Raw genomic sequence first — 72,089 nt, 5'->3', positions numbered from 1 at the left:
GTAATATAATGTAATTTATAATATTATAATGTAATTTATAATGTTATGTAATATATTGTTATTTATAATGTTATGTAATATAATGTTATTTATAATGTTATGTAATATAATGTTATTTATAATGTTATGTAATATAATGTTATTTATAATGTTATGTAATATAATGTTATTTCTAATGTTATTTATAATGTTATGTAATATGAAATGAAATTAAATGAAATGAAATGTAATGTAATTTATAATGTTATGTAATATAATGTTATTTATAATGTTATAATGTTATAATGTAACTTATAATGTTATAATGCAATTTATAATGTTATGTAATATAATGTTATTATAATGGTATGTAATATAATGTTATTATAATGGTATGTAATATAATGTTATTATAATGGTATGTAATATAATGTTATGTAATATAATGGTATGTAATATAATGTTATGTAATATAATGTAATTTATAAGATTATGTAATATGAAATGAAAAATGAAATGAAAAAGTTTGTTTATTGAGAACATCAACAGTACAAATGTACCTACAAGGGTGTACACGCAAGAGGGTGAAAAATTTCTAAAACATTAGTTATATACATACATACAAGCCGATAGGTTATTTTAACCGCAGTATATCCAAGCATTTACAGTTAAAAATGTCTAATTGTGCAGTATATTGGTTGCAGGTTTGTTGCATTCTTTGCATCGGGCTTAAAATCTTTGTTAAACTAAATGTAAGAGTTAATTCAGTTAGATGTGAAAGTTTTATAAACCGCCACACAAAGATAATTTCGCGTTTAATAGTGTAAAATTTTATTGTTTCCATGCCTAAGCAGCCTAGTAAGTGCATGTAGTCGTAAGGTTGTTGGGGGAGGAAAAACATGTGCAAATATTCCACGAATTTTCTTTGCACTCTCTGAATTAGGTAATCTGAGCAGTCGCCCCATGATAAAATGTCATATGTCAGTTTGGAACGCACTAGGCTGATGTAGAGGTTTTTGAAAGATTTGACCGATTTCAGTGCCCGAGCCAAGCGAAGGACCCCGAATAGAAGACGTCGAGAACGACCGATGACGTTTGACACCTGTTCTCGGAAATATAGGCCACTGTCCAACCAGATACCCAGGTCTTTAAGGCAAAATGTTCTTGGTACTTAGACAGCTTTGACTGTATAGTTGCACATATTTGTGTTGGTTTTTCGAGTGAGTGATATAACCTGGCTCTTCGAACTGTTTATAAGCAGGTTGTTGTTAGAACACCAAGTTGCCACATTGTTTAGATCTTCCTGTAGGGCCTTACAGTCGGTCTCACACGTGATGTTTTTATAGACTCTGTTATCATCTGCGAACTGTTTGACTTTTGAGATTTTTATGACGTCGGGGAGGTCGTTAGTGTATATGTTATATAACAATGGGCCCAACGAGCTCCCTTGAGGAACCCCGCAGGTGGTAGCGTAGGAGACCGTGGTAACCTGGCCGTTGACCTTCAGGATGTTGGATCGGTTGGTGAGGTAGTCCAGTAGCCATCGGGAGAAGTTACCGGTAAGACCGTAGAGGTTTAACTTGGTCATAAGAAGGTGATGGGACACCCGGTCAAACGCTTTGGATAGATCTAGAGAGACGACGTTGACCTGACCTCTGGATAAGACAGTAGGCATAACATCGTTGAGAAACGAGATGTGGTTTGTGACCACTGAGCGCGCTTTCAGGAATCCGTGTTGGTGTTCAGTGAAATTGGGTTTAAACCAATTGCAGAGGACTTCGTGCATTACCGAATCGAATATCTTCGCAAAGCAGCAGATAAGAGAGATCGGACGGTAGTTTTTACATCCCCAGAGATCCCAGATTTAAAAATCGGGGAAATAACAACTGTCTTCCACAGAGTGGGAACCACGCCTGAGATAAAATTGGTATGTTATCAATGCCCGTAGAGCTAGTGAGTTTTGATTTTTTGATAGCGATGCGAATGACGGCTTCATTTAGAGTTACACGAGCAAGCGTGGTGGCTGCCGGGTATATGCCAGGAAGTGAATAGGTGTTAGGGTTCTGAACGTTATCAGTGGCGATATTTTTGAAATTAGTTTTGAATGCTGTGGCTACACTGCAAATAAATCGTTCCTCTTTAGATAACTATTGTACACATTGGGAGCACATACATGTGCCCTGTATATGTTCTACAAAGTGTTCCCATGTGTGCTTTTACGATCTCTGAGTGTTCACTCTTTTGAAAATATCGCTTATAAGTGATCTCGTTTCACCTATCAGTGATCTAAACTGATCAGGGTGCACTTAAAGAACGCATAACACATTTAAAACACTAGTAGCAATGGTTTGGTACACTAAATTATCACTTTGAGAACACCACGTTATAAAATTAGCTACACCACATAATCTCTTTTCGAACACTTTAAATTAATAGTGCAAATTGGTACACTGCGTTACACCTAATAGTTTATATATATCATCTTAGCAGAAGCTAAGCTTGAGCGTCGCTGCGCCACCTAGTCTCATTTCGGTAGCGAATTTAAATTTCATACTTTTGTTTTATCCTCATTTGCCTCTGAAAACTTTCGTTATGCCTCCTTTCGGCGGCCTTCCAAAACATGTAGAGGATAAAAATACGTAATGAAGTCAAAGCTACGAGAGCAGGTGGCTTAGCAGCGATTGATACCAGGTGATCCCACTTAACAGAAGCTAAGCTAAAGCTTCTACGTCGTTGGCGCCACCTAGGTTCGTTTCAGTATGGCTAACACACTTGTTTTCAAACACGGACAGTAGGCGATGACTCTTATTCCTGTTTTTCTACGCATGGCGTCTATAGGCCCCGTGCATGAAAAGAGTAGTACAAGTAAATTCAAAATCGTCTGCTTAACTTTTAATTTATCCAAGGACTATAGTGTAAACTTAATAAAGCAGACGAAAATGAGAGCCACATGTGGTATTTTTCCTCACTGCGGATAGCTATAATGCTGCCAGATATCTAATCTACGCCAGGGGCCTATTGCTTTTACATATTTATTTTCTAACACGGTGAATAGGGGACAATATCGGTAAAACTAAGATTTTTTTTAACAAATTGTCAAAATGTAATAAAGTTTTACATTTAACTAAAACTAAACCTTGACGTTGATAAATTTTACTGAACACTGAAAATTAGAATCTATAACAGCTCTTTTCGTGCTTGACCAAAATAATGCACTACATCAGCCCATTTGTAGAAGTGCCGTTCAATATTAGAGCACTAAAAGATCACCTGCGCAACGAAATTGGCTCACCTGTTCACTTAAAGAAATAAGGGAACACTGCTGTTTAAGTGTTCTACTGTGTTTCCTGTGTGTTCTTTAATTGAACTAGTGAGCCAATTTTGTTCCGCAGGTGATCTTTTAGTGCTCTATTTCGAACTATTTCTGAAACACTTTCAGAATGCCAAAAAAGCACTACAAGATCACCCAGGAACACTTAAAACACACCTAAGAACACTTAAACAGTAGTGTTCTCTTATGTGTTTCCTAAGTGTGCTTTGAGTGAGCAAGTGAGCCAATTTTGTTGCGCTGGTGATCTTTAAATGATCCACCTGTACACACTTTTGAATTTCTTAAAGAACGTATTATTCACGCTTGTAGATCCTTATAGTACACTAAGTACACACACGAAATACTATGTTCCAAATGTGATCTCTTGGTGTATAGTGATCCGATTTTGTTGCGCACTTTTAGCGTGCTTTTAGTGATTTACTAGTGAACCTTTTTTTTGCAGTGTAACGTTGTCGGGTAAGACGTTAATTTGGAATTGATCTGTAGAGAGATAGGGGATGCTTTGGCCTTGAGTCTCGCATTGACAAAATTCCACAGACACTTGGGATTCTTAAGCGACTGCTCATAAACTGATTCAGAGTGTAGCTGGCGGTTAGTGGATAAAAGAGTTTTTACCTCCTTCCGCAAAGAGTCGTAGGTCGCCTTGTCCACAGCTTGGCCGCTGCGCTTGAATTTGCGATGGTAATAGGTTTTTAACTGTTTACTCAAAGAAAAAACAAGAATAGTTATATGATAAAACTTGCACTGGCTAAAGCTGCAAGTGATAGATCCATGTTCAACTTCAACCTAAGAAGGATCTATCATGGATTAATCAAACGGAAATAGATCCTTCTTAGGTGAAAGTTGAACTTAGTTCTAGCGCGTCGCATCGCGACGGTGGCGCCGCCTGGATTAAAAAAAAGGAAGCTCAACATCAATTTTAAAAACAAATGCCCTTGACAGTGTGCCTTTAAGTCTCGTCCAATGAAATGTGTACACAACACTGCGATATCGTATTTAAAGGCCTGGTGTGGCACTTACTTATCGAAACCGTGTATGGTCAGAAGTAATAAATAAGTGTGGCACTTACTTATCGAAGCCGTGTATGGTCAGAAGTAATAAATAAGTGTGGCATTTCTTATCGAAACCGTGTATGGTCAGAAGTAATAAATAAGTGTGGCACTTTCTTATCGAAGTCATTTATGTGTGGCACGAAATAATATTATCACCTTCTTGGCGAACTTGTTATTTTCCATTTCGAGAGACGCCCGATATTTCCGTATGGCAGGTAGAAGCTTGTAGGAGAGAAGGGGTTCCTGGAGGGGTAAATACCAAGAGCGCGGGACAGGGGGAAGGCAGGGGGCGGTAATTTTTGGTCGGACCCTAGGACTTTAGTTGCATCTAGCGGTGGATAAATTGATTAAGAAATTCGAATTAGTCATCTGCACATTTGGAAGACGTTTTTAGATCACACAAGGCTTAGGAATGCCCAACGGTCTTTTATGCGTTAGTTTAAATATTAAAACTTTTACAATTAATTCATTATTATGGGAAGGTACTGTTGTTATATAGATTGTAGAAGTGATTCAAGATTTCACAAGAATATAACTTTTTATCCAGTACCTAAACGCGGAAAGAGAAATACTAAGTTAGAGATCACCCAAAAATGGATTTTAGTATTAACCGAAACTCCATTACTGCATCAACTTTAAAAAAAACATAATGTTTGCAATTTGCATTTCATTGATAAACGAGGCCCAACCCAAGAAAACCCATATCCATAACCATCTCAAAAACCAATTGAGGCTATTGATGTTACGCGTGATGAGCACCACTAGTAGTAAATATTGGCGAACTTAAAACGTCTAAAATAAAAATCGGAACCGACGCGTGCACAGGCCTTGTTAATAAATAATTCCCAGGTTCTTAATAATCATAGAAAGATAAAATAGTGGGATTCAGTATAATTCATTCGGAAAGCAATCAAAACGCCTTATGTTAATAAGAGTCTCTTTAAACAGCGGTACAGAGGAAATTAATTCACGTGGGAGGGTTGTGGCTAGCCCTGTCACAGCTAACCCCTAGCGTCCCTACATAAACTATTGCTTTAAAGCAACATTCGGCTCTATCATTGCCACCTGTACTATGATAAGGCCCTTGTTTTTAGAGATGGCAATGAATCTATACGATTCTTCGATGAAAAGCGACTTTACTGGAGATCGTCGTGACATCTATTAAAGGCACAGGAAGAAAAATTCAAAATAGCGAAACAACAACGTCGTCAGAGAACCATTGTAGAGTATTATTATAAGACAACTTTTACCTTAATTACAATTGTTAGTGAACTTTAACCTTAATTATATATCCCATATCAAATATATTGTTAAAATTACTATAATTTAAGTTATTGACAAATTTACAAGAGTACTTATGTCCCGCATTTTGGGTCAAACTGAAGAGTAAGCATATTGTTTTGATTTCGACGCTAGCGACATCTGTTGAAAAAAAAACCTCTGCAAGTTTTTATGGGAAGAGGAAACCGAACTAACTCGGAGGAAAGAGTAATTCAACGCAGATGGCGTTTTTGAGAGTTTTCACCCAATTCCTCTGGGATTGAACCCGGGTTCTTCTTGCCGCTAGGCGAAAGTGCTAACCTCTTCAGCTAAGATAATACATAAGGAATCATCTAGGAGTGTGGTGGCATGCTCTTCATTCCACGCGAGCCAACAGATCCCTACAATCACTATTACCGCTAATCTCAATAAGTGTTTATGGATGAGGAAACCACAAAATGCGAGGGAAAATTCCTTTATCCATTGCGGAAAGAAATTGCGAACTCAACGCAGAAGGACTAGCTCCGAGGTTTCACCCAGTGCCACAAGCGGGTTAAGCTTGTTTTCCACTAGCGCGCGTCATAATGTTATTTTCTTTACGCGCGTAAAAACGTTTGAACGTTTCAAAGCTGAGAAACGCTTCGTTGCGTGCGCCAGTCACGTGACGTTTCCCAAAAAGGTTTAGATGGAATTAAACGACACCCATTTTTAGAAAAAAATCATATTTCTTTATTAAAGGGCCCCAGAATGGATTAAAAAATTCGGGGTGAATTTCATGTAGCTCCTCCTCTTTTCAAAACACGCTATCGGGTAACCCCACCTTCAAAATTCAAACGAATCTGTGATCCTTACCTCCTTTATCCATTAATCTCCCGTGTTTTTGTAAATTTCTTGTAATTATTTAATTATTTATTAACTAATTAATTTACAGAAGAGTCGGAACTTTAAATGTCCAACTTTGTAACGGAAGAAGCCAACGAATTTTCAAGGGTTCCCTGACGTTGGCCAAAGTTCCAATGTAAGTAATGTCAGAATGTAAATAGCTGAAGGCGTCTGCCTAGATGACCGCTAGGTCTGTAGCACTGCTAGCGGCGAATATCTTAGTCTATAGTTAGGAGTAGAGAGTAAGAATATTTATGATTCCTACAAAGCGGCATAATTTATCAAGGAATTCAGCCTCGCTTTAAAGAAGCATATCAATTCTTAAAAGCGAGACTCAATGGCGGCTCAAGTAAAGAAGCATTATTACAACTCTCTTCCGTATTCTATCGCTGGCTAACAGACCAAACTGATTGCTGGAAAAATCAGGGCTTTTCATTTTGCAGAGCTGAGATTTAATGGAAAACTTTCCAGTTTGCTCTGAGGTGTGACTAATTAATCCGCCAGGGCGGCGCTCTTTAGACCATCCCCCCCCCCTTTCTCTTCTATTTACATAAAACCAATTAAATCGTTTGCGCTAATCAGAGCGCGCGTCGCTTTTAAAAGAGGGGGTTAAATCCTGGCGATAAACTGAAGCGAAACTGGTAGCCCCCCCTTTAAGCTCCCCAATTAGCGCCACTTAATTTCCAGAATGCAATCTGAGTGGAAAAATATGGTAAGTACGATTACTATTTTTTTCAAGTGCTATTTTAATATTCATTCTTATAAATAAACAATAAGAAAATTAGTTGCATCAGAGATTCTGCAATCTATAATAATTTTGCATAATATTTAAATTTTTAACAAAACGTGCCAAATATAATACTGCCATCTGTCACGATATTTTTGAACTAAAGGAAGGAAATAGTTCTTAAATGAAGTCCAGCAGATGAAATGCCCCTGTTTTATTGAAAATTCGGTCACAACGTGGAGACACTGTTGGCATTCGAAGCTTTTCCTTTTACTACCATTCTGTATGTGCCATGTTCAAATATTTCCAAAAACTGAAAATATTGCCCTGCAATATTAACTTATTCTTGGGACAAATTAAAATGTTTATGAAAATTTGGAACTGAAACCCGGTACCAGGTACCACTTAAGTTTTGAATTAATAATGTTCAAACATTTCCAAATACTGAAAATTTGTACTACAATACTAACTTATTCTTGGAACCAATTTAATTGTTATGGAAATTTCAAATTAATGAATTGTAATCAGGTCTAGTTGCCAGCCAGGTTTGAATAAATAAAATGGTGTAAGCCATTAACAAACCGGATAAATTTGCTTTTATAAACATATTTCCAAAATATCATACTTTTTGATAAAGACGCAATAAAGACATTCCGACATTTTGAAATATAATAATTTTTGGCCAGTTTGTTTATCCCAAAACCGGATGCAACTGCTCAATGGAACCAGTTTTCAAATGAAGGGCTTGCCACCACCCTCCTACGCCATTTAACCTGGCTACCGGAATTAAAAGGCAATAAAAGTCGCTATAGATGACTTATTATTCACATTCAAGTGCTTGTACTGGACGTAGTGAATCAGTGTACAATCCTGTAGTTTAGACAATACTAAAATGATTAATAAGTTACTAAGCATGTAGTTAGTTTCATTCATCAATCAACAAATGTATGGTAAACCCCTCGAGGTAAGCAATTAGTCCATTACAAGTGAAGTACCTCCAAATCGAACTGATTTAAAAACGAACATTTTTTAAGTTGCCACCTTTTCGCTCCGAGAAAGAAGCTTAGCTCTCTCTTCTATCTCAATCCGGGCCATCGAAGTTTTCCTTTTCGTTCGTTTCACTCGGAAACGCATTTAATTATCTACTATATTCCGCTGTTCTCTTTCCCCTGCTTAAATTTAAATGCCACTCTCTGGAAGAGCGATATATCTACCTGAGCACCCCTTCACCAGAGAGAACAATGCTTCGGATAATGGGCCTAAAGCGGAATCTTTTTCGATTGTACTACGCCGCTCGCCAGATGTCCTGACCCCGCCGGCTCGTATTATACTCAATAATGAGCCCTTTCAATTAGCATAGAGCCACCAAGCGACCAGCGCCGCTCTTTGCTGGTGGAGTTTCATTTGTTAAGCAGACAGACGCTCGTTTTTAAACGCCAAGCGTCTGATTAGCGGACGGAATTTCAGCTGCGAAGATAGCTTCTCGCGTTGGTCGCTAGGTGGGTATAAGTTAACTGAAAAGGTTAATGAGCATAATGGCCACGGTGAATAAAGGGGAGACGCGTATAACCCGTACCCCAAGTTCGCAGTTCCTTCAAACCCCTTCTTTATTATTGCGTCCTTTCATACTGCACTTTATATTTTACTATACTCTTTATCCCCTATAATATATTTCACTCCAAAAGAGAATGTAATAGGCGCTTAAATAAAACATCTTCCCAGAAATTGGCAAGAAGTAATATTTCCGACAGCCAGGACTCATAAGTTACTATTTATATAGTGCTTGTTGAAATATTAGAAAGCTGGAAACTTTTCTCGAACATAACATCGGTTTTTTGCTAAGCCTTATCATGCCAAAAAAAGTTACCTGGTTAAAAGGAAACACTTGTTGCATACCGTACTGCAAAAGTAATACGTTTAGTTCTAAAGGAATTAGTTTTCATCTTTTTCCGAAAGATAATTTTATACGAAATGAATTAACTCTGCCTCCATGAGAAGCCTTAAAATTGCCCGGTAATATAAAAATATTCTGTATATTTTAATTATTTATACCATAAGATGATGATAATAATAATAATATTATCTTCTTATACTTAGTTTTAGTAACATTCTATATTTTACCTTAAAATATATTATCGAAAATTAACATAAGTATGTTCCTTATACACGTGAGCCGACGCGTTTCTTATCTGACGCAAATTTCTCATGAGGGCAAAAACGCGTCTCCAATTGACTTAAAATTGACTTTTTGGATAGCCATTCTAACTGTTTAACCGACCGACCGGAAATAGTTCCTTCCCAGATGAATTTGGAGAGGGGAGTAAAAACCGAGTATCTTTTATTGAAGCGTCCATTCGCTAACTATTACTTGTCACTTCGGTGTTCTTAATATATTTATGAACCAAGAAATTCTTTCATTCATTAAAGCCAGTATTTACACGTGTAAGAAAAGATTCGAATAGTTCTTTCTATAAATGTTTTATGCTTACCCAACTTGTTAAAAGTAGAAGTATAACATGTTGCTCTTACGTCACAAGACTGAGCTTTGGTGGAATTATCTTAGCACGCGCGATTTGCACGAGCGTTAGAAAATAGGAAGCTCCTCGTGATGCGAGCGCGCGCTCGAAGTGTTGGAGAAAGTAAATACAGTGACGTAAGAGCTACTTTAAAACAAGAAGGCCATGTTACTTTATAGAAAGAACTATTCAGAGAGCTTTCCAATTGGCGGTTTTGTAACGAAGCGATAACCCACTTCAGAAAAATTTACCTTCATCGGTCGCTATAATAATAATAATCAGTTAGGCTAATACCCAAGGCACCACCTTAGGCCTAAGTCATCAAGCGACTTTAAAAGCCATTAATTCAGGTGGTCGGATTACAATGCGTTGGAGTGTGTTTGCAAGCCCTCCATGCCACACGAGCCAACAACTGCCTACACTAACTATGGCCGGTAACCGCAACAAGCTTTTATTGAAGGGGAGAGAACTTGCAAACTCAACGCAGAAGGAGTTGTTCCGAGTTTTCACCCAGTGCCAAAAGCTAGGATTAAACCTGGCTCCTATTGATGCGAGGGGAAAGTGCTAACCACCCCACATAGTTCGTTACCATGGTTCCGGTAGGAAGTGGGTAAACGCTGTTGACAACGCGCGAGGCAGTGAATTCGAATCTATAGAGTACCTGTATCCTACTTAAATTGTTAGTTAATGGAATTAAAAGTCGATAGATTACTTGGGCCCAAGGTGGTGCTGATTATTATTTTATTATGCTAATTATTATATTATCTGTTATTCCAAATGTATTCTTGCTATAAGATCACATAGAAATGTGCTGGTATTATCATTTCGTAAAAATCATTTGCTTCTATACGACCATGAATTACCGTGCTATAGCAGACCACCCGTTTATTTTCGATTCAATGCGAATGAACAAGAGTGAAATATCCCACAAGAGGCGCCACTTACGCGCAAAAAGAGAGATAAAACTGCCTATTTTTGGTAGCTGCTTTTTAATTATTTAAATAATATTATATTTAAGGAATCTGCTCTTTTAAGTGAACTACCTATTTTTGGAAGCTGCTTTTTTTTTATTTAAATAAACTCTTTGTGAAGGAATCTGCTCTTTAAGTAAACTGCCTATTTTTGGTAGCTGCTTTTTAATCATTTAAATTAACGTCTCTTTAAGGAATCTGCTCTTTAAGTGAACTGCCTATTTTTGGTAGCTGCTTTTTATTATTTTAATAAACTTCTCGTTAAGGAATCTGCTCTTTAAGTGAACTGCCTATTTTTGGTAGTTGCTTTTTAATCATTTAAATAAACTTCTCTTTAAGGAATCTGCTCTTTAAGTGAACTGCCTATTTTTGGTAGCTGTTTTTTATTATTTTAGTAAACTTCTCGTTGAGGAATCTGCTCTTTAAGTGAACTGCATATTTTTGGTACTGCTTTTTAATCATTTAAATAATTTTCTCTTTAAGGAATCTGCTCTTTAAGTGAACTGCCTATTTTTGGTAGCTTTTTTTTATTATTTAAATAAACTTCTCGTTAAGGAATCTGCTCTTTAAGTGAACTGCCTATTTTTGGTAGCTGCTTTTTAATCATTAAAATAAACTTCTCGTTAAGAATTCTGCTCTTTTAAGTGAACTGCCTATTTTTGGTAGCTGTTTTTTAATCATTTAAATAAACTTATATTTATGGAATCTGCTCTTTAAGTGGTCTGCCTATTTTTGGTAGCTACTTTTTAATCATTTAAATAAACTTCTCGTTAAGGAATCTGCTCTTTTAAGTGAACTGCCTATTTTTGGTAGCTGCTTTTTATTATTTAAATAAACTCTTCGTGAAGGAATCTGCTCTTTAAGAGAACTGCCTATTTTTGGTAGCTGCTTTTTAATCATTTAAACAAATTTCTCGTTAAGGAATCTGCTCTTTAAGTGAACTGAATATTTTTTGTAACCGCTTTTTAATCATTTAAATAAACTTCTCTTTAAGGAATCTGCTCTTTAAGTGAACTGCCTATTTTTGGTAGCTGTTTTTTATTATTTTAGTAAACTTCTCGTTTAGGAATCTGCTCTTTAAGTGAACTGCCTATTTTTGGTAGCTGCTTTTTAATCATTTAAATAAACTTCTCGTTAAGGAATCTGCTCTTTTAAGTGAACTGCCTATTTTTGGTAAATGCTTTTTATTATTTAAATAAACTCTTCGTGAAGGAATCTGCTCTTTAAGTGAACTGCCTATTTTTGGTAGCTGCTTTTTAATCATTTAAATAAACGTCTCTTTAAGGAATCTGCTCTTTAAGTGAACTGCCTATTTTTGGTAGCTGTTTTTTATTATTTTTGTAAACTTCTCGTTAAGGAATCTGCTCTTTAAGTGAACTGCATATTTTTGGTACTGCTTTTTAATCATTTAAATAATTTTATCTTTAAGGAATCTGCTCTTTAAGTGAACTGCCTATTTTTGGTAGCTTTTTTTTATTATTTAAATAAACTTCTCGTTAAGGAATCTGCTCTTTAAGTGAACTGCCTATTTTTGGTAGCTGCTTTTTAATCATTAAAATAAACTTCTCGTTAAGGAATCTGCTCTTTTAAGTGAACTGCCTATTTTTGGTAGCTGTTTTTTAATCATTTAAATAAAGTTATATTTATGGAATCTGCTCTTTAAGTGATCTGCCTATTTTTGGTAGCTAGTTTTTAATCATTTAAATAAACTTCTCGTTAAGGAATCTGCTCTTTTAAGTGAACTGCCTATTTTTGGTAGCTGCTTTTTATTATTTAAATAAACTCTTCGTGAAGGAATCTGCTCTTTAAGTGAACTGCCTATTTTTGGTAGCTGCTTTTTAATCATTTAAACAAATTTCTCGTTAAGGAATCTGCTCTTTAAGTGAATTGCCTTTTTTGTAACTGCTTTTTAATCATTTAAATAAACTTCTCTTTAAGGAATCTGCTCTTTAAGTGAACTGCCTATTTTTGGTAGCTGCTTTTTTATCATTTAAATAAACTTCTCGTTAAGGAATCTGCTCTTGAAGTGAACTGCCTATTTTTGGTAGCTGTTTTTTATTATTTAAATAAACTTCTCGTTAAGGAATATGCTCTTTAAATGAACTGCCTATTTTTGGTAGCTGCTTTTTATTATTTTAGTAAACCTCTCGTTAAGGAATCTGCTCTTTAAGTGAACTGCCTATTTTTGGTATATATTTTTTAATCATTTAAATAAACTTATCTTTAAGGAATGTGCTCTTTAAGTGAACTGCCCAATTTTGGTAGCTGTTTTTTATTATTTAAATAAACTTCTCGTTAAGGAATATGCTCTTTAAATGAACTGCCTATTTTTGGTAGCTGCTTTTTATTATTTTAACAAACTTCTCGTCAAGGAATCTGCTCTTTAAGTGAACTGCCTATTTTTGTAACTGCTTTTTAATCATTTAAATAAACTTCTCTTTAAGGAATATGCTCTTTAAGTGAACTGCCTATTTTGGTAGCTGTTTTTTATTATTTAAATAAACTTATCGTTAAGGAATCTGCTCTTTAAGTGAACTGCCTATTTTTGGTAGCTGCTTTTTTATCATTTAAATTAACTTCTCGTTAAGGAATCTGCTCTTTAAGTGAACTGCCTATTTTTGGTAGGTGCTTTTTAATCATTTAAACAAATTTCCCGTTAAGGAATCTGCTCTTTAAGTGAACTGAATATTTTTTGTAACTGCTTTTTAATCATTTAAATAAACTTCTCTTTAAGGAATCTGCTCTTTAAGTGAACTGCCTATTTTTGGTAGCTGTTTTTTATTATTTTAGTAAACTTCTCGTTTAGGAATCTGCTCTTTAAGTGAACTGCCTATTTTTGGTAGCTGCTTTTTAATCATTTAAATAAACTTCTCGTTAAGGAATCTGCTCTTTTAAGTGAACTGCCTATTTTTAGTAGCTGCTTTTTATTATTTAAATAAACTCTTCGTGAAGGAATCTGCTCTTTAAGTGAACTGCCTATTTTTGGTAGCTGCTTTTTAATCATTTAAACAAATTTCTCGTTAAGGAATCTGCTCTTTAAGTGAACTGCCTATTTTTGGTAGCTGTTTTTTATTATTTTTGTAAACATCTCGTTAAGGAATCTGCTCTTTAAGTGAACTGCATATTTTTGGTACTGCTTTTTAATCATTTAAATAATTTTATCTTTAAGGAATCTGCTCTTTAAGTGAACTGCCTATTTTTGGTAGCTTTTTTTTATTATTTAAATAAACTTCTCTTTAAGGAATCTGCTCTTTAAGTGAACTGCCTATTTTGGTAGCTGTTTTTTATTATTTAAATAAACTTATCGTTAAGGAATCTGCTCTTTAAGTGAACTGCCTATTTTTGGTAGCTGCTTTTTTATCATTTAAATTAACTTCTCGTTAAGGAATCTGCTCTTTAAGTGAACTGCCTATTTTTGGTAGCTGCTTTTTAATCATTTAAACAAATTTCCCGTTAAGGAATCTGCTCTTTAAGTGAACTGAATATTTTTTGTAACTGCTTTTTAATCATTTAAATAAACTTCTCTTTAAGGAATCTGCTCTTTAAGTGAACTGCCTATTTTTGGTAGCTGTTTTTTATTATTTTAGTAAACTTCTCGTTTAGGAATCTGCTCTTTAAGTGAACTGCCTATTTTTGGTAGCTGCTTTTTAATCATTTAAACAAATTTCTCGTTAAGGAATCTGCTCTTTAAGTGAACTGCCTATTTTTGGTAGCTGTTTTTTATTATTTTTGTAAACTTCTCGTTAAGGAATCTGCTCTTTAAGTGAACTGTATATTTTTGGTACTGCTTTTTAATCATTTAAATAATTTTCTCTTTAAGGATTCTGCTCTTTAAGTGAACTGCCTATTTTTGGTAGCTTTTTTTTATTATTTAAATAAACTTCTCTTTAAGGAATCTGCTCTTTAAGTGAACTGCCTATTTTGGTAGCTGTTTTTTATTATTTAAATAAACTTATCGTTAAGGAATCTGCTCTTTAAGTGAACTGCCTATTTTTGGTAGCTGCTTTTTTATCATTTAAATTAACTTCTCGTTAAGGAATCTGCTCTTTAAGTGAACTGCCTATTTTTGGTAGCTGCTTTTTAATCATTTAAATAAACTTCTCGTTAAGGAATCTGCTCTTTTAAGTGAACTGCCTATTTTTAGTAGCTGATTTTTATTATTTAAATAAACTCTTCGTGAAGGAATCTGCTCTTTAAGTGAACTGCCTATTTTTGGTAGCTGCTTTTTAATCATTTAAACAAATTTCTCGTTAAGGAATCTGCTCTTTAAGTGAACTGCCTATTTTTGGTAGCTGTTTTTTATTATTTTTGTAAACTTCTCGTTAAGGAATCTGCTCTTTAAGTGAACTGCCTATTTTTGGTAGCTGCTTTTTAATCATTTAAATAAACTTCTCTTTAAGGAATCTGCTCTTTAAGTGAACTGCCTATTTTTGGTAGCTGTTTTTTATTATTTTAGTAAACTTCTCGTTTAGGAATCTGCTCTTTAAGTGAACTGCCTATTTTTGGTAGCTGCTTTTTAATCATTTAAATAAACTTCTCGTTAAGGAATCTGCTCTTTTAAGTTAACTGCCTATTTTTAGTAGCTGCTTTTTATTATTTAAATAAACTCTTCGTGAAGGAATCTGCTCTTTAAGTGAACTGCCTATTTTTGGTAGCTGCTTTTTAATCATTTAAACAAATTTCTCTCTAAGGAATCTGCTCTTTAAGTAAACTGCCTATTTTTGGTACTGCTTTTTAATCATTTAAATAATTTTCTCTTTAAGGAATCTGCATTTTAAGTGAACTGCCTATTTTTGGTAACTGCTTTTTAATCATTTAAATAAACTTCTCGTTAAGGAATCTGCTCTTTTAAGTGAACTGCCTATTTTTAGTAGCTGATTTTTATTATTTAAATAAACTCTTCGTGAAGGAATCTGCTCTTTAAGTGAACTGCCTATTTTTGGTAGCTGCTTTTTAATCATTTAAACAAATTTCTCGTTAAGGAATCTGCTCTTTAAGTGAACTGCCTATTTTTGGTAGCTGTTTTTTATTATTTTTGTAAACTTCTCGTTAAGGAATCTGCTCTTTAAGTGAACTGCCTATTTTTGGTAGCTGCTTTTTAATCATTTAAATAAACTTCTCTTTAAGGAATCTGCTCTTTAAGTGAACTGCCTATTTTTGGTAGCTGTTTTTTATTATTTTAGTAAACTTCTCGTTTAGGAATCTGCTCTTTAAGTGAACTGCCTATTTTTGGTAGCTGCTTTTTAATCATTTAAATAAACTTCTCGTTAAGGAATCTGCTCTTTTAAGTGAACTGCCTATTTTTAGTAGCTGCTTTTTATTATTTAAATAAACTCTTCGTGAAGGAATCTGCTCTTTAAGTGAACTGCCTATTTTTGGTAGCTGCTTTTTAATCATTTAAACAAATTTCTCTCTAAGGAATCTGCTCTTTAAGTAAACTGCCTATATTTGGTACTGCTTTTTAATCATTTAAATAATTTTCTCTTTAAGGAATCTGCTCTTTAAGTGAACTGCCTATTTTTGGTAGCTTTTTTTTATTATTTAAATAAACTTCTCGTTAAGGAATCTGCTCTTTAAGTGAACTGCCTATTTTTGGTAGCTGCTTTTTAATCATTAAAATAAACTTCTCGTTAAGGAATCTGCTCTTTTAAGTGAACTGCCTATTTTTGGTAGCTGTTTTTTAATCATTTAAATAAACTTATATTTATGGAATCTGCTCTTTAAGTGATCTGCCTATTTTTGGTAGCTAGTTTTTAATCATTTAAATAAACTTCTCGTTAAGGAATCTGCTCTTTTAAGTGAACTGCCTATTTTTGGTAGCTGCTTTTTATTATTTAAATAAACTCTTCGTGAAGGAATCTGCTCTTTAATTGAACTGCCTATTTTTGGTAGCTGCTTTTTAATCATTTAAATAAACGTCTCTTTAAGGAATCTGCTCTTTAAGTGAACTGCCTATTTTTGGTAGCTGTTTTTTATTATTTTAGTAAACTTCTCGTTAAGGAATCTGCTCTTTAAGTGAACTGCATATTTTTGGTACTGCTTTTTAATCATTTAAACTATTTTCTCTTTTAGGAATCTGCTCTTTAAGTGTACTGCCTATTTTGGTAGCTTTTTTTTATTATTTAAATAAACTTCTCGTTAAGGAATCTGCTCTTTAAGTGAACTGCCTATTTTTGGTAGCTGCTTTTTAATCATTAAAATAAACTTCTCGTTAAGGAATCTGCTCTTTTAAGTGAACGGCCTATTTTGGTAGCTGCTTTTTAATCATTTAAATAAACGTATATTAATGGAATCTGCTCTTTAAGTGATCTGCCTATTTTTGGTAGCTGCTTTTTAATCATTTTAATAAACTTATCTTTAAGGAATCTGCTCTTTAAGTGAACTGCCTATTTTTGGTAGCTGCTTTTTAATCATTTAAATAAACTTATATTTAAGGAATCTGCTCTTTAAGTGATCTGCCTATTTTTGGTAGCTGTTTTTTAATCATTTAAATAAACTTATCTTTAAGGAATCTGCTCTTTAAGTGAACTGCCTATTTTTGCTGGCTGTTTTTTATTATTTTAGTAAACTTCTCGTTAAGGAATCTGCTCTTTAAGTGAACTGCCTATTTTTGGTAGCAGCTTTTTAATCATTTAAATAAACTTCTCGTTAAGGAATCAGCTCTTTAAGTGAACTGCCTATTTTCGGTAGCTGCTTTTTTATCATTTAAATAAACTTCTCGTTAAGGAATATGATCTTTAAGTGAACTGCCTATTTTTGGTAGCTGCTTTTTATTTTTTTAATAAACTTCTCGTTAAGGAATCTGCTCTCTTTAAGTGAACTGCCTATTTTTGGTAGCTGCTTTTTAATCGTTTAAATAAACTTCTCTTTAAGGAATCTGCATTTTAAGTGACCTGCCTATTTTTCGTAACTGCTTTTTAAACATTTAAATAAACTTCTCGTTAAGGAATCTGCTCTTTTAAGTGAACTGCCTATTTTTGGTAGCTGTTTTTTATTATTTTAGTAAACTTCTCGTTAAGGAATATGCTCTTAAACTGAACTGCCTATTTTTGGTAGCTGCGTTTTAATCATTTATATTAACTTCTCGTTAAGGAATCTGCTCTTTAAGTGAACTGCCTATTTTTTGTAACTGCTTTTTAATCATTTAAATAAACTTATCGTTAAAGAATATGCTCTTTAAGTGAACTGTCTATTTTTGGTAGCTGTTTTTTATTATTTTAGTAAACTTCTCGTAAAGGAATCTGCTATTTAAGTGAACTGCCTATTTTTGGTAGCTGCTTTTTATTATTTTAAAAAACTTCTAGTTAAGGAATCTGCTCTTTAAGTGAACTGCCTATTTTTGGTAGCTGTTTTTTATTATTTTAGTAAACTTCTCGTAAAGGAATCTGCTCTTTAAGTGAACTGCTTATTTTTGGTAGCTGCTTTTAAATGATTTAAATAAACTTATCTTTAAGGAATCTGCTCTTTAAGTGAACTGCCTATTTTTGGTAGTTGTTTTTTATTATTTAAATAAACTTCTAGTTAAGGAATCTGCTCTTTAAGTGAACTGCCTATTTTTGATAGCTGCTTTTTAATCATTTAAATAAACTTATCTTCAAGGAATCTGCTCTTTAAGTGAACTGCCTATTTTTGGTAGCTGTTTTTATTATTTTAGTAAACTTCTCGTTAAGGAATCTGCTTTTAAGTGAACTGCCTATTTTTGGTAGCTGTTTTTTATTATTTTAGTAAACTTCTCGTTAAAGAATCTGCTCTTTAAGTGAACTGCCTATTTTTGGTATCTATTTTTTAATCATTTAAATAAACTTATCTTTAAGGAATGTGCTCTTTAAGTGAACTGCCCAATTTTGGTAGCTGTTTTTTATTATTTAAATAAACTTCTCGTTAAGGAATATGCTCTTTAAATGAACTGCCTATTTTTGGTAGCTGCTTTTTATTATTTTAACAAACTTCTCGTCAAGGAATCTGCTCTTTAAGTGAACTGCCTATTTTGGTAGCTGTTTTTTATTATTTAAATAAACTTCTCGTTAAGGAATATGCCCTTTAAGTGAACTGCCTATTTTTAGTAGCTGCTTTTTAATCATTTAAATAAACTTATCTTTGAGGAATCTGCTCTTTACGTGAACTGCCTATTTTTGGTAGCTGTTTTTAATTATATAAATAAACTTCTCGTTAAGGAATATGCTCTTTAAGTGAACTGCCTATTTTTGGTAGTTGCTTTTTATTATTTTAACAAACTTCTCGTTAAGGAATCTGCTCTTTAAGTGAACTGCCTGTTTTTGGTTGCTGGTTTTTAATCATTTAAATAAACTTATTTTTGAGGAATCTGCTCTTTAAGTGAACTGCCTATTTTGGTAGCTGTTTTTTATTATTTAAATAAACTTCTCGTTAAGGAATATTCTCTTTAAATGAACTGCCTATTTTTGGTAGCTGCTTTTTATTATTTTAGTAAACCTCTCGTTAAGGAATCTGCTCTTTAAGTGAACTGCCTATTTTTGGTATCTATTTTTTAATCATTTAAATAAACTTATCTTTAAGGAATGTGCTCTTTAAGTGAACTGCTCAATTTTGGTAGCTGTTTTTTATTATTTAAATAAACTTCTCGTTAAGGAATATGCTCTTTAAATGAACTGCCTATTTTTGGTAGCTGCTTTTTATTATTTTAACAAACTTCTCGTCAAGGAATCTGCTCTTTAAGTGAACTGCCTATTTTTGTAACTGCTTTTTAATCATTTAAATAAACTTCTCTTTAAGGAATCTGCTCTTTAAGTGAACTGCCTATTTAGGTAGCTGTTTTTTATTATTTAAATAAACTTCTCGTTAAGGAATATGCCCTTTAAGTGAACTGCCTATTTTTGGTAGCTGCTTTTTAATCATTTAAATAAACTTATCTTTGAGGAATCTGCTCTTTAAGTGAACTGCCTATTTTTGGTAGCTGTTTTTTATTATTTAAATAAACTTCTTTTTAAGGAATCTGCTCTTTAAGTGAACTGCCTATTTTTGGTAGCTGCTTTTTAATCATTTAAATAAACTTATATTTAAGGAATCTGCTTTTTAAGTGATCTGCCTATTTTTGGTAGCTGCTTTTTATTATTTAAATAAACTCTTCGTGAAGGAATCTTCTCTTTAAGTGAACTGCCTATTTTTGGTAGCTGCTTTTTAATCATTTAAACAAATTTCTCGTTAAGGAATCTGCTCTTTAAGTGAACTGCCTTTTTTGTAACTGCTTTTTAATCATTTAAATAAACTTCTCTTCAAGGAATCTGCTCTTTAAGTGAACTGCCTATTTTGGTAGCTGTTTTTTATTATTTAAATAAACTTCTCGTTAAGGAATATGCCCTTTAAGTGAACTGCCTATTTTTGGTAGCTGTTTTTTAATCATTAAATAAACTTCTCGTTAAGGAATCTGCTCTTTAAGTGAACTGCCTATTTTTGGTAGCTGCTTTTTTATCATTTAAATAAACTTCTCGTTAAGGAATCTGCTCTTGAAGTGAACTGCCTATTTTTGGTAGCTGTTTTTTATTATTTTAGTAAACTTATCGTTAAGGAATCTGCTCTTTAAGTGTACTGCCTATTTTTTGTAACTGCTTTTTAATCATTTAAATAAACTTCTCTTTAAGGAATCTGCTCTTTAAGTGAACTGCCTATTTTTGGTAGCTGTTTTTTATTATTTAAATAAACTTATCGTTAAGGAATCTGCTCTTTAAGTGAACGGCCTATTTTTGGTAGCTGCTTTTTTATCATTTAAATTAACTTCTCGTTAAGGAATCTGCTCTTTAAGTGAACTGCCTATTGTTTGTAACTGCTTTTTAATCATTTAAATAAACTTCTCCTTAAGGAATCTGCTCTTTAAGTTAACTGCCTATTTTTGGTAGCTGTTTTTTATTATTTAAATAAACTCTTTGTGAAGGAATCTGCTCTTTAAGTGAACTGCCTATTTTTGGTAGCTGCTTTTTAATCATTAAATAAACTTCTCGTTAAGGAATCTGCTCTTTAAGTGAACTGCCTATTTTTGGTAGTTGCTTTTTAATCATTTAAATAAACTTCTCGTTAAGGAAACTGCTCTTTAAGTGAACTGCCTATTTTTTGTAACTGCTTTTTAATCATTTAAATTTACTTCTCTTTAAGGAATCTGCTCTTTAAGTGAACTGCCTATTTTTGGTAGCTGTTTTTTATTATTTAAATAAACTTATCGTTAAGGAATCTGCTCTTTAAGTGAACTGCCTATTTTTGGTAGCTGCTTTTTTATCATTTAAATTAACTTCTCGTTAAGGAATCTGCTCTTTAAGTGAACTGCCTATTGTTTGTAACTGCTTTTTAATCATTTAAATAAACTTCTCCTTAAGGAATCTGCTCTTTAAGTGAACTGCCTATTTTGGTAGCTGTTTTTTATTATTTTAGTAAACATCTCGTTTAGGAATCTGCTCTTTAAGTGAACTGCCTTTTTTTGGTAGCTGCTTTTTAATCATTTAAATAAACTTCTCGTTAAGGAATCTGCTCATTTAAGTGAACTGCCTATTTTTGGTAGCTGCTTTTTATTATTTAAATAAACTCTTCGTGAAGGAATCTGCTCTTTAAGTGAACTGCCTATTTTTGGTAGCTGCTTTTTAATCATTTAAATAAACGTCTCTTTAAGTGAACTGCCTATTTTTGGTAGCTGTTTTTTATTATTTTAGTAAACTTCTCTTTAAGGAATCTGCTCTTTAAGTGAACTGCATATTTTTGGTACTGCTTTTTAATCATTAAAATAAACTTCTCGTTAAGGAATCTGCTCTTGAAGTGAACTGCCTATTTTTGGTAGCTGTTTTTTATTATTTTAGTAAACTTATCGTTAAGGAATCTGCTCTTTAAGTGAACTGCCTATTTTTGGTAGTTGCTTTTTAATCATTTAAATAAACTTATCGTTAAGGAATCTGCTCTTTAAGTGAACTGCCTATTTTTTGTAACTGCTTTTTAATCATTTAAATTTACTTCTCTTTAAGGAATCTGCTCTTTAAGTGAACTGCCTATTTTTGGTAGCTGTTTTTTATTATTTAAATAAACTTATCGTTAAGGAATCTGCTCTTTAAGTGAACTGCCTATTTTTGGTAGCTGCTTTTTTATCATTAAAATTAACTTCTCGTTAAGGAATCTGCTCTTTAAGTGAACTGCCTATTTTTTGTAACTGCTTTTTAATCATTTAAATAAACTTCTCCTTAAGGAATCTGCTCTTTAAGTGAACTGCCTATTTTTGGTAGCTGTTTTTTATTATTTAAATAAACTCTTTGTGAAGGAATCTGCTCTTTAAGTGAACTGCCTATTTTTGGTAGCTGCTTTTTAATCATTTAAATAAACTTCTCGTTAAGGAATCTGCTCTTTTAAGTGAACTACCTATTTTTGGTAGCTGCTTTTTATTATTTAAATAAACTCTTCGTGAAGGAATCTGCTCTTTAATTGTACTGCCTATTTTTGGTAGCTGCTTTTTAATCATTTAAATAAACGTCTCTTTAAGGAATCTGCTCTTTATGTGAACTGCCTATTTTTGGTAGCTGTTTTTTATTATTTTAGTAAACTTCTCAATAAGGAATCTGCTCTTTAAGTGAACTGCATATTTTTGGTACTGCTTTTTAATCATTTAAACTATTTTCTCTTTAAGGACTCTGCTCTTAAAGTGTACTGCCTATTTTGGTAGCTTTTTTTATTATTTAAATAAACTTCTCGTTAAGGAATCTGCTCTTTAAGTGAACTGCCTATTTTTGGTAGCTGCTTTTTAATCATTTAAATAAACTTGTATTTAAGGAATCTGCTCTTTAAGTGATCTGCCTATTTTTGGTAGCTGTTTTTTAATCATTTAAATAAACTTATCTTTAAGGAATCTGCTCTTTAAGTGAACTGCCTATTTTTGCTGGCTGTTTTTTATTATTTTAGTAAACTTCTCGTTAAGGAATCTGCTCTTTAAGTGAACTGCCTATTTTTGGTAGCTGCTTTTTAATCATTTAAATAAACTTCTCGTTAAGGAATCAGCTCTTTAAGTGAACTGCCTATTTTTGGTAGCTGCTTTTTAATCATTTAAATAAACTTCTCGTTAAGGAATATGATCTTTAAGTTAACTGCCTATTTTTGGTAGCTGCTTTTTATTATTTTAATAAACTTCTCGTTAAGGAATCTGCTCTCTTTAAACGAACTGCCTATTTTTGGTAGCAGCTTTTTAATCATTTAAATAAACTTCTCTTTAAGGAATCTGCATTTTAAGTGAACTGCCTATTTTTGGTAACTGCTTTTTAATCATTTAAAGAAACTTCTCGTTAAGGAATCTGCTCTTTTAAGTGAACTGCCTATTTTTGGTAGCTGTTTTTTATTATTTTAGTAAACTTCTCGTTAAGGAATCTGCTCTTAAAATGAACTGCCTATTTTTGGTAGCTGCGTTTTAATCATTTATATTAACTTCTCGTTAAGGAATCTGCTCTTTAAGTGAACTGCCTATTTTTGTAACTGCTTTTTAATCATTTAAATAAACTTATCTTTAAGGAATATGCTCTTTAAGTGAACTGTCTATTTTTGGTAGCTGTTTTTTATTATTTTAGTAAACTTCTCGTAAAGGAATCTGCTATTTAAGTGAACTGCCTATTTTTGGTAGCTGCTTTTTATTATTTTAAAAAACTTCTAGTTAAGGAATCTGCTCTTTAAGTGAACTGCCTATTTTTGGTAGCTGTTTTTTATTATTTTAGTAAACTTCTCGTAAAGGAATCTGCTCTTTAAGTGAACTGCTTATTTTTGGTAGCTGCTTTTAAATCATTTAAATAAACTTATCTTTAAGGAATCTGCTCTTTAAGTGAACTGCCTATTTTTGGTAGTTGTTTTTTATTATTTAAATAAACTTCTCGTTAAGGAATATGCTCTTTAAGTGAACTGCCTATTTTTGGTAGCTGCTTTTTATTATTTTAACAAACTTCTAGTTAAGGAATCTGCTCTTTAAGTGAACTGCCTATTTTTGATAGCTGCTTTTTAATCATTTAAATAAACTTTTCTTTAAGGAATCTGCTCTTTAAGTGAACTGCCTATTTTTGATAGCTGCTTTTTAATCATTTAAATAAACTTATCTTCAAGGAATCTGCTCTTTAAGTGAACTGCCTATTTTTGGTAGCTGTTTTTATTATTTTAGTAAACTTCTCGTTAAGGAATCTGCTTTTAAGTGAACTGCCTATTTTTGGTAGCTGTTTTTTATTATTTTAGTAAACTTCTCGTTAAAGAATCTGCTCTTTAAGTGAACTGCCTATTTTTGGTATCTATTTTTTAATCATTTAAATAAACTTATCTTTAAGGAATGTGCTCTTTAAGTGAACTGCCCAATTTTGGTAGCTGTTTTTTATTATTTAAATAAACTTCTCGTTAAGGAATATGCTCTTTAAATGAACTGCCTATTTTTGGTAGCTGCTTTTTATTATTTTAACAAACTTCTCGTCAAGGAATCTGCTCTTTAAGTGAACTGCCTATTTTGGTAGCTGTTTTTTATTATTTAAATAAACTTCTCGTTAAGGAATATGCCCTTTAAGTGAACTGCCTATTTTTAGTAGCTGCTTTTTAATCATATAAATAAACTTATCTTTGAGGAATCTGCTCTTTACGTGAACTGCCTATTTTTGGTAGCTGTTTTTAATTATATAAATAAACTTCTCGTTAAGGAATATGCTCTTTAAGTGAACTGCCTATTTTTGGTAGTTGCTTTTTATTATTTTAACAAACTTCTCGTTAAGGAATCTGCTCTTTAAGTGAACTGCCTGTTTTTGGTTGCTGGTTTTTAATCATTTAAATAAACTTATTTTTGAGGAATCTGCTCTTTAAGTGAACTGCCTATTTTGGTAGCTGTTTTTTATTATTTAAATAAACTTCTCGTTAAGGAATATTCTCTTTAAATGAACTGCCTATTTTTGGTAGCTGCTTTTTATTATTTTAGTAAACCTCTCGTTAAGGAATCTGCTCTTTAAGTGAACTGCCTATTTTTGGTATCTATTTTTTAATCATTTAAATAAACTTATCTTTAAGGAATGTGCTCTTTAAGTGAACTGCTCAATTTTGGTAGCTGTTTTTTATTATTTAAATAAACTTCTCGTTAAGGAATATGCTCTTTAAATGAACTGCCTATTTTTGGTAGCTGCTTTTTATTATTTTAACAAACTTCTCGTCAAGGAATCTGCTCTTTAAGTGAACTGCCTATTTTTGTAACTGCTTTTTAATCATTTAAATAAACTTCTCTTTAAGGAATCTGCTCTTTAAGTGAACTGCCTATTTAGGTAGCTGTTTTTTATTATTTAAATAAACTTCTCGTTAAGGAATATGCCCTTTAAGTGAACTGCCTATTTTTGGTAGCTGCTTTTTAATCATTTAAATAAACTTATCTTTGAGGAATCTGCTCTTTAAGTGAACTGCCTATTTTTGGTAGCTGTTTTTTATTATTTAAATAAACTTCTCTTTAAGGAATCTGCTCTTTAAGTGAACTGCCTATTTTTGGTAGCTGCTTTTTAATCATTTAAATAAACTTATATTTAAGGAATCTGCTTTTTAAGTGATCTGCCTATTTTTGGTAGCTGCTTTTTATTATTTAAATAAACTCTTCGTGAAGGAATCTTCTCTTTAAGTGAACTGCCTATTTTTGGTAGCTGCTTTTTAATCATTTAAACAAATTTCTCGTTAAGGAATCTGCTCTTTAAGTGAACTGCCTTTTTTGTAACTGCTTTTTAATCATTTAAATAAACTTCTCTTCAAGGAATCTGCTCTTTAAGTGAACTGCCTATTTTGGTAGCTGTTTTTTATTATTTAAATAAACTTCTCGTTAAGGAATATGCCCTTTAAGTGAACTGCCTATTTTTGGTAGCTGTTTTTAATCATTAAATAAACTTCTCGTTAAGGAATCTGCTCTTTAAGTGAACTGCCTATTTTTGGTAGCTGCTTTTTTATCATTTAAATAAACTTCTCGTTAAGGAATCTGCTCTTGAAGTGAACTGCCTATTTTTGGTAGCTGTTTTTTTATTATTTTAGTAAACTTATCGTTAAGGAATCTGCTCTTTAAGTGTACTGCCTATTTTTTGTAACTGCTTTTTAATCATTTAAATAAACTTCTCTTTAAGGAATCTGCTCTTTAAGTGAACTGCCTATTTTTGGTAGCTGTTTTTTATTATTTAAATAAACTTATCGTTAAGGAATCTGCTCTTTAAGTGAACGGCCTATTTTTGGTAGCTGCTTTTTTATCATTTAAATTAACTTCTCGTTAAGGAATCTGCTCTTTAAGTGAACTGCCTATTGTTTGTAACTGCTTTTTAATCATTTAAATAAACTTCTCCTTAAGGAATCTGCTCTTTAAGTTAACTGCCTATTTTTGGTAGCTGTTTTTTATTATTTAAATAAAGTCTTTGTGAAGGAATCTGCTCTTTAAGTGAACTGCCTATTTTTGGTAGCTGCTTTTTAATCATTAAATAAACTTCTCGTTAAGGAATCTGCTCTTTAAGTGAACTGCCTATTTTTGGTAGTTGCTTTTTAATCATTTAAATAAACTTCTCGTTAAGGAAACTGCTCTTTAAGTGAACTGCCTATTTTTTGTAACTGCTTTTTAATCATTTAAATTTACTTCTCTTTAAGGAATCTGCTCTTTAAGTGAACTGCCTATTTTTGGTAGCTGTTTTTTATTATTTAAATAAACTTATCGTTAAGGAATCTGCTCTTTAAGTGAACTGCCTATTTTTGGTAGCTGCTTTTTTATCATTTAAATTAACTTCTCGTTAAGGAATCTGCTCTTTAAGTGAACTGCCTATTGTTTGTAACTGCTTTTTAATCATTTAAATAAACTTCTCCTTAAGGAATCTGCTCTTTAAGTGAACTGCCTATTTTGGTAGCTGTTTTTTATTATTTTAGTAAACATCTCGTTTAGGAATCTGCTCTTTAAGTGAACTGCCTTTTTTTGGTAGCTGCTTTTTAATCATTTAAATAAACTTCTCGTTAAGGAATCTGCTCATTTAAGTGAACTGCCTATTTTTGGTAGCTGCTTTTTATTATTTAAATAAACTCTTCGTGAAGGAATCTGCTCTTTAAGTGAACTGCCTATTTTTGGTAGCTGCTTTTTAATCATTTAAATAAACGTCTCTTTAAGTGAACTGCCTATTTTTGGTAGCTGTTTTTTATTATTTTAGTAAACTTCTCTTTAAGGAATCTGCTCTTTAAGTGAACTGCATATTTTTGGTACTGCTTTTTAATCATTAAAATAAATTTCTCGTTAAGGAATCTGCTCTTGAAGTGAACTGCCTATTTTTGGTAGCTGTTTTTTATTATTTTAGTAAACTTATCGTTAAGGAATCTGCTCTTTAAGTGAACTGCCTATTTTTGGTAGTTGCTTTTTAATCATTTAAATAAACTTATCGTTAAGGAATCTGCTCTTTAAGTGAACTGCCTATTTTTTGTAACTGCTTTTTAATCATTTAAATTTACTTCTCTTTAAGGAATCTGCTCTTTAAGTGAACTGCCTATTTTTGGTAGCTGTTTTTTATTATTTAAATAAACTTATCGTTAAGGAATCTGCTCTTTAAGTGAACTGCCTATTTTTGGTAGCTGCTTTTTTATCATTAAAATTAACTTCTCGTTAAGGAATCTGCTCTTTAAGTGAACTGCCTATTTTTTGTAACTGCTTTTTAATCATTTAAATAAACTTCTCCTTAAGGAATCTGCTCTTTAAGTGAACTGCCTATTTTTGGTAGCTGTTTTCTATTATTTAAATAAACTCTTTGTGAAGGAATCTGCTCTTTAAGTGAACTGCCTATTTTTGGTAGCTGCTTTTTAATCATTTAAATAAACTTCTCGTTAAGGAATCTGCTCTTTTAAGTGAACTACCTATTTTTGGTAGCTGCTTTTTATTATTTAAATAAACTCTTCGTGAAGGAATCTGCTCTTTAATTGTACTGCCTATTTTTGGTAGCTGCTTTTTAATCATTTAAATAAACGTCTCTTTAAGGAATCTGCTCTTTATGTGAACTGCCTATTTTTGGTAGCTGTTTTTTATTATTTTAGTAAACTTCTCAATAAGGAATCTGCTCTTTAAGTGAACTGCATATTTTTGGTACTGCTTTTTAATCATTTAAACTATTTTCTCTTTAAGGACTCTGCTCTTAAAGTGTACTGCCTATTTTGGTAGCTTTTTTTATTATTTAAATAAACTTCTCGTTAAGGAATCTGCTCTTTAAGTGAACTGCCTATTTTTGGTAGCTGCTTTTTAATCATTTAAATAAACTTGTATTTAAGGAATCTGCTCTTTAAGTGATCTGCCTATTTTTGGTAGCTGTTTTTTAATCATTTAAATAAACTTATCTTTAAGGAATCTGCTCTTTAAGTGAACTGCCTATTTTTGCTGGCTGTTTTTTATTATTTTAGTAAACTTCTCGTTAAGGAATCTGCTCTTTAAGTGAACTGCCTATTTTTGGTAGCTGCTTTTTAATCATTTAAATAAACTTCTCGTTAAGGAATCAGCTCTTTAAGTGAACTGCCTATTTTTGGTAGCTGCTTTTTAATCATTTAAATAAACTTCTCGTTAAGGAATATGATCTTTAAGTTAACTGCCTATTTTTGGTAGCTGCTTTTTATTATTTTAATAAACTTCTCGTTAAGGAATCTGCTCTCTTTAAACGAACTGCCTATTTTTGGTAGCAGCTTTTTAATCATTTAAATAAACTTCTCTTTAAGGAATCTGCATTTTAAGTGAACTGCCTATTTTTGGTAACTGCTTTTTAATCATTTAAAGAAACTTCTCGTTAAGGAATCTGCTCTTTTAAGTGAACTGCCTATTTTTGGTAGCTGTTTTTTATTATTTTAGTAAACTTCTCGTTAAGGAATCTGCTCTTAAAATGAACTGCCTATTTTTGGTAGCTGCGTTTTAATCATTTATATTAACTTCTCGTTAAGGAATCTGCTCTTTAAGTGAACTGCCTATTTTTGTAACTGCTTTTTAATCATTTAAATAAACTTATCTTTAAGGAATATGCTCTTTAAGTGAACTGTCTATTTTTGGTAGCTGTTTTTTATTATTTTAGTAAACTTCTCGTAAAGGAATCTGCTATTTAAGTGAACTGCCTATTTTTGGTAGCTGCTTTTTATTATTTTAAAAAACTTCTAGTTAAGGAATCTGCTCTTTAAGTGAACTGCCTATTTTTGGTAGCTGTTTTTTATTATTTTAGTAAACTTCTCGTAAAGGAATCTGCTCTTTAAGTGAACTGCTTATTTTTGGTAGCTGCTTTTAAATCATTTAAATAAACTTATCTTTAAGGAATCTGCTCTTTAAGTGAACTGCCTATTTTTGGTAGTTGTTTTTTATTATTTAAATAAACTTCTCGTTAAGGAATATGCTCTTTAAGTGAACTGCCTATTTTTGGTAGCTGCTTTTTATTATTTTAACAAACTTCTAGTTAAGGAATCTGCTCTTTAAGTGAACTGCCTATTTTTGATAGCTGCTTTTTAATCATTTAAATAAACTTTTCTTTAAGGAATCTGCTCTTTAAGTGAACTGCCTATTTTTGGTAGCTGTTTTTATTATTTTAGTAAACTTCTCGTTAAGGAATCTGCTTTTAAGTGAACTGCCTATTTTTGGTAGTTGTTTTTTATTATTTAAATAAACTTCTAGTTAAGGAATCTGCTCTTTAAGTGAACTGCCTATTTTTGATAGCTGCTTTTTAATCATTTAAATAAACTTATCTTCAAGGAATCTGCTCTTTAAGTGAACTGCCTATTTTTGGTAGCTGTTTTTATTATTTTAGTAAACTTCTCGTTAAGGAATCTGCTTTTAAGTGAACTGCCTATTTTTGGTAGCTGTTTTTTATTATTTTAGTAAACTTCTCGTTAAAGAATCTGTTCTTTAAGTGAACTGCCTATTTTTGGTATCTATTTTTTAATCATTTAAATAAACTTATCTTTAAGGAATGTGCTCTTTAAGTGAACCGCCCAATTTTGGTAGCTGTTTTTTATTATTTAAATAAACTTCTCGTTAAGGAATATGCTCTTTAAATGAACTGCCTATTTTTGGTAGCTGCTTTTTATTATTTTAACAAACTTCTCGTCAAGGAATCTGCTCTTTAAGTGAACTGCCTATTTTGGTAGCTGTTTTTTATTATTTAAATAAACTTCTCGTTAAGGAATATGCCCTTTAAGTGAACTGCCTATTTTTAGTAGCTGCTTTTTAATCATTTAAATAAACTTATCTTTGAGGAATCTGCTCTTTACGTGAACTGCCTATTTTTGGTAGCTGTTTTTAATTATATAAATAAACTTCTCGTTAAGGAATATGCTCTTTAAGTGAACTGCCTATTTTTGGTAGTTGCTTTTTATTATTTTAACAAACTTCTCGTTAAGGAATCTGCTCTTTAAGTGAACTGCCTGTTTTTGGTTGCTGGTTTTTAATCATTTAAATAAACTTATTTTTGAGGAATCTGCTCTTTAAGTGAACTGCCTATTTTGGTAGCTGTTTTTTATTATTTAAATAAACTTCTCGTTAAGGAATATTCTCTTTAAATGAACTGCCTATTTTTGGTAGCTGCTTTTTATTATTTTAGTAAACCTCTCGTTAAGGAATCTGCTCTTTAAGTGAACTGCCTATTTTTGGTATCTATATTTTAATCATTTAAATAAACTTATCTTTAAGGAATGTGCTCTTTAAGTGAACTGCTCAATTTTGGTAGCTGTTTTTTATTATTTAAATAAACTTCTCGTTAAGGAATATGCTCTTTAAATGAACTGCCTATTTTTGGTAGCTGCTTTTTATTATTTTAACAAACTTCTCGTCAAGGAATCTGCTCTTTAAGTGAACTGCCTATTTTTGTAACTGCTTTTTAATCATTTAAATAAACTTCTCTTTAAGGAATCTGCTCTTTAAGTGAACTGCCTATTTATGTAGCTGTTTTTTATTATTTAAATAAACTTCTCGTTAAGGAATATGCCCTTTAAGTGAACTGCCTATTTTTGGTAGCTGCTTTTTAATCATTTAAATAAACGTCTCTTTAAGTGAACTGCCTATTTTTGGTAGCTGTTTTTTATTATTTTAGTAAACTTCTCTTTAAGGAATCTGCTCTTTAAGTGAACTGCATATTTTTGGTACTGCTTTTTAATCATTAAAATAAACTTCTCGTTAAGGAATCTGCTCTTGAAGTGAACTGCCTATTTTTGGTAGCTGTTTTTTATTATTTTAGTAAACTTATCGTTAAGGAATCTGCTCTTTAAGTGAACTGCCTATTTTTGGTAGTTGCTTTTTAATCATTTAAATAAACTTATCGTTAAGGAATCTGCTCTTTAAGTGAACTGCCTATTTTTTGTAACTGCTTTTTAATCATTTAAATTTACTTCTCTTTAAGGAATCTGCTCTTTAAGTGAACTGCCTATTTTTGGTAGCTGTTTTTTATTATTTAAATAAACTTATCGTTAAGGAATCTGCTCTTTAAGTGAACTGCCTATTTTTGGTAGCTGCTTTTTTATCATTAAAATTAACTTCTCGTTAAGGAATCTGCTCTTTAAGTGAACTGCCTATTTTTTGTAACTGCTTTTTAATCATTTAAATAAACTTCTCCTTAAGGAATCTGCTCTTTAAGTGAACTGCCTATTTTTGGTAGCTGTTTTTTATTATTTAAATAAACTCTTTGTGAAGGAATCTGCTCTTTAAGTGAACTGCCTATTTTTGGTAGCTGCTTTTTAATCATTTAAATAAACTTCTCGTTAAGGAATCTGCTCTTTTAAGTGAACTACCTATTTTTGGTAGCTGCTTTTTATTATTTAAATAAACTCTTCGTGAAGGAATCTGCTCTTTAATTGTACTGCCTATTTTTGGTAGCTGCTTTTTAATCATTTAAATAAACGTCTCTTTAAGGAATCTGCTCTTTATGTGAACTGCCTATTTTTGGTAGCTGTTTTTTTATTATTTTAGTAAACTTCTCAATAAGGAATCTGCTCTTTAAGTGAACTGCATATTTTTGGTACTGCTTTTTAATCATTTAAACTATTTTCTCTTTAAGGACTCTGCTCTTAAAGTGTACTGCCTATTTTGGTAGCTTTTTTTATTATTTAAATAAACTTCTCGTTAAGGAATCTGCTCTTTAAGTGAACTGCCTATTTTTGGTAGCTGCTTTTTAATCATTTAAATAAACTTGTATTTAAGGAATCTGCTCTTTAAGTGATCTGCCTATTTTTGGTAGCTGTTTTTTAATCATTTAAATAAACTTATCTTTAAGGAATCTGCTCTTTAAGTGAACTGCCTATTTTTGCTGGCTGTTTTTTATTATTTTAGTAAACTTCTCGTTAAGGAATCTGCTCTTTAAGTGAACTGCCTATTTTTGGTAGCTGCTTTTTAATCATTTAAATAAACTTCTCGTTAAGGAATCAGCTCTTTAAGTGAACTGCCTATTTTTGGTAGCTGCTTTTTAATCATTTAAATAAACTTCTCGTTAAGGAATATGATCTTTAAGTTAACTGCCTATTTTTGGTAGCTGCTTTTTATTATTTTAATAAACTTCTCGTTAAGGAATCTGCTCTCTTTAAACGAACTGCCTATTTTTGGTAGCAGCTTTTTAATCATTTAAATAAACTTCTCTTTAAGGAATCTGCATTTTAAGTGAACTGCCTATTTTTGGTAACTGCTTTTTAATCATTTAAAGAAACTTCTCGTTAAGGAATCTGCTCTTTTAAGTGAACTGCCTATTTTTGGTAGCTGTTTTTTATTATTTTAGTAAACTTCTCGTTAAGGAATCTGCTCTTAAAATGAACTGCCTATTTTTGGTAGCTGCGTTTTAATCATTTATATTAACTTCTCGTTAAGGAATCTGCTCTTTAAGTGAACTGCCTATTTTTGTAACTGCTTTTTAATCATTTAAATAAACTTATCTTTAAGGAATATGCTCTTTAAGTGAACTGTCTATTTTTGGTAGCTGTTTTTTATTATTTTAGTAAACTTCTCGTAAAGGAATCTGCTATTTAAGTGAACTGCCTATTTTTGGTAGCTGCTTTTTATTATTTTAAAAAACTTCTAGTTAAGGAATCTGCTCTTTAAGTGAACTGCCTATTTTTGGTAGCTGTTTTTTATTATTTTAGTAAACTTCTCGTAAAGGAATCTGCTCTTTAAGTGAACTGCTTATTTTTGGTAGCTGCTTTTAAATCATTTAAATAAACTTATCTTTAAGGAATCTGCTCTTTAAGTGAACTGCCTATTTTTGGTAGTTGTTTTTTATTATTTAAATAAACTTCTCGTTAAGGAATATGCTCTTTAAGTGAACTGCCTATTTTTGGTAGCTGCTTTTTATTATTTTAACAAACTTCTAGTTAAGGAATCTGCTCTTTAAGTGAACTGCCTATTTTTGATAGCTGCTTTTTAATCATTTAAATAAACTTTTCTTTAAGGAATCTGCTCTTTAAGTGAACTGCCTATTTTTGGTAGCTGTTTTTATTATTTTAGTAAACTTCTCGTTAAGGAATCTGCTTTTAAGTGAACTGCCTATTTTTGGTAGTTGTTTTTTATTATTTAAATAAACTTCTAGTTAAGGAATCTGCTCTTTAAGTGAACTGCCTATTTTTGATAGCTGCTTTTTAATCATTTAAATAAACTTATCTTCAAGGAATCTGCTCTTTAAGTGAACTGCCTATTTTTGGTAGCTGTTTTTATTATTTTAGTAAACTTCTCGTTAAGGAATCTGCTTTTAAGTGAACTGCCTATTTTTGGTAGCTGTTTTTTATTATTTTAGTAAACTTCTCGTTAAAGAATCTGCTCTTTAAGTGAACTGCCTATTTTTGGTATCTATTTTTTAATCATTTAAATAAACTTATCTTTAAGGAATGTGCTCTTTAAGTGAACCGCCCAATTTTGGTAGCTGTTTTTTATTATTTAAATAAACTTCTCGTTAAGGAATATGCTCTTTAAATGAACTGCCTATTTTTGGTAGCTGCTTTTTATTATTTTAACAAACTTCTCGTCAAGGAATCTGCTCTTTAAGTGAACTGCCTATTTTGGTAGCTGTTTTTTATTATTTAAATAAACTTCTCGTTAAGGAATATGCCCTTTAAGTGAACTGCCTATTTTTAGTAGCTGCTTTTTAATCATTTAAATAAACTTATCTTTGAGGAATCTGCTCTTTACGTGAACTGCCTATTTTTGGTAGCTGTTTTTAATTATATAAATAAACTTCTCGTTAAGGAATATGCTCTTTAAGTGAACTGCCTATTTTTGGTAGTTGCTTTTTATTATTTTAACAAACTTCTCGTTAAGGAATCTGCTCTTTAAGTGAACTGCCTGTTTTTGGTTGCTGGTTTTTAATCATTTAAATAAACTTATTTTTGAGGAATCTGCTCTTTAAGTGAACTGCCTATTTTGGTAGCTGTTTTTTATTATTTAAATAAACTTCTCGTTAAGGAATATTCTCTTTAAATGAACTGCCTATTTTTGGTAGCTGCTTTTTATTATTTTAGTAAACCTCTCGTTAAGGAATCTGCTCTTTAAGTGAACTGCCTATTTTTGGTATCTATTTTTTAATCATTTAAATAAACTTATCTTTAAGGAATGTGCTCTTTAAGTGAACTGCTCAATTTTGGTAGCTGTTTTTTATTATTTAAATAAACTTCTCGTTAAGGAATATGCTCTTTAAATGAACTGCCTATTTTTGGTAGCTGCTTTTTATTATTTTAACAAACTTCTCGTCAAGGAATCTGCTCTTTAAGTGAACTGCCTATTTTTGTAACTGCTTTTTAATCATTTAAATAAACTTCTCTTTAAGGAATCTGCTCTTTAAGTGAACTGCCTATTTAGGTAGCTGTTTTTTATTATTTAAATAAACTTCTCGTTAAGGAATATGCCCTTTAAGTGAACTGCCTATTTTTGGTAGCTGCTTTTTAATCATTTAAATAAACGTCTCTTTAAGTGAACTGCCTATTTTTGGTAGCTGTTTTTTATTATTTTAGTAAACTTCTCTTTAAGGAATCTGCTCTTTAAGTGAACTGCATATTTTTGGTACTGCTTTTTAATCATTAAAATAAACTTCTCGTTAAGGAATCTGCTCTTGAAGTGAACTGCCTATTTTTGGTAGCTGTTTTTTATTATTTTAGTAAACTTATCGTTAAGGAATCTGCTCTTTAAGTGAACTGCCTATTTTTGGTAGTTGCTTTTTAATCATTTAAATAAACTTATCGTTAAGGAATCTGCTCTTTAAGTGAACTGCCTATTTTTTGTAACTGCTTTTTAATCATTTAAATTTACTTCTCTTTAAGGAATCTGCTCTTTAAGTGATCTGCCTATTTTTGGTAGCTGTTTTTTATTATTTAAATAAACTTATCGTTAAGGAATCTGCTCTTTAAGTGAACTGCCTATTTTTGGTAGCTGCTTTTTTATCATTAAAATTAACTTCTCGTTAAGGAATCTGCTCTTTAAGTGAACTGCCTATTTTTTGTAACTGCTTTTTAATCATTTAAATAAACTTCTCCTTAAGGAATCTGCTCTTTAAGTGAACTGCCTATTTTTGGTAGCTGTTTTTTATTATTTAAATAAACTCTTTGTGAAGGAATCTGCTCTTTAAGTGAACTGCCTATTTTTGGTAGCTGCTTTTTAATCATTTAAATAAACTTCTCGTTAAGGAATCTGCTCTTTTAAGTGAACTACCTATTTTTGGTAGCTGCTTTTTATTATTTAAATAAACTCTTCGTGAAGGAATCTGCTCTTTAATTGTACTGCCTATTTTTGGTAGCTGCTTTTTAATCATTTAAATAAACGTCTCTTTAAGGAATCTGCTCTTTATGTGAACTGCCTATTTTTGGTAGCTGTTTTTTATTATTTTAGTAAACTTCTCAATAAGGAATCTGCTCTTTAAGTGAACTGCATATTTTTGGTACTGCTTTTTAATCATTTAAACTATTTTCTCTTTAAGGACTCTGCTCTTAAAGTGTACTGCCTATTTTGGTAGCTTTTTTTATTATTTAAATAAACTTCTCGTTAAGGAATCTGCTCTTTAAGTGAACTGCCTATTTTTGGTAGCTGCTTTTTAATCATTTAAATAAACTTGTATTTAAGGAATCTGCTCTTTAAGTGATCTGCCTATTTTTGGTAGCTGTTTTTTAATCATTTAAATAAACTTATCTTTAAGGAATCTGCTCTTTAAGTGAACTGCCTATTTTTGCTGGCTGTTTTTTATTATTTTAGTAAACTTCTCGTTAAGGAATCTGCTCTTTAAGTGAACTGCCTATTTTTGGTAGCTGCTTTTTAATCATTTAAATAAACTTCTCGTTAAGGAATCAGCTCTTTAAGTGAACTGCCTATTTTTGGTAGCTGCTTTTTAATCATTTAAATAAACTTCTCGTTAAGGAATATGATCTTTAAGTTAACTGCCTATTTTTGGTAGCTGCTTTTTATTATTTTAATAAACTTCTCGTTAAGGAATCTGCTCTCTTTAAACGAACTGCCTATTTTTGGTAGCAGCTTTTTAATCATTTAAATAAACTGCTCTTTAAGGAATCTGCATTTTAAGTGAACTGCCTATTTTTGGTAACTGCTTTTTAATCATTTAAAGAAACTTCTCGTTAAGGAATCTGCTCTTTTAAGTGAACTGCCTATTTTTGGTAGCTGTTTTTTATTATTTTAGTAAACTTCTCGTTAAGGAATCTGCTCTTAAAATGAACTGCCTATTTTTGGTAGCTGCGTTTTAATCATTTATATTAACTTCTCGTTAAGGAATCTGCTCTTTAAGTGAACTGCCTATTTTTGTAACTGCTTTTTAATCATTTAAATAAACTTATCTTTAAGGAATATGCTCTTTAAGTGAACTGTCTATTTTTGGTAGCTGTTTTTTATTATTTTAGTAAACTTCTCGTAAAGGAATCTGCTATTTAAGTGAACTGCCTATTTTTGGTAGCTGCTTTTTATTATTTTAAAAAACTTCTAGTTAAGGAATCTGCTCTTTAAGTGAACTGCCTATTTTTGGTAGCTGTTTTTTATTATTTTAGTAAACTTCTCGTAAAGGAATCTGCTCTTTAAGTGAACTGCTTATTTTTGGTAGCTGCTTTTAAATCATTTAAATAAACTTATCTTTAAGGAATCTGCTCTTTAAGTGAACTGCCTATTTTTGGTAGTTGTTTTTTATTATTTAAATAAACTTCTCGTTAAGGAATATGCTCTTTAAGTGAACTGCCTATTTTTGGTAGCTGCTTTTTATTATTTTAACAAACTTCTAGTTAAGGAATCTGCTCTTTAAGTGAACTGCCTATTTTTGATAGCTGCTTTTTAATCATTTAAATAAACTTTTCTTTAAGGAATCTGCTCTTTAAGTGAACTGCCTATTTTTGGTAGCTGTTTTTATTATTTTAGTAAACTTCTCGTTAAGGAATCTGCTTTTAAGTGAACTGCCTATTTTTGGTAGTTGTTTTTTATTATTTAAATAAACTTCTAGTTAAGGAATCTGCTCTTTAAGTGAACTGCCTATTTTTGATAGCTGCTTTTTAATCATTTAAATAAACTTATCTTCAAGGAATCTGCTCTTTAAGTGAACTGCCTATTTTTGGTAGCTGTTTTTATTATTTTAGTAAACTTCTCGTTAAGGAATCTGCTTTTAAGTGAACTGCCTATTTTTGGTAGCTGTTTTTTATTATTTTAGTAAACTTCTCGTTAAAGAATCTGCTCTTTAAGTGAACTGCCTATTTTTGGTATCTATTTTTTAATCATTTAAATAAACTTATCTTTAAGGAATGTGCTCTTTAAGTGAACCGCCCAATTTTGGTAGCTGTTTTTTATTATTTAAATAAACTTCTCGTTAAGGAATATGCTCTTTAAATGAACTGCCTATTTTTGGTAGCTGCTTTTTATTATTTTAACAAACTTCTCGTCAAGGAATCTGCTCTTTAAGTGAACTGCCTATTTTGGTAGCTGTTTTTTATTATTTAAATAAACTTCTCGTTAAGGAATATGCCCTTTAAGTGAACTGCCTATTTTTAGTAGCTGCTTTTTAATCATTTAAATAAACTTATCTTTGAGGAATCTGCTCTTTACGTGAACTGCCTATTTTTGGTAGCTGTTTTTAATTATATAAATAAACTTCTCGTTAAGGAATATGCTCTTTAAGTGAACTGCCTATTTTTGGTAGTTGCTTTTTATTATTTTAACAAACTTCTCGTTAAGGAATCTGCTCTTTAAGTGAACTGCCTGTTTTTGGTTGCTGGTTTTTAATCATTTAAATAAACTTATTTTTGAGGAATCTGCTCTTTAAGTGAACTGCCTATTTTGGTAGCTGTTTTTTATTATTTAAATAAACTTCTCGTTAAGGAATATTCTCTTTAAATGAACTGCCTATTTTTGGTAGCTGCTTTTTATTATTTTAGTAAACCTCTCGTTAAGGAATCTGCTCTTTAAGTGAACTGCCTATTTTTGGTATCTATTTTTTAATCATTTAAATAAACTTATCTTTAAGGAATGTGCTCTTTAAGTGAACTGCTCAATTTTGGTAGCTGTTTTTTATTATTTAAATAAACTTCTCGTTAAGGAATATGCTCTTTAAATGAACTGCCTATTTTTGGTAGCTGCTTTTTATTATTTTAACAAACTTCTCGTCAAGGAATCTGCTCTTTAAGTGAACTGCCTATTTTTGTAACTGCTTTTTAATCATTTAAATAAACTTCTCTTTAAGGAATCTGCTCTTTAAGTGAACTGCCTATTTAGGTAGCTGTTTTTTATTATTTAAATAAACTTCTCGTTAAGGAATATGCCCTTTAAGTGAACTGCCTATTTTTGGTAGCTGCTTTTTAATCATTTAAATAAACTTATCTTTGAGGAATCTGCTCTTTAAGTGAACTGCCTATTTTTGGTAGCTGTTTTTTATTATTTAAATAAACTTCTCTTTAAGGAATCTGCTCTTTAAGTGAACTGCCTATTTTTGGTAGCTGCTTTTTAATCATTTAAATAAACTTATATTTAAGGAATCTGCTTTTTAAGTGATCTGCCTATTTTTGGTAGCTGCTTTTTATTATTTAAATAAACTCTTCGTGAAGGAATCTTCTCTTTAAGTGAACTGCCTATTTTTGGTAGCTGCTTTTTAATCATTTAAACAAATTTCTCGTTAAGGAATCTGCTCTTTAAGTGAACTGCCTTTTTTGTAACTGCTTTTTAATCATTTAAATAAACTTCTCTTCAAGGAATCTGCTCTTTAAGTGAACTGCCTATTTTGGTAGCTGTTTTTTATTATTTAAATAAACTTCTCGTTAAGGAATATGCCCTTTAAGTGAACTGCCTATTTTTGGTAGCTGTTTTTTAATCATTAAATAAACTTCTCGTTAAGGAATCTGCTCTTTAAGTGAACTGCCTATTTTTGGTAGCTGCTTTTTTATCATTTAAATAAACTTCTCGTTAAGGAATCTGCTCTTGAAGTGAACTGCCTATTTTTGGTAGCTGTTTTTTATTATTTTAGTAAACTTATCGTTAAGGAATCTGCTCTTTAAGTGTACTGCCTATTTTTTGTAACTGCTTTTTAATCATTTAAATAAACTTCTCTTTAAGGAATCTGCTCTTTAAGTGAACTGCCTATTTTTGGTAGCTGTTTTTTATTATTTAAATAAACTTATCGTTAAGGAATCTGCTCTTTAAGTGAACGGCCTATTTTTGGTAGCTGCTTTTTTATCATTTAAATTAACTTCTCGTTAAGGAATCTGCTCTTTAAGTGAACTGCCTATTGTTTGTAACTGCTTTTTAATCATTTAAATAAACTTCTCCTTAAGGAATCTGCTCTTTAAGTTAACTGCCTATTTTTGGTAGCTGTTTTTTATTATTTAAATAAACTCTTTGTGAAGGAATCTGCTCTTTAAGTGAACTGCCTATTTTTGGTAGCTGCTTTTTAATCATTAAATAAACTTCTCGTTAAGGAATCTGCTCTTTAAGTGAACTGCCTATTTTTGGTAGTTGCTTTTTAATCATTTAAATAAACTTCTCGTTAAGGAAACTGCTCTTTAAGTGAACTGCCTATTTTTTGTAACTGCTTTTTAATCATTTAAATTTACTTCTCTTTAAGGAATCTGCTCTTTAAGTGAACTGCCTATTTTTGGTAGCTGTTTTTTATTATTTAAATAAACTTATCGTTAAGGAATCTGCTCTTTAAGTGAACTGCCTATTTTTGGTAGCTGCTTTTTTATCATTTAAATTAACTTCTCGTTAAGGAATCTGCTCTTTAAGTGAACTGCCTATTGTTTGTAACTGCTTTTTAATCATTTAAATAAACTTCTCCTTAAGGAATCTGCTCTTTAAGTGAACTGCCTATTTTGGTAGCTGTTTTTTATTATTTTAGTAAACATCTCGTTTAGGAATCTGCTCTTTAAGTGAACTGCCTTTTTTTGGTAGCTGCTTTTTAATCATTTAAATAAACTTCTCGTTAAGGAATCTGCTCATTTAAGTGAACTACCTATTTTTGGTAGCTGCTTTTTATTATTTAAATAAACTCTTCGTGAAGGAATCTGCTCTTTAAGTGAACTGCCTATTTTTGGTAGCTGCTTTTTAATCATTTAAATAAACGTCTCTTTAAGTGAACTGCCTATTTTTGGTAGCTGTTTTTTATTATTTTAGTAAACTTCTCTTTAAGGAATCTGCTCTTTAAGTGAACTGCATATTTTTGGTACTGCTTTTTAATCATTAAAATAAACTTCTCGTTAAGGAATCTGCTCTTGAAGTGAACTGCCTATTTTTGGTAGCTGTTTTTTATTATTTTAGTAAACTTATCGTTAAGGAATCTGCTCTTTAAGTGAACTGCCTATTTTTGGTAGTTGCTTTTTAATCATTTAAATAAACTTATCGTTAAGGAATCTGCTCTTTAAGTGAACTGCCTATTTTTTGTAACTGCTTTTTAATCATTTAAATTTACTTCTCTTTAAGGAATCTGCTCTTTAAGTGAACTGCCTATTTTTGGTAGCTGTTTTTTATTATTTAAATAAACTTATCGTTAAGGAATCTGCTCTTTAAGTGAACTGCCTATTTTTGGTAGCTGCTTTTTTATCATTAAAATTAACTTCTCGTTAAGGAATCTGCTCTTTAAGTGAACTGCCTATTTTTTGTAACTGCTTTTTAATCATTTAAATAAACTTCTCCTTAAGGAATCTGCTCTTTAAGTGAACTGCCTATTTTTGGTAGCTGTTTTTTATTATTTAAATAAACTCTTTGTGAAGGAATCTGCTCTTTAAGTGAACTGCCTATTTTTGGTAGCTGCTTTTTAATCATTTAAATAAACTTCTCGTTAAGGAATCTGCTCTTTTAAGTGAACTACCTATTTTTGGTAGCTGCTTTTTATTATTTAAATAAACTCTTCGTGAAGGAATCTGCTCTTTAATTGTACTGCCTATTTTTGGTAGCTGCTTTTTAATCATTTAAATAAACGTCTCTTTAAGGAATCTGCTCTTTATGTGAACTGCCTATTTTTGGTAGCTGTTTTTTATTATTTTAGTAAACTTCTCAATAAGGAATCTGCTCTTTAAGTGAACTGCATATTTTTGGTACTGCTTTTTAATCATTTAAACTATTTTCTCTTTAAGGACTCTGCTCTTAAAGTGTACTGCCTATTTTGGTAGCTTTTTTTATTATTTAAATAAACTTCTCGTTAAGGAATCTGCTCTTTAAGTGAACTGCCTATTTTTGGTAGCTGCTTTTTAATCATTTAAATAAACTTGTATTTAAGGAATCTGCTCTTTAAGTGATCTGCCTATTTTTGGTAGCTGTTTTTTAATCATTTAAATAAACTTATCTTTAAGGAATCTGCTCTTTAAGTGAACTGCCTATTTTTGCTGGCTGTTTTTTATTATTTTAGTAAACTTCTCGTTAAGGAATCTGCTCTTTAAGTGAACTGCCTATTTTTGGTAGCTGCTTTTTAATCATTTAAATAAACTTCTCGTTAAGGAATCAGCTCTTTAAGTGAACTGCCTATTTTTGGTAGCTGCTTTTTAATCATTTAAATAAACTTCTCGTTAAGGAATATGATCTTTAAGTTAACTGCCTATTTTTGGTAGCTGCTTTTTATTATTTTAATAAACTTCTCGTTAAGGAATCTGCTCTCTTTAAACGAACTGCCTATTTTTGGTAGCAGCTTTTTAATCATTTAAATAAACTTCTCTTTAAGGAATCTGCATTTTAAGTGAACTGCCTATTTTTGGTAACTGCTTTTTAATCATTTAAAGAAACTTCTCGTTAAGGAATCTGCTCTTTTAAGTGAACTGCCTATTTTTGGTAGCTGTTTTTTATTATTTTAGTAAACTTCTCGTTAAGGAATCTGCTCTTAAAATGAACTGCCTATTTTTGGTAGCTGCGTTTTAATCATTTATATTAACTTCTCGTTAAGGAATCTGCTCTTTAAGTGAACTGCCTATTTTTGTAACTGCTTTTTAATCATTTAAATAAACTTATCTTTAAGGAATATGCTCTTTAAGTGAACTGTCTATTTTTGGTAGCTGTTTTTTATTATTTTAGTAAACTTCTCGTAAAGGAATCTGCTATTTAAGTGAACTGCCTATTTTTGGTAGCTGCTTTTTATTATTTTAAAAAACTTCTAGTTAAGGAATCTGCTCTTTAAGTGAACTGCCTATTTTTGGTAGCTGTTTTTTATTATTTTAGTAAACTTCTCGTAAAGGAATCTGCTCTTTAAGTGAACTGCTTATTTTTGGTAGCTGCTTTTAAATCATTTAAATAAACTTATCTTTAAGGAATCTGCTCTTTAAGTGAACTGCCTATTTTTGGTAGTTGTTTTTTATTATTTAAATAAACTTCTCGTTAAGGAATATGCTCTTTAAGTGAACTGCCTATTTTTGGTAGCTGCTTTTTATTATTTTAACAAACTTCTAGTTAAGGAATCTGCTCTTTAAGTGAACTGCCTATTTTTGATAGCTGCTTTTTAATCATTTAAATAAACTTTTCTTTAAGGAATCTGCTCTTTAAGTGAACTGCCTATTTTTGGTAGCTGTTTTTATTATTTTAGTAAACTTCTCGTTAAGGAATCTGCTTTTAAGTGAACTGCCTATTTTTGGTAGCTGTTTTTTATTATTTAAATAAACTTCTCGTTAAGGAATATGCTCTTTAAGTGAACTTCCTATTTTTGGTGCCTTTTTTCAATTACTTAAGTAAACTTCTCGTTTCAGACAACGTGTAATGAAATAGCAGTTTCTTATTGGTCTTTCATATTAATTATAATTTTTCTGTGTGGGTCGGCATTTTTACCGACCTTTAATATAAGCGTATACTGTGGCCTTCAGATAATTCAATGTTTAAAATTAAATTAGATGAATTAAGCGTGATACATTTTAGTAAGTAAAATCTTATCTTTTAAAAGAAATTTTCATGCACATTAATGTTCCACAAGTCTTCTGATCATATGATGAAGGCCACTGTAGATTGCCTGAAGAGCAAAACTATAAAACTAAAAGAAACATTTTTCAGCACGGATGTTGTAAATTTACTTAAAACTGATACAGTTTTTTTTGTAAATAATGTGTGAAAGCCAAAAAATTCAGACATATCCAGGTTAGTTTACTCTCTTTACTATCTTTTCCAAAATCTGTCCCTTCTTACAATTGTTAGTCGTGGTGAAATGACCGCCGGTTGACTATTTGGTTTTTCCCTGTAGCGTAACAGCCGTAACTGACCTTTTTCGTATAATGTTAATTATGACCAAATTAAAATATTAAGAAGGTGGAAAGAATTGAAATAATTGACTTATCTTTTCAAATGGGATAATTTCATATCAATAACGTGGAATTCAATATAAGATAAAACGACGTAAAAATAATATTTTATTTTCATTGTATTTAATTAAAAATATTTGTATTACTTAATTAAAGTAGTCTGTAGTTCTTATCTTGTATAATTTAATATTTTCCTTAAGAGTGCATTTCGACATTTAATCAATTATTAATTTTAAATTATCAACTATCAACTATCAATTATCAATTTTCAACTATCAATTATCAACTATCAACTATCAACTATCAATTATCAACTATCAACTATCAACTATCAATTATCAATTATCAATTATCAATTGCCAATTATCAACTATCAACTATCAACTATCAACTATCAATTACCAATTATCAATTATCAATTATCAATTATCAATTATCAATTATCAATTATCAATTATCAATTATCAATTATTAACTATCAATTATCAACTATCAACTATCAACTATCAATTATCAGTTATCAATTATCCCTTATCAAATATCAAATATCAATTATTAATTATTAGAATATAATTGGAATTAGAAAATTTAGTTTTATGCCTCTTAGCAGAAAAAAGGGTAACTCTAACGTTGACACATAGTCGACTTTGTTGTTCCTTTAGATGGTTAAAAAAAAATCAAAAATTATATCGTTCTGGGAATAACGCTTCTAAAATTATGACCTTTTTTTGGCTGGGATGTCGGAAGGGGGATTTCAACTAACAATGTTTCCTGTCCTTGTAAACTGCCTTTTAAAGTAACCACAAAACGGTGGCACAGAAAAACGGTCTATATTACTTTGGGAACCTTCCTTGATGTTTTTTTTGTTTTGTTTGTAAAAAGCCTTCCTCAACTTTTAGCTTCTTGGCTTTCGGCCCATAAAATCAAGCCTGACTCACTACCAAAACCGAAAGAGGCGTTTGTACAGCGTGAATCTATTCTCGCTGTCCGGATATTTTCTCTTAAGCCACGTAATCATCACTCTAGACTGGATCGACTGCAGCGCCACACGGTTGTCGTAAGACTTAATTTATTTTAATTAAGAAACTTGTAAAACGCTTAAGCAAAAAGTAAAACGTAATCGCCTTTCTTAATTAAATTACTATAATTATTATTAATTTACTCTGATTTCCAGTGGCTTATACGCCTAGCTACTTCCTCTATCTAACACCTAGCGGTCATAGTTCAATACCATAAAATGCTGATTATTTAAAACATTATTTGCAAAATGTGTATATTCAATTCCTGCCTCGGTTATTGTTACACCGCAAAAAAAATCAATTCTACATCAGGGGTGTTCAAATGCGTAATCTTTGGTAAATGGAGATCTTGACTTTCAAAATCCTGATAACGACCTTCAAAATGTTTATCTCGAAAATATACTTTCTTTATCTTAGAATAAAAATAAATGCGATAATTAAGGCAATGTTGACCCAGAGAATAATGATCTCGACCTTGAAAATGTCGATTTTTAGAATGGGAAACTTGCTCACCCTTGTTCTACATTTTAAAATATTCGATAAAAATGTCCTTCTGGAATAAACTGCATATATGCTAGTTATAGTGCTTCCAACCGATATTCAAATAACAGTTGCGTTATCTGAACCGAGCAAAAGATTCTGATAAATAAGCTATGTACATTCAGATATTATCAGATATTGTTCGAAACGCAAACCAGATATTTTAAACGCAAAACTAATCTGAATTAATTTTAGCCGCCAGACAAACTGTGTGCAGATTTGAGTCGCCTCCAGTTTTCGATTTTTCAGGCTTCCGCGATACAATTCCCTTCGAAATACCTGTTTATGCTTTACACAAGATTTCATATTAAACTTATAAGTCAGATAACTGTTCAGCTAACTGAATCTGATGAGGATAATTACAGAAGATCAGTTCAGTTCGGTAATTTGAGATAATGCATCAGATACAATTTAATATCAGATTGCTGGATGAGGGAAATGCAAAATATTAAACTGATATGACTAAAGGATTATCTTCAGATATCTGAAAATGACGATCTGAATGACACAAAAGTTTGTGATAATTCTAGAACTGACTCTCAGACTGAGAGTCTCAGTAAACATTTAATACTTTTGTGAAACATAATTATAATCTTACGGCGAAACTCAATAAAGAGGTTCAGAATGTAGGGAGAAAGTGAGAAATTGTCTAACAATTACTTAGGGATATGAAATTTCCATATATATCCATTTTATATCCATATCCGAAAATTAACCGAATAAAAACTTACTTGTTCCATATTAAATCATATACTTTAGTCGCAAATAATATCCATAAATAAACAGTTAATCGAATTTTATATGATTAATTGAAATTTTGAAGGTTAATCTATCCGTTTACCCGAGCCAAGAGTTGATCTATTTATAGAGAGAATGTTTATGTTTAAGTCTGAAAACCCCTATTTGGGGAAAACCGGTTTTAAGTTCGAAATCTAGCAAAATAACAATGATAATCTAATAATGAAAATTTATAAAAATAGAGTGAAAAATATATATTGAAAATTTTGTACTGAGTCACCTTAATTTAAAAACATTCAAAGATTCTTATTTTTAATTTATTTCAATAGTCACGTATCTCGACTTACTTGACTTTTGCTCTCAGGTAGCGTTTTAATAAGAACGCCTCCTTTTAAATTTCCTCCACCTCTAGTTGATTCCCCCTGGTTCATGATGACTGACGGCAGGGCCGTCTTAAGGCATGGGCTAAATGGGCTACAGCCCAGGGCCCCCAGCTAGTTTTGGGGCCCCGGAAAGGCCAGTCATACAGCCCCTACTCTAGGAATAAGGTTAAATATTATTTATGCTCATTTAATATTATGTATCTTTTAGTTACGTCTAAAGTAATTTGACTCATCGCCACATCGCGTATCATACGGTACCTACAATTTCTAAAACCTAACAGCGTCAGTAAAAATCTTATTTTCAGTAGGCCTATGTTATAATTTTGAAATTAAAAGTTTTGGTTTGATTATTGTGTAGTTGAATTTAGGCAACGGACATCCAAAGGCTGACCGTTGCGGATCGTAAAGGTCTTAAGAAATAATTTAGCCCAGGGCCCCAAAAGGTCTGAAGACGGGACTGACATTCTATATATAAATAGATCAATTCTTGCCCGAGCTCTAGAATGAAATGATCAGGACGACCGTTGGTAGCACCATCTCCCTGTATAGAACGCGTTTTAGAAATAGAAGAAAAAAAATAGGTTTATCGCCAGCTTTTTGTCGGACCACGTGAAAAATGGGCAAAGGCCGAAGAATGGCGTTGAAGATATCCGTGAAAAAAATGTTTCCATTAAAGATGTTACATGTTCGAGAGTTACGGCGACTGTTTCGGCGCTGATAAAGTGCCGGCGTTCAGCCAGTTCAAATGAAAACTCTCATACCTACATAAGCGAACAAATAAGCTCTACCTTAAGTTCATAATTATATTTTACGTAAAGGTGTTAGTCGCTATCTTCCGCGTTTTAAAGGGCCACATAATTATTTGAATTTTGAGGGTGGGGCTACTTAATGACGTGTTTTGGGAAGTGAAAACGAATGTCTGAGGGGAGATGCTACATGAAATTTGGGCTATAAATTCTTATTGGAAGCTTTTTCCAGAATGAACAATCATTTTTGATGGACTTCGGACTATAAGTCATTCGGGATAAAAAGAGCTCTTTGCCTGTGTTCACACGTACCCTCAGCCGCTTGCGTAACGTTAAGATCGCGTCGTGTGAACAGTTACCGTATCGTATCCAAGCTTGTCTGATCCACTTCACTTATGAATTTGACAGCGATTCGTAACGTCATCGGGTCAATAGAGCTCGGGGAAATGGATAAATTAACCACCAAAATTAAGCTAAATATTATTAATAGGCTACTTACGTATAAAATCAATAGGATAAAATTAGGAACCACTTTATTTAGGTAATAAAATTTTATTTAAAAATATGTTAAAACATTTTTACATGTCTTCAAATTAATTTTATTTACGTAATTAAAGGCCTAGTATTTCTTCTGCCTGTTTTCCTGTAAGTTTACTTCCCGCCACGCAAATATCCTGGTGGTAGGCCAACCGCACAACACGTTGCGCGGCGGGAAGAAAACTTAAAGGAAAACAGGGTCATTCCATGACAAAACGACCGAGTTTTTTTTAATTTTAACACCCGACCCCTTTCGATTTCGCCAAAATTTTGTATACAAGGTTTTTTATGATTAATTGACATTTTGGTGGTGAATAGGATAAAATTAGGAACAACTTTAAAGGCCTAGTATTTCTTCTGCCTGTTGGGTCATTCCATGACAAAACGCCTGCCACAGAACACCCGACCCCTTTCGATTTTGCCCAAATTTTGTATACAGGGTTTTTTGGGCCTAGGAAAACGATTTTGACAGTTTCATAACGATCGGTTCAGCCGTTTACGAGATACAGCATACGCGTTTTTTCAAAAGTTCGCCTTGACCCCCTAAATGTTTTCTAGTATATCTTATGACATAATTATCGCACAATCACATGTAATACCTCATTTTAAAGACAATGCGCACCCTAATATGAATATTTAATCAGAGTTGTCATTTGCGTAAATGTCATTAAAATCTGGGCCTTTAAATAATTTGACCTTTGACCTTGCCCAGACACCTCAGTCGTAGGGAAACGATTTTAGCATTTTTAAAATTCCCACTATCGAATACATAATAATCACTCAAAATCTCAAAGTAATATTTGTAGTTTTCGAGATATTAATTTTTGAAATTTACCCCACCACACACAAAATGAAATACCAAAACCATTTATTTTTATAGTTTACACACCAATTAATTTTTTATTTACACAAAACAGCTTAAACTTCTTTATACATGGAAAAGGCTTTGGTAATTTTATTTTTATCGTGTTCTTTGATTTGATAGCCTTTCGAATTTGGTAAACCTACAAGAATTTCAATTGCACATAGAACATTTTCACTTGACACCCAACTGCTATCGATCCTTCTGGGCCATGTGTATTTGTCCGAAATACCAGGGGGACGCAAAAAGTTTACAAAGAAGTCTCCAAACTCTTCTGATACTTCCTCAATTAATCCAACGTAAAGTTGGCCTTTGTAGACGCTGGCTACCAAATTTCCCACTTTTAAGTTTTCAGCCTCTTGATTTCGAGTATCTGACAATTCTAAAGTCGAAACCTTAACTGTGGTTAGCGAATCGTCATTAGATAACGGAGAAACCATGATTTCATTTAACGATTTCGGAACGAATTTATGAAACCCTCGAGTTCCTTTTACTGTTATGGCTTTAGAAAACCTTTCTTTTAAAAGTTCCTTTTGTCGCTCAATTTCTTCGTTTTTAACATAGATGAACTTGATATTTTCGAAGTTTGATAGGCAGAAATTAAACATATCTGTTGGAGTCAAAATCTGTCCAGTGACTGGTCGCTGAAGACTGACTCTTGCTGTTTTACGCTTCACTGTTCCGCCAATTCCGTCACAAGGTCCCTTGCCATGAGATGTGGCAAAAAAATGCCATTCAGCGTCCAAACCAAAATCTTGTTTGTGGCAACAGAGATTAGAAAAGTTGTATTTGTTTTTATACTGTCCAGCACATCCATCCGTAAAATAAATTAGCTTTCTAACATTAGGAACATGTGTTTTTATATTTGGAATTAGATAAGTTAAAAAACTGTGAACAGTATTGGTTGTATGTGTTCTGGTATCACTGATAATACAAAAATTTAAGTGGTTAAGTTCTCCGTTTTCGACTACCCTGAAGTAGATTACGAAGGGATGCACTGTCGCTTGAGAATTGTCCCAATGGAACCCTTGTGCTTCGTCTTGAATTACGAAGGAATAGTTCTCCGCAAAATCACCGAGAACAATTACGTCACCAGGTTTTAGAGTTTTTTTGAGGTTTTTAAGATAATTAGATTGCGACTTAGATGTGTAATGATGACGCGTTAGTTCAAGTAGTTTAATGGCCAAAGAGTCGAAAAAGTTTTCAACACTCTCGCTCAAGGTCATGAGCTTTGTGCTGTCAGTTGTCACCCATTGCATGAACTTTATATTTTCAAAATCTTCTAAAAGGTTCGTTAAATATTCATTTTCAAGTAGACCATTTTTCCCAGGACAGTCCTTGCACACCCTCATCATACAATTCCTGTTTTGAGTGTCACACACGGTGAGCGCCATGAAATCGATATCACATTTTAAAGGACAAGGAGACGGTAGAGCTGATATCATTAGCTTGACATTTTGGTGATAGGTGCAGACACACACTGAATGTGTACCTGACGAACCTGCTAATACACACCAAGGTGGTCGTAGATAACAAAATGACGAAAATCCTAACGTCAAATCATGCTCTTCCTTGAATTTGTTATAGAGCTCTCTCAGGTTCAGCAGTACAAGCCTCTTTTGATGATGTTCTTTTTGACCTGTCTCGTGGTTTCTAACTGACACAAACTCCTTTTGTCCAGGTGTCATACGACTGTTATCGTCATTTTCGTAAAATTCAACGACCTTTGATTTAACGTCTTCGGTCAATATTAATCCCTTCGATTGTTTCTCTGGTAGCGAAAGAATTCCTTGACTAGATTTAAGATTCCTGCTTCGTTTGACCATGTATTCTGGTGCTCCAAATTCCTCCATTGTGCGTTGTATTCCAAATGGTGACAAGGTCAGGATCTGAAGCTTTTCGCCGTATGATGTCTTGGAGTTATTGAATTTATCTCTCAGTTCGTTCAAAATATTCTCATATAATCGATGTTCTTCGAGCTTTCTAAAAACATCGTCCGTAACCATATTATCGTCTGTTTCATCAAGAGAAATTTCCATTGACTCTTCTAATTTGCGTTTCAATGAATTGTTCACAGCGTTTAACTTAGTCCTGCTTAGAATTGTTTTTTGGCGAGATGACAAACCTTCTGTACAAAAGTTAAAAAATATATGTATTTATATATGTATACATATATAAATTCTTTCAAATTGAATATATTTCTTACTTCTTTTAACAGGAGATTCTCCCAAGTTTATTAGAGTTTCGTTAACTGCCACTAAAGCTATAGCTTTGTCGTCTTGCGTCGCATCTCCCGATGAACAAGGTTGACTAAATGAAAAAGAATCGCTTTCTTGTGATTCTTGTGCAGTGTGAACTTCTGAAACGTCCAACTGTATTTGGAGTTCATCCTTTACTTTTTTTCCAGCAGACATAAAACACTGGATGCACAACTTATTTCCAGCGATAACTTCAATTCCTCGTAACTTTAATTTTTTGAACAAATCCAATGAAATAGTTTTTAGTCCACTCTTTCTTTCAGCGTCGTGAGTCCCAAAAGGATTCATACACTTCTTTTGACTCGTTGAATACCTTTTCATAAAAAGTTCTTCATGGTGACGACATATGTTTCTTATTTTGGACATAGGTATAGCTGTTCGGCTGCTAAGAACTAATTTGTCATCCTCGGACAGATGGTTGTTGATACCAACTGTTTTCGAAAGTGTTTGCAAATGACATTTACTACTGTCTCTCCAAAACGAACAATTTCGATCCATTTCAGGGCTTTGTTCGAGAATATACAGTTAAATAAATTATATTTCGCTACTCAATTATCGCTGTTAATATATTTAACTACTCAATTATAACTATTATATATTAAAAAGATATTAAAACATTTTTACGTTATTAAAAACGTAATCGATATGACTAAGAGCAATATTGGGTTTTCTTGAGCTATCTAGCACATTTCCATTTTAGGGTGCAGTAAGATACGCTACAATAATATTGAACGCCAGACTATACTAAGGACAAGCAATTTAGTGATGTCTTCTGTCTACAGATAACATGCAAAACTAAAAATAATATGTAAATAACTCAACTTAATTTAAGAATTAGTGTATTTGATATTCTAAACTCAAAATTACCAAAATAATAATATTTTTAATTTATTTAGTAGGTCAACTAGTTTCGTGTATAAAATAGCATTTTCATTAATTTGAGGGGTAAATTTCAAAAATTAATATCTCGAAAACTACAAATATTACTTTGAGATTTTGAGTGATTATTATGTATTCGATAGTGGGAATTTTAAAAATGCTAAAATCGTTGACCTACGACTGAGGTGTCTGGGCAAGGTCAAAGGTCAAATTATTTAAAGGCCCAGATTTTAATGACATTTACGTCAAATGACAACTCTGATTAAATATTCATATTAGGGTGCGCATTGTCTTTAAAATGAGGTATTACATGTGATTTTGCGATAATTATGTCTTAAGATATAGTAGAAAACATTTAGGGGGTCAAGGCGTACTTTTGAAAAAACGCGTATGCTGTATCTCGTAAACGGCTGAACCGATCGTTATGAAACTGTCAAAATCGTTTTCCTAGGCCCAAAAAACCCTGTATACAAAATTTGGGCAAAATCGAAAGGGGTCGGGTGTTCTGTGGCAGGCGTTTTGTCATGGAATGACCCAACAGGCAGAAGAAATACTAGGCCTTTAAAGTTGTTCCTAATTTTATCCTATTCACCACCAAAATGTCAATTAATCATAAAAAATTCGATTAATTGTTTATTTATGGATATTATTCGCGACTACTATATGATTTAATATGAAACAAATATGTTTTATTCGGATAATTTTCGGATGTGTATATTAGAGAAATGAACGGAATATTTCTTCTCCGAACGCCGAGGCCTACGTGCTTCTTTAAGAAAAAAAACAATCTTCAATTTTTGCCGACCAATGTATTTTTGTCTAGAAGCAATAACATTTAAATTATCTGTTTATTAGTTAATATAAGATATTTCTTTTGATTTTATCCATCTTTAATTATAATGCTTCAAATCGTAACTCAGAAGCACGCGCGTAAGACCTACAACTTTTCGTATATACTATTTTATTCTCCACCACTCTCCCCCTATTCGGCTTTCCGTTGCTACGCAACGCGTTTTGAAATTTTTAATGTTTAGGCTTAGTTTATCTTTTCGATGTAATAGCCAGATTTCCCGCACGGTACTGACGAGTCCCAAATATGACAAATTCTGGCTATTTTAGTTTATTTTATTGAATTTAGTTTTTCATTCGAAGATCTATTTGGCCCAAGTTTCGCGTCTTTTTGTTTGCTCGAAGATATATCGGTACGAGCTATTTGTAAGTTCTTAAATTTCTTCAAATTTGTTTAGGGTTTAGCTTTTTTATCCCTTTTAATTGTGGACTAATCTACTTATTTACGTATTTTATCATCCTATAAATTGTCAAACTATACGTGTGAACACGGCTATAGTGAGCGCCTGATGATGTGTTTTTAATTTGACGCATTTCTCTCACTAAATGCGCTTATCGTTTGAGTTTGGTCAGGATTTCGTAAAAATAAACTATTATAAAATATTAGTTGTAAATATTAGAGTGTAACTATGTTTCATAAAGTGCCGAAATAATTATTAAAAGCTATGTGGGGATAGACCCCAACGCCGCCGATGGTTCATTATATATTTTAACAGGGCTACCAGATTTTCCGTTGATATCAATCTCTTTGCAGCTTTAACAAACATGTAGTTCTTTCTTTATCACGTCTGTTCAAGGATCCTATATGTTAACATATAGGATCATTGGTCTGTTGGTATTTATTGTGTACTCTGAACGTCTTAAACTCCTAGAAAAGGGATTGCTAATACGTCCTACAATGAAAACGAAATTTCAAATAAACGCTGCGTCATGCCGCCGCCGCCGCCATTACATTTTGGTTCAAGGCCGCTGCCGAGCAAAAAGTCGGTGCACGCCGATCACGTGGCCGCCGCCGCCGCCATTACATTTTGGTTCAAGGCCGCCGCCGAGCAAAAAGTCGGTGCACGCCGATCACGTGGCCGCCGCATGAAAAATCACCAGATCGCCGCCGCCGGTCCAAATTTCGCGGCGTCGGGGAGTGACATAAAATTGACTACATATGCGCCTCTAGTGATAAAAATATGAATCTTACGCCTGGGCACGGATTTAAGCAAGTGCTCGTGTGGTCATTTCAGGAACGGCTCTCAATTACAGTTTTACAAATATCTATAACTGTAAGTCTTAAAGTTTGTCCTTTCATTTATTTATATATTTGTATCATTTGTATGTCATATTCCTGAACACTCGAGAACGGTTAGCTCTAGAGCTTTGAAATTTTAACTCAATGTTCAGGGCCTGATTTCCAACTAAACGCGCCTAATTCCAAATACCTGACATGGTTATTAATCTAATTCAATTTTACTCATAATTCAATTTTACTCATAATTCAATTTTACTCATAATTCAATTTTACTCATAATTCAATTTTATTTTACTCGACTTTGGGCTTTCGCCTCCTTGCTTCCCTTATCTATTTTCCGGCTGGTTTCGACTTTCAATTTTTTTCTCGACTTCAACGCCTTTGCTTCCCTTATCTCCTCTCTTGAGTTCCTTGTAACCGTCTCGACCTTTAAACTTTTTTAACGGGTTAGTGTGAACTTGTCGAGGTTAACGGTAATAGTTAGTGTAGGGAGCTGTTGGCTCGCGTGGCATGAAGGGCTTGCCACCACCCTCCTACGCATTGTAAGGAGGCCACCTGTTTAAAGGCATTATAAGTCGCTAGATGACTTGGGCCTAAGGTGGTGCCTTGGGTATTAGCCTAGCTGATTATTATTATTATTATTATTATTATTCGTAGAAGGGGAGGTTTAGTTGGGATTTTTAAGTAGTACAGGACTTTTTGCTACGCGTGTGGCGTTTTTACTAAGCGTTTACCTTTCTTACGTACAAATCAGATCTAATTCATTAAAACTAAGACCACGGGCAAAGCCGGGTTTTAAAGCTAGTATATTTATAAATATATTTCTAACTTTACGGTGTACATTAAAATTCATGTAGAGAAACCGCCAAGTAAATAAATTTCACTAAACAAATTACTTAAATGAATTGAGAGAACTCAAATGTTTTGGTGTTCCTCGTGCAATCTTTCCCCCTTTTCTGCTGATGAAAACAGTTGCATATTATATGTTAACCTGAATACTTTCTTGGTCTAATTTATCGATAAATGACTAATCCGGAATAACCGGTGCGCTAAAAGGCGAACCTTGAATTTCGTCTCCTCCAAAGATTTATGGTTTAATCCTATACTTTTGAAAGACGTCGTTGGTTTTATATGTTGAAAAACCAGCCGTTACACTTCTATGCAAAATTTACGGCCTGCTGGATAAAGATAATAGAAAAGGCCTCCATAAACAGTGATATATTTTTATACTAAAGAACGCTCTTCTCCCTTCGGCCGTAGTATATTTCTTCTTTGGGATAGTAGTTGGGCATTTTCCCAATATCCACGCTTATCTCACGTAACTCGCGAGCCATTCACGCTCAACTAGCTAACATAAAATCCTTGTCACTCACGCTCTTTTCATGCGGCTGCTAACATCGCTTACTAATATCTAAAGTAAATAATATAAAAAAGACAGGTAAATCAAGTGGCATAATTAGCCATATGAATTGCGGAAATCACACGTCCATTTTGTGAAATAATTCCGCTCTTCTTGAGTAGCCTTGGTAAGATTTGAAGCCTATTTTATAATAATAAATTACCAATAATTGAATATATTGATAAGATTTTGTTTAATATCCGATTTTTTTAGCAACAGAAAGAAATAACAGCGTTAAATAAATACATAATGTAATTTTGTGCCAAAAAGGAATATAAGTATTATTAAATCTCTATAAACAAGTGCGGATCATAAAAGTGAATTCTTGAAAAAAATAGTCCGCCACTGAAATACCTCCTCACACTGTTTACTTTTAATAATCCGATCAGAAATTAAGGTAATAGAGCTTTGAGTCAAATAGAATACCGAAATTTAAAACGTGAATACGAGTTTTCAACATCCTATTCTTAACATAAGCGCTTACAAAGTCTGTTTCCATCGATGCAGACATTATTTTCTTCCTTACAAATTCTTTAACTACTGAAGAAATTTTTAAATCATTTCACCATTAAAGGCTTCTTTCAAATATATTTTTAAAATTTCAACATTCAGATATAAATTTTTAATAACAAATAAAAATAATGAAAAAATAAAAATTAAGTATATTGTTGAGCACTAGGGCTGTGCGATTAGTGGTTTTAGGCAATCGAGTCGGTTATCAAGTATCAGTTTTTTTTTCATAGAGTGTTTGAGTCGAGTAATATTGAAGTCGAGTCGAGTAATCGAGCAATTGATTTAGGGGAAACTTTCTCTTATTCGAGTCCAGTAACTAAAAAAAACTCGAGTAATATTTTTAACGAGTCGGGTTATCGAGTACTTGATAAGGAGCTGGTTTTATTCAAGAAATTATGAAATTAAATTTAAAAGGAATATAAAGTAACTTCCAATGCTGAAAAATATTCCTTTAATTAAAATGAACCACAGTTACCACAACTTTGTAGGTACCGTTTATTGTAAAAACCCCTCTTTGAACTTTGAAGCAACGAGGATATAAAAAACAAATACTTAGAGAGCAGCTTTTTCGAGTAATCGGGTACTCGCTCACCCCTATTGAGCACACATTAAGGCTTACCATGTAAAATGGTACCATATAAATAAACATCAAAATCTATTAAATGTTGTCCTTAAATTTTTTAATTCGTGTCATGACAAACCTTATTCAATTACACAATACCACGGGCAACGATTTTTCGTATCACTGTGTAGGAAAAACGTCATCTGAGTGAACTTCAATAATGAGAACGGGATCAACGCTAAAATTCGTTCTAGCATGCATGTAGCAATTATATCTAAGTATAAATAAAAACATTGTTGTAGTCTTAATACAATTTCAACCTGCACTATTTTTTCTTGCAAAAGATAGTTTGAAAAAGCAACTGGAACCTTCGAAGGTACGATATATACGAAAGGCCCTAAGTTTAAATAAATACATTATTAATCTGTATTGGCAATTATGTATCTTCACTTCACTCTTGGCTTGAGGCGTATGATTGTAAAAAAATACTAAGCTTAATGAAATTAATGACCTAGTCTAATACCCAAAGCACCACAACCTTAGGTCTAAGTCATCGAGTGACTTTTGAAGCCATTAATTCAGGTGGCTGGGTCACACTGCGTAGCAGGGTAGTAGCGAGCCCTCCATGACACGCGAGCAAACAGCTCCTTACACTAACTATTACCGTTAACCTCCACAAGGTTTTATGGAAAGGGGAAAGCATAGAGCTCAGGGAAAAAGCCTTTAATGTGTTGGTTGCACGAAATTTTAGCTATGGCTAATTAATGATTCATTAGAAAGAGCATACATTTTATAGCAAGTACAGAAAATTTCATCAAAATCGGTTAAGTGGTCTTTGAATTATTATAAAAAGAAGTCGAAATGGTGGAAATCGAGTTTTTCGGCGTATTTCCAGACTTTCTCGGCACCCATGACGTCAGAAAATGCGAAGCGTATCATTGGCTAATTGCTTGTAATACATTTCTTTACATCTGGGATTAAAAGCAGGTTGATCTAACACCCAGGAAAAAGTCCTACGCAGTAGTAATTGAAATAGGCATACACAAGCCTACGTAGTAGAAAAACGATATGAAACCGAAGGCTCCTCGTAAATTATTTGTTAAACGTCGGGTCGCGCGCACCGCTTAGCGCGTGCGTAAAAAAAATATTTTTTATTTCGATAATAAGACTAATATTATGATTAAAAACCTCTGGTTTGAAAATTTCTACAAGTAAACCGAATCCCTCCACTTCAGTTCCTTCTATTTTAGGAATAAAACTACAGCTTTGATTTGCCCCAAATTGCTCGTGCTACGGAGGAGAGAAATTCGCCGAAAATTTCAGGATTTTGAGGAGCGAAAAAGGTCAGTTTCGGACTCAAAGTTAATACACTTAGGCTTGGAAATTTGTTTCGACAATGACATTTTTGGAAAGAAAACGTCCTGGGCTTCAAAACAAGCCCACATTCATTCGTTTTTATTACTATAGATTTTTCGTGCAACCAACACTTTAATTAGAGGGGAGAGAACTTGCAAACTCAATGTTTAAAGAGTAACTTCAAGTTTTCACTTATAGTGCCACAAGCTGGGATCGAGCACGGCTCCACTTGTTGTGAGGTGAAAGTGCTAACCATTCCGCCACCCCATAAAGGGTGTATTTGATCTAATTAGATATCTTCAAATCATTTGCGAGTTATTTCAGATGATCTTAAACTGCTATGTCTTAATGAGTACTATCTCAATGTTTCTGCCTGGAGAGTTGATAGTTAATATTGGTTTCAAATTTAATAAATAAAAAGTTTGTCCAATTGTCCATTGATAAAGTCGATTCTTCGCGAGCCATTTTACATGTTAGATGCCAAGGGTACCTACTACTTATTAATTTCATGTTACACAATTGTTTTTTAGTATTTGCTTAAATCTACTTGTACAACTATTCGATCCAATTTCAATGATTGATGTAGGGCTCGGCGTTCGGATAAGAAATGTTCCGTTCATTTCTTTTATATCCATATCCGAAAATTATCCGAATAAAAACTTATTTGTTGCATATTAAATCGTATAATAGTCACGAATAGTCAAATTTTATATGATTAATTGAAATTTTGGTGGTTAATGTATGCGTTTCCCCGGGCTCTAGCTTGACGTGAAGATATAATCTTCACAACTGATGCAAAAAGATACAAAAATCATAACCATGAGTCTCTTCCTTTTAAGATTTTAAATTATTATATTTACCATGGACTTAAATCGTTTTATATTCATAATTTTTGAAGTCTGTTTTTTGCTGACGCGAAACAATAGCACACTTTGATCTTAGCAAAACGATGAAAAAAACTAAGTTACAGAATTAGTGATATATCAATCAACGAATTGGTAAAATGTAATAATTGTTTCCGGGAAAACTAGGATTAGCTAATGCACCAGAACAAAACATACAAGCAAACCAAAAGATTTCAATGCTAATGAAAAAGTTTGCTCTTCTCCATCCCGCTCCAAAATGAGCGGCTCGTGCCCACCTGTTTCTGTACGCAGGTAGAAATATTGTTTTATACGAGAAGAGAGAAAAGAGCGAGCGCCTCAGGATTTGGGCAGCAGGCAAATCGAAATATGAAGTCGGACTCGGCAACGCTTAGTCGCCCCAATGGGGATACTTCAGGAATAACGGCGAAATACAAAACTCCGCGCGACTTCCATCATACGCCGGGCTCTCGTGTTCGCTGAGGTGAAAAATTAGAAACGTATTGGATTTTAAAATATGAAAAGTTTTTGGTTTTCAGAGAGTCCACGGTCGGGTTTCCTTCTTCTTATTTTCCGAGATCCTCCGGGCTATCGGCTAAGTACCCTTTGTACACAGTATGTCTTTCTTCGTTTCCATCGTCAATGGTTTTGATGTTCTTTGAAAAGGATCTCTCTACTCGTACTCACAGATCTAAATATACTCTTTAAAGTTACATATAGAACACTAGAATGTAGTGGAAAATGCCATACTACTATATAAGGCTTTATTTTGTCTAATAATACCAAGATTATTTCAATCATCTCAATATAAGATGAACCCATTTTTTTAACCATCTGCAGATAAAAAATAAGAATTTGTGTTTTATTTAACCGAATTTATAATTTATTTCTTGTCCGTAAACGTTTTAAAAAGCGTTAAATCCTGTAAACCATTCTCTAAATGTTTTTCATAATTATTAATAAGACCACATACTATTGTTCTAAAATCTTTTGCCGATTAACAGAACTTAAATTTACCAAAAAGAAACAGATAAGTTAAGAAATTGAAATAAGGTCAACATACTTAATTTGATCAGAAAAAAAAAGAGTATGCGAAATCCTTAACAGATGCTATTTGGAAGCAATAGAATTTTGTTGTCTAAGGCCTTTGGCCGACACCATAAGTTTGTTCTCAAAAATAAATTAAATTTTTTTTAAAAGGGATACTTTTAGATGTTAACACGGCAGTTATTGCAACAGAACCTGTTAAAAATTTACCTCAAAAGACCCGACTGATACCAAATTTTAAATATCCGGTTCAGAAACTATGTGGAAAATGTTTAAACTTTTCTAGTAAAACTAGGACAAAAAAGGTTAAAATTTAATAAGAATAATAATATTAAATTTATAATAATCAAAACACACCATTTATGTAAAATATCATTCACTTGATTAACTTAATAAAACACATGACAATAGTTCCCAAATCAAGTTACGCAATTAGCTCCCAAATTAAAATAAAATCAGAAACAGTAGTTTAGCACTTCAATAAATTTAAATTAAACTTAATTTCACCCTTAAAGATTTATATATTTCAACGTTAAAATTATGTTACAGTCTATCTCTGAATAAGTACTATTCAAATTTCATAATTTTAAGTATAAAATCAGAATTAATAAAAACAAATTCACCAAAAACAAATGTGTAACCTGGGGAAAAGCGTTCAAAAAACCTATTTCTCATCTCTAAATACCCTCAATTTCCATGAAATTTCCCAAGTGTTCACTTAATAACGTAAGGAACCGTACACTTATAATTTCTAATGAAATTTCTCAAATAAAATGTTACTTCTTAAGCGTAGCTTCTTCAGCTAATTTTAGTTATTTTCAAGAAACTTAAATTTAAAAAATTAGCCTTCGAAATGAAAACTGGCAATTTGGTTTATTTGGTCGGAATTAATTTGAGTGGCTTAATTTCTGGAGGGAAGGCAATGAAAAGCCTTGTCAGCTTAATTCTGGGCACTGAGTGAGAGGGCCTTTCTTCGCTAATTGGCGAGAAGGCAGCGCGGACAATTTACCATAGTTAGAGCCCTCCTTCGAATACGCTGACACCAAGCCTAATTAAAACCACCAGGGCCCAATATAGATAGTTTTCCCCGCGCACCCCTTCAGATAAAGGTGGGCACACTCCACTCTAATTTGAGATCACTCTTGAGTTTGAGACCAAATTCTCAACCGATATCTGAAAAACTGAATAGCTCCTTACAATAATTAAACTTAATAGTGTTATGTTTTTACATAATATGATCTTACTAAACTAATAAAGGACGGTTCTTGTACATAATTAAGAGATTAAAATAATTAATTAATTAATTAAATAACTATTGTACAATTAAAAGGTTTTATTATTAGTAAGCGAGTTTAAATAACTGCACCGGCATCTACCGGCTTTAAAAATAACTATTTCTATGGTACTCGACGTCATAGGTCACCAACCTTACGCTGAGGTGTGACGTCAAAGTACCATCGTCATCTGCTTCTTCGTCTAACTGCGCATATGTAAGATATTATTGAAACTCACTTATTACTATTTAACACGCGCTCTAGTTTTAAATATTTATACGCCAGTTTTTCAGTGGTTTTAATTTTGCAGAAAGAGTTTTTATTTAGAAAAGTTAGGGTGGAGAAATGTTTTATTTTGTGAGATATTTCAGTTATTTGGCACCACAAGCAAATATTATTACATGTTGGTGGCAAAAAGATGAAAGCAAATTCTATTAGCCTTTTTGATTTTTTAAACTTGGTTTCTGCTAAAACGCATAATTCCTCGCCTGTTTCAGACTTGGACACTGACAGTCTATAGTTTAGCTTGTGTCTCGCGATCACGAGATTTTGTTTCCATGGTAACCTTTCCAATGGCACGAGGAATATAAGAATTCTCCATTTATGATACACCAATTATATGTTCCGTGTGAAACATAGGGCACATTGAAATATTTTCTTCGAAAATGTTCTACAGAGGCAAACTTATGATTGATTATGTTACATATGATGACAGTAATAAGCTGTAGATTTCACTATACTAAAGTGATTATATTAGACCAGGAATCCAGACCTCTACTTATAAATATCGCGGCAGATTTTCGTCTCGATGTGGCTGACGGTTTTCTTGACGTAACTATGTTAACTTAACAAACAACAACTTGAGAGGGGAGCGTGCGCAGAGGAGATTTTTTCTCTTGTAGGCGGGGCCAAAGCTGTCAGAGTGATCTTACCAGACGCGATACGGCAGCATAAGCATTCCAAGTATAGATATGGATTCCTGATTAGACGTAATGAATTTTTCGGCGTCAAAGCATTTTTGAAAACCGGCATTAATACAATATTGAAATGGTTTAAACTTTCTTCCACTACCTTGAGCCGTAACCTGTGCACTATTCTGAGTCTGAATTCGAGAGTCTAGGGCTGGGATTAGCGCATAATAGTTTGACTTAAAAGTTTGAGGTGTTCCTTAGTCCGTTTCCGCTAGTTGCCAGTGCTGGCACAGCGAAAATGAGTCTACCACTTCCGGTTTTCGGCGGGGAGACGCCATCTATTATTCAGTCTTCTAATAAAGATACTGGCAGTCTTCGTACTCAAAGGAGAGGAGGCAGAGAACGAAGACCGGGTAGCGTGCATTTCCCTATCGGTTCCGAATTCATTAATTGTAGCCGCAGGAGGTCGCTTTCTGCCTCTCTTCTCTTCATAGCCATCAGTGGGGCATTCCCGCTGAGAAGGCACCATTCTGTCTCCCTCTATCGGCCAAGAAGAGAGTACTTTTCAAGAAGAGCAGAAACTTCATTTCGGTTCTACAAGAGCACTTATACCCTGGAGTTAAACAAAACTTGACTTTAAAATATTTCTATTCTAATTGGTCTCTCTTTCTATAATTCTAACTTTACCAATTTGAAATCTCGTAAAATTTAATAAAATATTCGCTCACATCTAGTCCCAACATTTCGAAAACTGCTCAAGTGCTAATTGAAAAGTTTTATCTTTCACGCGCTATGTACACTTGTCAACATTTATTCAAACTCTCTCTAAAGCCTAGTTCCTACTTAGCGAAAAAAACAATTTTCGCACTGAAAATTGACGCTCGCGAATAAAATTTGCGATTTTTTTCAAATTCGCCGCGGTATCTAGCGAATGTTCTATTTTTCGACGTCCACACCTTGGCGATAAAAAGCTTCAGCCAATCAGAAAACGCGTTTCCTCGATCTAATCCGCTCCCGTCCGTCACTTATTAAGCCTAGGTCTTTAGAAAAGCGGCTCAGCCAACTTGACCAAGATACTGAAGTAAAGGTAATTATCTCACGAATTGAATCGTTTATTTATGGAAATTATCAACAGGAACAACCATTTGGTTCATTTTGAACTGATGTTTTATGTTAGGCCTAAAACATTACTAAAAACCCGTGCGAGTTGTTTTCAGCGTTTTTAAATTTTCGCGCTAAAGTGAGAACCGCTTCCCCAGCGACCGAAAAAAACGAGTCATTTTTCATTGCGCGAAAATTTTATTCGTCTCGGAAATTCGCCAAGTGGGAACTAGCCTTCCTAAAATTGTATCATTTCTTTAACTTTCTCAAACTAATCTTTACATTCTCTCTAATTTAATAAAGACATACCTTCTATCAAAAGTAACATAATAACCCAAGTATGGCTATTAGCAAAAATTATAATTGAACTGATTTTCAGAGCTATTGCACAATCAAGGTTTAGTTAAGCCACGCCCCCTCGTGTTTATACACAAAGTGGATGTACTATTACCAAGGACGATATTTTACTACTCACGAGGAGACTACCCGAGGTGATAATCACCGATTTTGTCGAAACTAGGTGGGTATGTAGACCTTATGGTAACATGAAATTACACCAAGGGAAAAGTTGCAATGGGCATTAGTTTTGCCATGGCAACCGAAAATGTTTTTGACAACACAGTCTGTATATTGTCCCATTGAAAATAACAATTGATCAATTTTTACACATTTTGATCAAATTGACCAAAATTAATCAAAATATCATAAAATTCTTTTCATTTGTCAATTTTGATCTATTTTTTTTGGTTTTGAAATTTGAAATTTTTTTCAGTGCTCAGATTCCCATGTTATTTTCAATGATAAAATATACATACTGTGTTGTCAAAAACATTTTCGGTTGCCATGGCAAAAATAATGCCCATTGCAATTTTTCCCTTGGTGAAATTTCATGTTACGATAAGGTCTACATACCCACCTAGTTTCAACAAAATCGGTGATTATCACCTCGGGTAGTTTCCTCGTCAGTTCGGTAGTGAGTTCAAGTCGGAGTTAAGTGAGAATGTCAATGTTGAAAAAACATTAAACAGCACTTATGACGCGGAGGAAATAAGTCTTTACAAAATATGGGGAAGGCAATAATAATCAGCTAAACTAATTGACCGATTTCAAAATTACGTTTTTGCGAGTGGTAGTACCTTTAAATAGTGAGGTATAGAAGGCATATTTACCCGCTTTTATACCCTAACATGGCGGCGTATTTTCACGCGCCAAATGAATTTTAAGACCCAACTCATCTAGCGACTTCCAATGACCTTTAATTCAGGTGGCCGGGTTTTAATGGCGTAGGAGGGTGGTGGCAAGCTCTTCATGCCACGCGAGCCAACAGAGATTCTGAATGGAGCTATTTTCAATAATTAAAAGGGGAACGGCCAAGCTTTTCCAAATATGGCCTTATTTCCGTATCAAAAAAAATTGTTAAAACTTAATTTTCGTATTTCGTGTGGTTGATTTAGAAAGTGTGACACGGGTAACTAATGCATAAATAGTCAGGTTAAACCCGCGTTATTAAACGTGTGGTGGAAACGTATGCAATTTCAAAAATACGTTTACGGTGGAAATTAACTCCGCGTGTTCATATTCAAAAACGTCGGTAAAGAAGCCTGCTAGTTACCGGCTTTAGATAAGAATGCCAAGGCTTAAATACTAGCACTAAGCCTTGACATTCTTCAGTGTTTTTTTTTAAATTTCCATGAAATGGATTTCATCTAAACAACGATTTTGACTATTGTGCAGAATTCAGAATTTCTGAAATTCAAATTTCAAAGAACAAAATCCGGCTATTTTTAACAATAGGTACTTTTGTTTTTTTTTGGGTTTTGTTTAATTTTTTTTGTGTATTATTTGTCAAGGATTACAATAATGCAAAAAGTTTTAATCGAAATTTATTATTTAGAAAGATATGGTAAATTTAAAATAGTTACTTCCGTAAATTTCGAGATTTTTGTACGTGTTGGATGAGGTAGGACTGATGACGAATTAAATTTAACGACAGGATATTACTTAATTTTTAAAACATGTACAAACCGAAAAAGTGTTTTCTACGGCGAATTCAATTCGGTAGATACTAGGTACGATTTCACTGGATACGATGTCCGTAGGTGGGGTTAATATATGCACCCAGGAGGAGTGAAACTCCTTCGTGTGGGATTGATCAGAATCCTTTGACTATTTTGGTGAATTCTGAATTTCTGAAACCTAAATTTCAAAGAACAGAATCCTTTGACTATTTTGGTAAATTTTGAATTTCTGAAACCTAAATTTCAAAGAACAGAATCCATTGACTATTTTGGTGAATTCTGAATTTCTGAAACCTAAATTTCAAAGAACAGAATCCTTTGACTATTTTGGTGAATTCTGAATTTCTGAAACCAAAATTTCAAAGAACAGAATCCTTTGACTATTTTGGTGTATTTCTGAAACCTAAATTTCAAAGAACAGAATCCCTTGACTATTTTGGTGAATTCTGAATTTCTGAAACCTAAATTTCAAAGAACAGAATCCTTTGACTATTTTGGTGAATTCTGAATTTCTGAAACCTAAATTTCAAAGAACAGAATCCTTTGACTATTTTGGTGAATTCTGAATTTCTGAAACCTAAATTTCAAAGAACAGAATCCTTTGACTATTTTGGTGAATTCTGAATTTCTGAAACCTAAATTTCAAAGAACAGAATCCTTTGACTATTTTGGTGAATTCTGAATTTCTGAAACCTAAATTTCAAAGAACAGAATCCTTTGACTATTTTGGTGAATTCTGAATTTCTGAAACCTAAATTTCAAAGAACAGAATCCTTTGACTATTTTGGTGAATTCTGAATTTCTGAAACCTAAATTTCAAAGAACAGAATCCTTTGACTATTTTGGTGAATTCTGAATTTCCGAACGAGAATTGATCAAACGGTCGTAACATAGATTTTATTGAAATTATTGGTTCGGATATTCCGAATTTTGGAATAAAAATGTCAAAAACGTTCAGACTGGTATTTTGAATATAATAATATTAATAATAATATTAACTTTGTAATTTTCTGGTCAAAAATTCAAAATTTGGGAAACAAATTTAAAAATGGTTCGAGGATACTTTGAAAATGATAAAATAATTCATACGGTCATAATATTATCTTTCTAATTTCCGGTTCAGAAATTCAGAATTCAGAAAAAGAAATGTTCAAATAGTAACAACGAAATATGTAACAACGAAATGAAGTCGCTATTAGAGTAGACGCACTGGGGAAGCAAAACTTGAAACACCTTAGTCCTTACGCATTTATAACTGCAAGATGCAACCTTTTGAAGCGAAATTGAAAAGCACTCTCGAGAGTGCATCCAACGCGCTCCCTGGCGACGCGCTGTAAATTGAAAGGAAAATTTATTGCATTCAACAAATAAAGTGTACGAAAGTTCACAATATAGCCCTAAGGTCACAAAAATTTGTCTTTTATTGAAATTAAACGGGGGGATGGTCGAAATATATTAGTTATCTTATTAAGTTAGAACAAAACTTTCTAATTATGGTAATGGTAGAGAGAGAGCAAGTCCTAATTCCCTTTTGAGGGAAAACCGAGAGACGAAAAGTTACGACGCCTATTCAATGACAATACCTCATAAGCGCCATTTCACGAAATTGTTATTGAATTCAACGTTTTCCTTTTGTTTCTTGGTCGTGGGTGTGGCCTGCCATAGTAATGCGTTTAGGGCGGCCATGAGCGTAGGACGCGTGATTTGAATCGCAGGATCATGTGCTGTTTTGTCACGTGATCTGTAACGTTAAATAAGGTGGGGCTTAGCTACGACGTGTGTCTGCGTCGCTAAAAGCAAACATCCAGGTAAAATTATTCAACTACAACAGGATTGCCAATTTTTTAAATAAAACTAATACCAATATTTTTTTTCAAATAATTCGTTTTTTATTTTATTTTTGAATTTATTAATATTTAAACAATAAACGACTCTTTTCCAATCTAATTAGTGGATACTATAGTTCTGTTGTATTTAAAATGAAAAATTAAACGATATATTTATTAAGTTTAATTACTATCTAATAGCTTAGTTTACCCAGATTTGCATTGTATTGGAATGAGGGTGGTTTCTACTTTGACTATGCCACGACGATTGTAGACCATTGGACCGAAATCCCATTCGTCCGAATGTACCATTCAACCGAATTCCAATCGACCGAAAACCGCGTTTTGCGCGGTTTTGATTCAATATACCGTTAGTGATACATATTTATATATCGTAGGTTACGTGACGATAGTATATCTAATTTTAACTAAACTATGTCTTAAATATTTATTATTTAGTACCGACGTGTATTTTTAGACCTTTTTCCCTTGAAATTTGATATTTTCCGGGTTTAATTTTGGAAAATAACCTTGATAAGACCCGACGTGAAATAGTTGCCTACCATATCTAACCTAACCCTACCTGAACTAACCTAACCTAACCTAACCCAACCGGAACTAACCTACCCGAAGTGAAAACGAACCAGATTTAAATTTCCCATTCAACTGAATCCCGCCATGTTGGGCTATAAACGAAAATACTTTTCGGTTCAATGGGATTCGGTCAAACGGGATTCGGTCCAATAGTATACAACCTGCCACGACCTATGTAGGTTTCAGTGGCGATCCAAAGGGGTCGTAGTGATAGTTTTCGGTCGCGAATGTACTCCTACAAGTTTTACGTACACGATTTCGCAGGGGCTTAACCTGTCTAAATTGTAAATATTTGTAATTATGAGTTAGATAAAATAAGATAAAATACCAATTTAAAAGCCACTTCTTATTGTACAATAAAATATTTTATATGTAAAACTAGACGGCAAGTTTCGCTTTACATTTGAAGCTCTCGAATAAGCAACGAAACTAGCCAACTATTTAAAAAAAATTATTTATTGTACAATTAGTGGCTTTGAAATATTTATTTTATTTTAAATTAAATACTTTTATTATTTCTTTCTTATAACATTTTAATTTTAATAATTTGTTAAAACTAATATTAATAATTTATCCCCCCCCCCCCAATGTGAGGAGGAGGTTAATCTCTGAATTAACAGATTCGCTTGGCTTGCCAAAGAACAACATAAAATCCACACTCCAGCCAAACCAAGACAAATATGTTTCACTTTAAAAACTCTTTTTTCCCCTTATCTCTAGTTCTTATTTTATAACGAACGTTGACGCAAAAAATTTCGGTTAGGCCTAACCTAATTTTTTCTCGATGATGCAAAGAAAAGATATCCGATAGGCCTGACACAAGTTGTTCTCAATGACGCAATAAATCTCCGTTAAGCCTAACCTAATGTTTCTTCGATGACGCAAAAAATCTCCGTAAGCCCTAAACAAATGTTTCCTCTATGACGCCCAAAATTTCCGTTAGGCCTAACCTAATGTGTCTTCGATGATGCAAAAAATCTCCGTTAGGCCTAACCTAATGTTTCCTCTATGATGCCAAAAATTTCCGTTAGGCCTAACCTAATGTTTCCTCGATGACGCAAAAAAATCTCCGCGTCGTCGCGTCGACATTCTCACACTCACGGCATCTTTGCCCTTTTGAAAACGAGCCATGAAAATAACCATATAAAGAGTAGCTTGCACATAATAATAATGATAATAATCAGCTAGGCTAATACCCAAGGCACCACCCTAGGCCCTAGTCATCAAGCGTCTTTTTAATGCTTTTAATTCAGGTGGCCTGGTTAAATTGCGTAAGAGGATGGTGGTAAGCCCTTCATGCCACGTGAGCCAACAGTTTCTTGCACTTGATATTACCGTTACAAAGCTCTATTTATTACTACTTATTAGCGAGTGTCGGAAAGGGCTTTTATCAAGCCGTCTGTTCATTATATAAATTACCAAAAAACTATCATATCTCAAATATTCACTTTTGGCGTTTATAAGGTTTTGTCACGGGACATCCGAATAAGTCCCGGAGCGTCAGTCACCATCCACGCTAAGAAGAAGATTTTCAGAGCAATGATCTTGGGCTCTTTTCCGAGGCGCATGTTTCTATAGACGCTTTTGTTTGCCGAAAAGATTAGGGCTGAAACTTTTCTTCCCGTCTTCGCTCTTCCAATTGTATAACAAGCTCTCTATCCAGCTCGTAACCCTCGTTATCCATTGCAAAGCGATTTGTTAATGAAATCAAACAAGTATAATGGCATTGGCTCTTAGGGAAAGAGAGGAAATGTGGACCCAAAAGGGAAAAAACAGCGCCCTCTCTTTGTTCGCCGATGGTGACGTATTGCAAGACTCTCTTTATACCCCGGGGCTCCCTGGCCAACGCTACCACGAGTAGCCGACTCGCTTTCACTACTGTCATCTTATGTTTTAGGAAAATAGCGCAAAGTACTGGGTAAACAGAATTTACCACTTTCTAAACTACGACTTTCGCGTATTCAAACAGCGATTGTTTTAGCTATTCTCGACTTTCATGGAGTTACTAAGGTTACGAATTTTTATAATTGTCGTGACAGGGTAGCAAAATATGTAACATAGAGTGGAAGGCTATCAGAGAAACTTGTGAGCACTTTTCGTACGTAACGTCTTGTTTTCGAGGGGTGAAAGAAACTAGTTGGCCTAAAGGTAATGTACAATATCTGGATAAAAAGTAAGTTTATACTCTAAAACATGTAAAAACAACACCATCACTCTTCGGACTATATTTATTCACTCCTCGAAAACAGGTTGGTCCGTTAAGATTAATGTTTTATACGCTTCCATTGGGCCTTCCACTCTATGTGAATGGTTTACCGTATGGTAGCACGGATTTCGGAATTCGGTTTACACCAAACACGAATTTACTACCTCCACGTCCAGTAAGGGGGGAGGGAAGACAATGTCTTTGATCAGTATTTTGGTAGTTCAAGATGTCGTGCGAACCCTATTGTGGTATTATTTGGAAGTGTAACCGTTACAGGGTGGTCTTCGACACCGACCTAATCGACTTTCTTGATTTGAACTTCTCTCAAAATTCTTTAAGCACCGCTTCCATCTCAGACAGCCTATTCGACTCCATGTATCCTAAATTCTCGATCGTTTTCGCCAACAAAAAATTCTCCAGTCGCTCTTTTAAAACAATTTCAAAGTATCTGAAAAATTACGCCTCCTACGTCAATGGTTTACTCTATGGCTCAGGGTTTCGATAAGAGATATCCGTTTTATTTGTTTTTATAAATAACCGAAAATTATCTGAAAAAAACTTTTTTTTTGCATATTAAATCGTTTTATAACCGCGAATAATATCCATAAATAAACGGTTAACCGTACTTTGGCGGTTAATTTATCTGTCCCGCCGAGCTGTCATTTTATGTAACCGTTTATATATTGTAATTATTTTTCGTGTTGTATTTAAAATTCATCAGTTTCCCTTGTTGTTTTAATTTAATTTTAAATTTGATTCGATACCTGAATTTTTGTAATTTATCTTCCCTTGAAATTAATAAATAAATTAATCGAAAAATTCGATTTATTAATAATAATAACCAGCTATGCTAATTCCCAAAGCACCACCTTAGGCCTAAGTCATCAAGCGACTTTTAAAGCCATTAATTCAGGTGACCGGATTACAATACGTAGGATGGTGGTGGAAAGCCCTTCACGCGACGCGAGCTAACAGCTCCCTACACTAACTATTACCGTTAACCTCCACAAGTTTTTATGGAAGAAGAAAACGAAGAGCTCGAGGGAAACCCCTTAAAACGGTGGGACAAAAATCACAAAATATAGTATCTGCTATCTTTTCTTGATATAATTTTGCCCTTTCAGTCCTGATAGTGTTCTTTGTTCCGCGAGAAATTAGATCGAGATCAATTATACGCCCTGGTCTCAGCACGAAAAGAACGTGGCCATACCGCCATGATAACAATTACCACCGCGTATAGAGAGTGATAAACGTAAAATTGATACCTTGACTTGAAAATTAGATTTAATACTTTTTCGCCATGCCGCCATGATAACAATTACCACCGCGTATAGAGAGTGATAAACGTAAAATTGATACCTTGACTTGAAAATTAGATTTAATACTTTTTCGCTATTCGTACTCTGTAAAGGTGGAAAAATTTCATCTTCAATAAATTTGAGAGAAAAATCTTCGGTTTTGGGGTTAAGTTGAAAATAGCCAAGTAAAAATAGACATCGTTATTGGAAACCTGCAGAAATAATTTCATTATTTTTATAAATTGCGGGTTTTGATATTCGAAAAATTGGACAATCTCATTCCTCCCTCGGTTCTAATAAATCCATTTTTATCCCTTTCAAAATTTTTTGGAACTAAAACAATAAGATTTATAATACTTAAAATTTATGACACATTTCCGAATCCCAGCTCATTTTATTCGTGGATTCCAATAAAGGTAGAGGCGCGGTATTTGAAGTACTAGACCAAAATTTTTTTGTTTGGAAAATTGTGAAAATTCCCAAAATCCTTAATTTTCGAAAAATCCCTTAATTTTCCCTTTTTCCCCTCTCTTCGAAAATAAAATGCCTAAAAAGGGATCAAATTCCTCAAAGTGGAAGCACTGTTTCTTGTGTACATTTTTCATTGGTTAGACGCTTTAGCGCCTGCTGCCGTCGGAAGGGGAAAATTTTTAAATTGTCTTCCCCCCGCCCGAAAAACGTTCAGCTTCAAAGTTCGTCCAACGAAATTTGTACACAACACTGCGTTATCTTGTTTAAAGGCTAGCTGCGTTCTCCTTGTGTTTGTTGCTCCTATAGTTGTCATTTTCTCTAGATTTTCAGTGCAGATTTCATAATTTATGAGTTGATTCCTGGGGCACCCACGGACTGAGTTGCAAGAAAATCTCCGGCCGGCTCTCCCGACACGGTGCCGTCAACGACATCCTGCGACGCGCCTTAGTATCTGCAGGTGTACCGTCTGTTCTCGAGCCACCTGGGTTGTCCCGCGATGACGGAAAACGCCCAGACGGAATGTCCCTTGTTCCATGGTCCGGCGGAAAATCGTTGGTGTGGGATTTCACCTGCACAGACCCTCTAGCGCCTTCGTATTTGTCCTCATCTTCATCAGCCCCTCTCTGGGCCGCTACCCAGGCTGAAAGGAAGAAGCGCGAAAAGTACTCGGGCCTAGAGAATCGTTTCGTGTTTAAGGCTGTGGCTATTGAGACTCTCGGGTCGTTCGGGCGCGAAGGTTTGTCCTTGGTCCATGCCATAGGCCGAAGGATTCGGGAAGTAACGGGAGAACCGCGTTCGCCAGAATATCTGCTGCAACGCATTGCGATCGCGGTCCAACGAGGGAATGCTGCTTCGGTGCTGAACACTTTTCCGCCAGGTTCTTCCTTAGAGGAATGCCTATTCTTCTTATAAATAGTTGTAAATATTTGTTCATAGTTAATAAAGAGAAGATAATCTCATTAGATATATTTAGACACTAGGGGGCCCTGTGCTGAGAACTAAACCTTGATTGCAAAATAAATCTGAAAATCAGTTCGTTAAAAAAAACTATTGTTTTAAAATAATATAACGCAAAAAATATCTGGTATCTTGAAAACCGCATGTCAAAAACCACAGCACAATTTTCAGTAAAACTTCACGTTTTAACTAGATGGCGATTCATTATGATCTCTAAAAAGAGTCTAAATTAACAATTTATTTTTTTAAATTGCACACAATCGAAGCAA

This window comes from Leiobunum rupestre, chromosome 10, assembly GCF_980474605.1.
Source record: "Leiobunum rupestre chromosome 10, qqLeiRupe1.1.hap1, whole genome shotgun sequence".
NCBI classification, from domain to species: Eukaryota; Metazoa; Arthropoda; class Arachnida; order Opiliones; family Sclerosomatidae; genus Leiobunum; species Leiobunum rupestre.
The sequence above is the reverse complement of the archived record's forward strand: the minus strand, read 5'-3'. Positions refer to the sequence as shown.